Genomic DNA, 71105 nt, shown 5'->3' with positions numbered 1-71105 from the left:
AAAAGATCAGATTTTATGGTGAAGGAAGAAAGACTGGAAATAGATCAAAAGTATGTGCTGGGGGTTCAAAACATAAGCCCAGATATTAAAATAATCCAGACTTGCCTGTAAAGTATTTTGCAATAGTAAAATAATTTCAAAACTTTTTAATGATGAGTGATGGAAACTTGTTTTGGCAGAATCAGTGCATGAGATTGCCTTGGAGAAGGCTGGGGAAGATGTTTGGGCCGTTATTAAAGCTGCATGGACAGAAATAGATATGCAGGAGTACAGCTTGTGGTCCATGTTTCATCCCAATATTACCTGACTGGGTAAGATTTTGCACTTCTTTAATCTCCTGGATAAATGTGGAATTTGGGTATATACTGGTTAAGCTGGTTAAGGATTTGTGGGGTTTGGGATAAGAAAAAATTGGAACTATTGCAACAGAATGTTTACATTAAAAGAATAAATGCAAAAGTAATTTCTGTATAACTAGGAAGAATTATCACCAAAGGGCACTTGAAAAATAATTGATGACTGCAATCAGCCACTAAAATAGTTCTTCAGCACAGTTAGATTGCAAAAATACCTCCATAACTGACTTAATTAAAATAATTACCATGGGACTTGCCTTGGCTCAAAATAATATGCCCTTTTTTATGACTTGTGGAGGCAGGTGAACTTTATCTCCTTGTCTTCTCTGAGGCTCCTGTCCAGTAACATATTTGGGACAATTAGGTCCTTAATCACCTAAAGAAGAAATATCACACTGGCAGCAGAGAGCCATTCCCAGCACAGAGGTTGTTCTGGTGTGTGACTCAAGGGCTTCATTTTATAAAATGGACCTTAATGATGCAGGTGCAGTCTTGTGAAAGGAAAACACCAGGAGATGATGATATGGCTTCACAAAAATAACTTTCCCCCCTCTGTTGGTGTTGTTGGTGTCAGTGGCAGGAGCAGATGTGATAATTGGGTAGGATCTGATGCCCATCTATCCAGGCAAAGCACAGATGGGGAGAGATGATTGGGAGATGCAGTGAGGTGTTAGGTGTGCTCACCCCTTCTCAAAGGAAAACAGCTCCACTTCTGCCTCCTTCCCAAGTTGTTCCTGACTCCATGGTCTTGCCGCTTACCTTGGATCAGCTCTGGTGCTCATCAGAGCCAGTACAGCTCATTATTCCCACAAAACACCAGAAAGTTCTCCAGTGAACTTTCCAAAGAACTCCAAAGAACTCCAGTGGCAGCAAGGACTGGCTCTGGAGTGGAGAGCCCAGGGCAGTGCAAGGAGGGGTAGGAGCCAGTGCCAGGGTGAGGATGACCCATCCCTGGCCATGAGGAGGGCTCAGCTGCCCATCCAGCACCAGTCTGAGCCACTCCAGAGTGTTTTTGTCAGTGCAGAGGTTGGATCTGGCTCATCTTCAGGCACTGGCTTCTTTTAAGTTGATAGTTTGCAGGGAAAGAGTCAATGAATGGCTTTCTCATGACCCCTGCCATAAATTTTTAATGAGTGTTTTTCAGGCTGCTGAAACTTTCCTGTCAAAGAGATTAGTGGTGAAAATCCTACCTGTTGTGTAACACTCATTTTGGGGAGGAAAATTCTCCTGATGAAAAATACAATGCTTATTGTGAGATTCTCACTGGTTTCGTTTTCATTTTCTTTGTTACTAGATGCCCAATGTTTAGATTCAAGGTTCTCTGAAGGGAGTTACCCACAGAACCTCAGCTGAACCTGTTTTCAGTTTCTGCTACGTCTTGAAGTGTTTTCCAAGCACCAGGAGAGCCTGTGCCTCTGGGAGGTCTCACCTGGGGCCAGGGAGAGAAATCACCAGCAGCTTCCCTGAACTGGTGGTTTGACCATCCCACTGGCAATATCCATTTACAGCTCCCACTTCTTTTCACTGTGTTTGAAAAAAAAATTCATTTCCCCAGACAGGTTTGTAGTGTGGTCACATGGAGGGTTTTGCTGGCCTCCTCCAGAGCTGAGGGGGTGCAGGGCAGGGTGAGAAATCCCATCCAAAGCTGTGGCCTGAGCTGCCCTTTGGTGAACAGGCTGGGAACGTGGGTCAGCCCCTCACACACTTCCTTCCACCTCAGCTTCCCACACCAAAAACAGGTGTAAAAATGTGCTGCTGTTACCCCTGCCAGCAGCCAGCTGTGCAAAGGACATCTGCAGGGAGCACAGATCCTTGTCCCACAGATCCTTGTCCCCTCACAGAGGTTCAGAGGGGACCTGGGGAAGCACCTCTGGCTTGGCTGTGAGTGCCATGAGGTAGATGTGCATTTTTAACATCAGACCATCAGACCTTTGAACTCATTGTCATCAGCTGAAACAGGAGAATGGAGAGTGAAACTGCCATCTTTATTTGAGCAGTGAGGCTGCTGTAGAGCTCATCGGTGTTTGCCAGTGCTTCTGTTCTGCTGATTGCTGATAGATATGCAGATTTTATTTAAATTCAGGAGAGAGAAGACAGTGAGGTGCTGTGCAGACAGAAAGGTTGTTAGGATTGCCCAAGAGCTGTTGGCAGTGAATACCCAAAGAGTGCTCAGCTGTGTACATAACTTTATTTTCTTTTTTTCAATGTGCCTTCTTAAGAAACATTTACCACCACTGGAAGAGGTGCTCTTTAGTTTCTATCACTTAAAACTTCTAAAGTGTCCACAAGCAAGGGATGGTTCTTTAGAGAGCTCTTTTTTAGCATCTGGTTGTGAAACAGCAACTTCAGTGCCCTTGCTCCCTACTGACAGGGAGGAAGCTAGAAATATTTTTGAAATACCCTATACATAGCCTATTTATTTTGTTCACTTCCTATTTCCTTGCTCGGAAATTGTCTCAGGGACACTCGAGGCTGTAACTGGGGATGCACAGCAGCTCTCCCCAGGCTGCCATGCCTCCTGCAGGCTCAGATTTGCCACCTGTGGCCACATTGAGAGTGAATCAAATTCTTTCAGAAATAATTACACACAGTCCTGGAAACGGTTGTGTGCAGGTATGGCAAATCAGATATGTCCTGAATATTTATAGTAGTAATCTCTTTGTTTTCTTGTGCTTGCCTGCATGGCTACACAGGCTTTTATTCTCCAGGGAGCACAATAGCTGCACGGGGACAGCAGAGATTGCTGTGATAATATGCTTGCAAATCATTAGCAGGACAAAGCACTAAAGCCCTTTGAAGATTCCCACAAAGAATCCAGCATGTCTGAGTTAAGCAGGGGAAGGGCTGGGGTCTGGGTCTGGGGGAGGGCTACAGCAACAGAAGATGGAAGCTGGCAAAAGGAGATTTTTTGGTATGCAGAAGTGTTGGATTATATATATTTTTTTTTGACTTAGAGATGGGTAATTGAGAAGTATTTAAAAAACTTTTATTCTATTTTTAGTTTTATGAGAAGGGTGAAACAATACAGATGTTATAATTCACACTATCACAATCAGAAGCTATTTCTTAATTACAATACACTATAAGTGTTTTTAATCTATCAGCTTTAGCTACACTATGTTATAAATGCTTTAAATCTAATAATCTAAAATTACCTCTTGTGGGTCCTACTACAATGTGTCTTTCATAGTTCTGTTTTTCTCTTTCATAGTCCACAAAGAAAAGCAGATGTGAACACAAGGTTTGTCCAAACTCCCTTTCCAAGCACTGCTTCCAGCCTGCTGAGGAGGCACTTTTTTGTTTTGAAAGAGCTGAGCCAAGCCCCAGTACTGCAGAACTGAAGCTCCTGAGGTGGGTTTTGATGCTGCATCTGCCTAAGCTGACAAAGGAATCCCCTTCTCTCCACAAACCAGTGCCAGCTTTCCTGCCCCACTGAGTGCTGTGTAGGAACAGGCTCTACCCAAATAGGACCAGTGCTGATGCCACCCAAATTCAAGTCTGAGTATGGACCAGCAATGCTCATCTCTGAGTGTTGCTGATATGTCCTATGTCCCTGAGGCTGATATGAGCATATCCTATGTCATGATATGACATAGGATATGCTCATATGTGCCTGAAGCTGGTCTCTAATTCCCAGCATCAAAAACAACATTGCAGGAAGAACAAGAGCAACGCCAGAGTTGCAGGAGTCAGGTTGATTATGTTGCCTTTGGGAATTTTAATGCTGAGTCTGCCACAAGGAAAAACAGCTGGGAGAAGCTGGGTGCAACCACTCACCAAGTTCCTTTAGATTTTAAGTTTCCCTGTGTTAAAATGAGTCAGTTTTCTTCAGCACTGCATCTTTTTGAAGGTTAGAGACAGTGATTCACAGAGCCATCATTGCCTTACTCAGAAAAGAAGCTGAAGCACATCAAAATAGGTTTAATAAATTCTTTCCTCCTGTTGAAGTCTCCCCTTCAATCAGAGAGAGGCAGAATTGCCAGCCAGCTGACTGCCAGAGTATGGTTCTTAAAATGCAATACAGGAAGCTCCCCAAATTTAAAAAATGTTCCAGAGGCAAGATTTGTAGGAAAAACCCAATAGCTTCTGCTTCATTTGCACTTTGCAAACCAAAGGAGGGGCCTGAAGGGTAGGCTGCATTCCTTGCTTGCAATCCTGACTTGCTGTGGGTCTGACTTAGGCTGTGTTTGATCCTTGAGGTCACAGAGTGGTTTTAACTGCAGATTTTCATGTGAACAAAGCAGTTCAGTGATGCTCTGTGTTTGGGCATGACTTGCCAGCACACAACTGGGAAATGTGTCTGCAGTGTGACCCTGCAGCTGCTGCTGCTCTCCTGCCTCCCACTAGATAGAAATTTGTGAATTATTTGCTCTACTCATGGCCCTCCTTTAGAGCCAGCCCTGCTGTAACAGCCTCCATGGGCCAGAGCTCTTCTCTTGTCACTGCTCATGATGGAGTGCATGAAGAGAGAAGAAAATTCCCTCTGACCTCATGATTTCTTGGTAAATCTGGCTGATGGCTGCACCCTCCCCAGAGTGACAGGCTGACAGGTCCCCACAGGTCTGAAGAGAAAACATCTTGTGTTCCTTACCCTTGGTTTTGGGTTTTCCTGAGCTCTGAACTTCTTACTGGAGTTGTTAGGGTTGAAAACTTACCTTTGTTTTTTTAAGGAGCAAACATGTGTGAATCTGTGCTTGATTATTCACCTGTTTCCGTGTTTCTGCAGACTGCATCAATCAGGGGGAGATGTGAACCACGGGGAGATCTGCCAGCTCAGCGGTCCTGGGAGCCAGGCTGGGCTCTTTGTCAGGTTTCTCCTCTGACTTTAGCCACGTTATTCAGCTTTTCTCCCATGCTGTGTCCCTGTCTTCAAGGAGACCATCAGGTGGAAGAAATCCCATAACCCAGTCCCCCACAGAAGGATTGTGGAGAATTCATGCCTGAAGAGCATTTTGTGGGAATTGTCTTTTAAGACTGAATTATTGAGGCATTGACAAACCTCTGCTTTCTTTTCACAGGGAAGGAATGTAAAGAGAAGCAGACTGCTTAAGAACACTGCTAATCAGATAATCCTTGAACTTGGTGCTGCTCCAGACCTGCAGTCTCCCTGTCTGTATGGACATAGAGGTCTATACTATTCCATGAATGAATGCACACTCCTACCTAAGCCTGCACACAGACATTTAAATATATGTGTACATTACAGATCTAATTCCTCCCAGTGTATGGTAATCCTGGTTTGGTGCACTTAGCAAAACTTTGATTTATTGTGCTTTGAATACTCTGGATGACATTCATCCCCACATGCTGTAAGTGAGACAAATATGTGTTTTGCCTGTAGGACACCTGCTATTACACTTTCTTAATGTTCATTTTTCAGGCAAATACTTTTCATGTAGCTCTCCAAAATTTTTGTCAGGTTACTTTCCTGTTTCTGACAGCCTGGAGCAGAGGTGTGGTGTATGTTTAATGTTTATTTACTCTGACCTGGAGAATTGGCAGTTCTTGTAAAACATCTTGTATTCACCTCTTTCTTTTTCTCAGCTTTATGTCAGTAGAAGGTGTAATATCCAATCTGACTTCCAAAGTTTCTCACCTAATTTCTGCATTTTGGTGGAGTCTCAGCTGTTACAGTTGAGTGCAAAAGACTTGTAAGGGTAAGAGAAAGTGAGCAGTGTGTAAGAGTAGGGGAATCCTAGATATTTATCTAACAAGATATTCATCTTTTGAGCAGAAATGTTCATGTGCAGGAAGCTTTAGCTGAAGTAAATAAAAAGGCTTTAGGCTGTGCTCAGATTAGGACACTATTTCTTCACCCAGCAGTATCAATGCTGACAGAGCTGTGTAGCAACAGAAGGACTTGTGCTTTATCCTGACACAGGCAGCACCAGCAGAAAGGTCAGCCAGTGGTCATATCATGGAGCTGAATGCTTTCACAGACTGAAACTTTGTGCCCCAAGGAGCACAAAGGTTTATAAAGTATGTGGTATCTACTTTTGAAATCCAGTTTTCCAAAGGCAAAAGACCCCCAACATATATATGTATATACACAAACACACACATATATATATATATATGTATATATGTATGTTTCTGAAGCATTTCTTCCTGGTCATGGCAGTTTAACCCTGCTGTGGCTCAGTTCAGTGCTGTGAGTGTGCTGAGTGGAGGGAACTCAGCTTGGGCTGTGCTGCTGGCAGCTGAGATAATCCAGTCATGACTTGCTGTGACTTTCTTGTTATGAAATCACTGGTACTGGATAAACTCATCTGCCTTCCCTCCCTTCTAACACCTCCTTTTTGACTGAATAAGTGCTTGATGTGGCACTGACCTGAACTGAAAGCTGTAAGTGTGCAGGTGATGAAGACAGACAGAGACACACACAGAGCTCTGCACTGAGATATCAGGGAGAGGAGTGATCCCTGCAGGAATCCCAGAGGCACAAATTATTCTGGAGACTCACCCAGCTAATGGGATTATTGGGGAAAAGTGCCCTTCAGGAATACAGTGAGGGGTCTATAGGAACAAGCTGTGCAATGTTAGGGTGCAGCCTTACCCTGCAGCAAAGCCCAGGAGGTGGCTCATGGATGCTGCCAGGGGTCTGCTCTGTCACTCACTGCTTGCTGCCACTGCCTCCCAGGAAGCTGCATTCACCTGGCCAGCCCTGGCCAGCCACAGAGCAAAACAAGAAATGCAAACAGCTCCACGTAAACAGAGAATAATTCTTTTGGCAGCTTGCTCCCTGACTGGAGTTCCCCCAAATGTTTTGTTTTCACAGCTGATGGGTTTTGGTTTGAAATGTGTGTGAGTGTCTTTGGGACCTTGCATTGGATGTGGGCCTGCCCTGGTTCCAATTCACAGCAAAAGCCTCATGAACTGCAGCAGGAACAGGCTCATTCGATGGCTCACAGCCTGGAAATACTCTTCTCAACACAGCGTGGCTTTCCAAAACTGGATGTGATCAACGGTATCACTGCAGGGTTTTGGTAGGGTAGATGGCCAAATAATCTGTGAAGAAGCCAAATACAGACATTCTTTCCTTTATAGTTAGTAAAAAATGCTTTAAAAAAAACCAGGTGAAGAGTTGCCAAGGGTTCCTTGAGTTTTAAGTTTAATGACTACTTGCAGTTTAGAAGTTGTTTACTCTGGCTGGATTTGTAGATGAAACAGGAGAAAACCTTCCTTGACTTAAAAGTCAAGGATAAGTACTTGTCTTTTGACGTATTTCACCTTTCAGCTCTGATGGACTTAAAAACAAAGCTCTGGTAATGTATTTGTGTATTTGTCTGAGCCCATAAAGATAATCTTAGCCCTCAAGGGCTTACAGTCAAAATCATTTCTTTGCAGCTCCTTGGGTACATTAGAACAAGCTGAGCAGCAGCGATGGAAGTGCTGAGATAGTTCACTGTATTTGCAGGGCTGATGTCTTAAAAAACCCAGTTGGGCATGGATGATTAAATCTGTTGCTGCTGTCAGGTTGGTAGAAATGCCTTTCTGTTTCAAAAGCCTTTCACCAATTGCACCTGTAATCACAGAAGAATCTCTCAGTAAAGCACCTCAGGCACGCAGGGAATGGAGAAGTGCACGCAGCAGGATGCTCTGTCTGACCCTGTTTCTCCATGGTCCCTCTGCTGACAAAGCCTTCCCACACTTGTGTGAAATGGTGATGTTGGAGGGGGATTCCCTGGTTCCTGTCCCTCCTGATATTTTCAGTGTGTTTCCCAGGCCTGTTTTTCCATCCTGCAGTGCAAAATTAATTTTGATGAAATCTTGAGTGAATTAAATTGCAACACAGCAATGTCCTTTCTCAACTCATATTTGCTGTCTGCCTTATTTATGTGGAGGAGAAGCACTTGGACATGCCAATGATCCTGTCATTTATTTGCCTTGTGCATCGTGCCTTTGGCTACTAGAATTAAACTGGAAAATACAATTAAAAGCATTAGCTGTAGCAGACATACAAAAAAATATCATTACATGCTTGACAGTGATCTCCTTCATATTGTTAATCCCTGCAGATCTACCTGTGCTATTAGATTTCATATACAGATTTTATTTTTCTCTGAAGACTACCTTAATTGGAATGAGCATTCCTGGTTGTATAAGGGAAGAAAAGGAAGATGTCACCATGCTGGAAAGCCTCACCTGACTTTTCTTGGTGAGTATGGTCTAAATTTGAACTGAGCAAATATTATTCAGGCTTCAAAATGTTTGCAGATAGCTGTACAATATTGTTAGGTAATGTATTTGGCTTGCTGCACCATGGAAAATATTTGTGTTTAAACTCAAATTGTTATGTAAACATAAACTTTCACATAAACAAGGTTGGTCTGTGGTGAAAAGCAGAGAGGCAGCTCAGATGGGATCTGGGTATATGAATCCTTCCTCCCTACACACCTCAGCAGGGAGCATGGGCTTGAGAGCCACAGTGGGGATATCTTACAAGGAGCAAACCTAAGTACTGAGAGCATGAATGTCCCTCACTCCTAATTCCCAAATTAAAATACATGACCAAAGGAAAGCAAAATTCTTACACAGAAAGTAGCTAGAGCAAGTTGGAAAGCACTGCTGCTGAGCATAGCACTGAAATTTGTGTAGTTCTGTCCCTGTGAAAATATTTTGAGGGAAAAAAGTTTCTGATAAGATAAGAAAACCCAAAATGGTACTAACAGTGCAAACCTAGGCTATTTGCTTTATCAGTGAAATTGAGAATTCACAAATGCCTAATACTTGTGCCTCTCAATTCACTTATGGTGAGAATATATTATTAGTCATATGAATAATTCACAAAACACTTTAAATACATACCTCTTTAACCTCTAGTAGAAACACACCATTGCAAGACTTTATTGCAAAAACCTCACAGAAACCCCTGTCACCCTCAGTTTGAACCTTCTCTCTACCCGTGGCTGCCATGAAAAAAGTATTTCCAAAGAAAACAAACGTCTAAGGAAACAAGGGCAGAAAAAATAACAGGGTGAGAAAGAAAGAAAGAAAGACAAATCTGGACAAGTCCAACTGAGTGGTGACATGTCTGCATGACATCTCTCCAGTGAGGTGATGGAACACAGACAGGTTGGCACCTCTGCAGAGTTAAAACAGACCAGGCTGGAGAAAGGAGACATTTTCCTTACCCAGGGTCTGCATTTCCAGCCCTGAATGCTGTGCTGCATGCAAGCATGCTAAATACCTGAGACATTCAGTTCCAGCTACAAAAAAACCCTGAAATTACAGGCATTTAGGGGAAGAATAGCTTTTTAAAGAATGGTAGTGCCAGGAGCAAGATACCTCTGGCTGTGTGCTGTTTGCAAGGTTTTATCATTTCTTGTTAGTCCTGATAAAGGCTGTAAAAGAGTGCATAAACCAGGCAACCTTGCCCAGCTGGACTTGTTTCATTTAATGATTACTGCTCAAGGTAGACCAGAGAGAAAACAGAACTGAAACTCTCTACACCCAGCGCAAACAAAACTTCAGATTCATGGGATACTTCAAAGCACGTTAAAGTAGTCTTTTCCTCAATTGTAAGGGCAACAGGGTTTTGCTAAAGGGCTGAACTGTCCTGGTTTGCACAATTCCCAACATTTCCCAAACTTTCTCAAGACTTCTGTTCAGTGCTGCTCCCTCCTGGCTCCAGGAGGGCAGGGCTCAGTCAGTAAACAGGGTTTTTTGGCCAGGCTTCTTCCTTATTAGCTGTGAGCAGCAGATTGTTTAATATCTGAAGCACTCTACTGAAACCACACTGGCTCATTTATTTTCAAACATTTCAGGGAAAGGGAAACAAGCTGAGTGGAGGGGTGGAGCAGATAAGCAGCAGTGTTTTTCCCTCCTTGGCTAAGTATTTTACTGATAATGTGGAAAGCACCAGCTCTAAAAGATTTGACCTTACCTCCTGTGTTGCAGTTTGCCTGCTCAGAAAAGTAAGGCAAATTCCCACTTATACCCCATTTGTTTGTGCCAGTCACTGCTCTCCTTGCTCTGGTGTCAGGGGTTCCTTCACCAGCACATTAGATGAAGCAGCTGCAAATAAAGTGGGCAAAAGGTTTCTAATCTGAGTTAGGTGTATCCCTATTCAAACCTCACTGACACAGCCTGAGAGATGCTCACAGACCCCTCTGGCTGGGGCAGCAGCTCCTGCTGTTGGGCTCTTGGGGTTCCCTCTCTGCCAGCTGTGGTCCCAGAGCTCCTCAGGACAGTGTCAGTCTCTCTGTTGGGTTCAGCAGACTGTTGTTAAGGTCCTAAAATGACAATATGTCAGACAATTTAATTTCTTCCTTAATGAATAGCTAAGTCTCCTCAGCTGTGAGGAGTGTAATATTTTCAGAGGACTCTCCATGCTCCCAGGCCTGCAGCAGCTTGGTGCTGTAGGAGCCTTGTCAGGGAAGAAAGGAGCAAACCTGCTCAGTTAGAGCAAGTGCAAGCCCTGGTGCCAGCCCCCTGGCTGCTGCTGTGTTTGTGTCCTAAAATCCTGGCCTGAATAAACACTGCTGACACCGAGGTGAACTGCTGCATTTTGCAATGCCTTGCACAGGAGACAGAGATCCTATGGACTGTAGGCAACCCCTGTGGTTGAGTGCTGGGTTAGTGAATCCCAGCACCAAAGGGGCTCCCCGGGCTGCCAAACCATTTCTGCTAAACTCACAATCTCTTTCTGCAAGCCTTAACTAGGAAACGCCTCCATTGTTTGGCCTGGATGGTTTCTGAAGAGCTGGCCCATGTCCAGGCATTGGGGAAGTGACAGTGACACAAGGGGTGGAATTTCCCTGCCCCACCTGCATCCAACAGCCACCCCTGCCCATGGGAGTTCCTGCTCCCAGGCCTGGTGGGGCACAGAAGTTTAACCCAGCTGATCTTCAGCCCTTGCTGGCTTGGTTGCTTTTTAAACTCTCCTCTCCCCAGGCTTGATGCCCTCCTTCCCACCCAGTGAAGATCCCCTGGTTCTTGAGACAGCCCTTTGGGCAAGGATGAAGTATTAACAGGAAATTTACCTTCTGCTTTAACTTGTTATTCATCTGGAAAATAAATTACTTCAGCATTTCATTATGGGTCCTGGCACAGATTAGCTTTTAACGATTCCTGTGCCCTGATTGATTTGGAAGGGGAAAGATACTTGGTTTTGCTCCCAGCTCCAGCTTTGGGAACTGAGTCTGGGTCAAGGGGAGTTGGATGTTTACAAGAACAGTGTGGTGACTGCTGTCAGCTGGGACAAAGAGGTGCTGAGTTAACCCTGCTGCCCTTAACCCACTGCAGCTTAGCAAACAAGCCTGTTGAGGAAGTTTTAGGAGGCAGAGCACCCAGCTGGGTTGCATTAACATGCAAACAGCAAACGGCTTTTGGCTCAGGAGATACTGGTGTGAGCAGGAGAGGTGACATGATAGGCTATTCAAGCTAAAGTTGCATTTCAAAGCGACTCTAAAGAGTAAGTTAGAATTGGGATTTGCATTTTGGAGTGAGGCCCAAAGAGATTGCATGAGTGGCTGATGAAGTAAATGTTTGAATCTGAAGGTGACAGCTCAGCAAACTTGTTTAGATCTTGCTTAAACTCAGATACTCCCTTGGAAACTCAAGCGAGAAAATCACCAGCCCACGAGGCCAAGATAATGACACTTAAAAAAATAAAAGGCCTGAGCCCAAATTAATGCCAATATCATCATTTTAGCCTGACTAAAATGACCATTGTAAATCTAGAGCCAGCCTATAATCCTTAATGAAGTGGTTCTAGGTTTGTACTCTGGCAATTTAAACATATATGTGTGTGTGTATATATATGCACAAGTATAATTTATAACAAGTAGTTTCTGAGAGTGTGCTGAAAAATATCCCTTGGCTCAGGCTGAAAGCTCTGTTTCACCAGCTTAACTCATGGTGAGACATGTAATTCCACAGGCCTTTCTCACATTGGTACCCCTCTCTTTGATTTTTCATTATTCTTCTGCGGAGTTGGCCAGCACCCAGTTAAATCTGTGTCCAAAGAGGCTCCTTGCATTCCAGATGTCCTGTCTGTAGGCCACCACTCTGGGGTTGAACATGAAATACAAATGTACAATATCTGATCTCTGATTAATCACCTGGTATTTCAGCAGATCATACAGGTCCTGAACTAAACTCACAATCTGGTTCTTTGTGCTCAAATCCAGGCTGAGACTGTGAAATAACAAGGGGCATCTTCCCTCCCTTGACTGCCCACACAGACCACCAGAACCAGGATTTGCCATGGTATGGTATTTGGAAAGGCTGGGAAGTTCTGTTGCACTTGTGCAGGGGAACTGGTGATGAAAAATAGGAATGCAAAAGGAAATTGGGAGTTTTGGAGGAGTTTTTTGCAGGTTTTTATTTTTCAGGGGTTTTTGGAGCCCTAGAGCTGGGTGCAGGCCCTGACCCCTCAGGCTGAGCCTCTCCAGCTGCACAGGGAGATGAGGAGGCACGTCTGACTCCTGCCTTTGCATGCTCCTCAGCATAGGGTTTTTTGGGGAGGGAAAAACCCCTCACAAATAGATAGAGCCACACTAAATGTGCACAGCTGCTTTGCTGAGCTGTTCTGGCCCTGCAGTGCTCCCTCACCCACAGCGCCTTTGTGGCACAGGAGGCCGTGGCTGCTGAGGCAGCATGGGGCACGTGCACGGGCTGGGTGTGAGAAACACCAAAGGGAACTCACCTGATAGCCCAATAATCCCAAATAACTCCAGTAACCCACACCCAGCTGCTGGCTGTGCCATGGAACCCTGCCTCCCACAGGCCCCAGAGCAAAGTGCTGCCAGAGGGGCTCTTGGAAAGGTCATCTCCTCCCAGCCTCAGCAGCAGGGCTGTAAAAATTGCCTTTTTTCTTACAGTGAGTTGCCTTTTGCACTGTTAAAAGAGCAGAGATGCCACAGCACAAGGGCAGAAATAGCCCCACTTCTTCAGGTATTACTCTGCACCATTTCCAGGCTCTCTGTAAGTTTTTGGAGATGCTGCTTATGCCTCCGTGCAGCCCTCACTGGCACAGACAGATGGCTGAGCAGGCAGTGGAGACAGCCCTGAAAATCCAGCTCTCCATGGACATGGAGCAGATCTTTCCCCTGGGTGCACTCCCTCACCTTGTGGCCCTGCAGACATGCTCGGGCATCTGCAGCGAGCCCGGGTCACTGCACACACCCCAGCGGGTCCCAGGGTCTGAAATAACGGCCAGATCACCTGAAAAACACCCTCAGAGCCTGCCAAGGGCTCAGTGAGTCATACTGAGGAACCACAGAGTGTTTGGGTTAAAGCTCATCTCATTCCAGCCCCTGCCATTCCCACCCTCCACTGCATCAGGTTTCTTACAGCCATGTCCAACCTGGCCTGGGACACTTCCAGGGGTGGGGTGTCCCTGGGATGGAATGGTTATGAGGTGCTTGTTTTATTTTATTTGTTTTTTTTTTTTTTTTAATTTTTTATTTTGTGGTTTGGTTTTTTTTGTTGGTTTTTTTTTGGGTTTTTTTGGTTCTTTTTGCAAGAACTCTGATTTCCCCCTTGGCATGACTCTCCTGCCTTGTCCCTGCATGAATTCACAAGTCACGGCTGGGCTGCCCCAAACGTTCAGGTGCAGTTCCCGCAATAACACTTCCCCTTTGTCAGTGTGGTTTCAGAAATGTCTGCACCAGACTTTGCCTTAAATGCTCCCTCTGCTGGCTGTACTGCAAATTATTGTTTTTTAACTAAAAACCTCAGAGTGGAATTGAATGTGGTGAAATTACTACGTTAACAGGAAGAATTGCCTTTATTCCTTCACCACACCCCAAATCCCAGCTCTCAATGGCACTGAATGTACTGCACTTGTCCTGACACTAACACAGTGTTTGTGGGAGAGGGATTTTTCTATAACATTGATTATTACTGCTGATTTAGGTCTCTTAATATAAAATTTATCCTCTCCTTTAACAAATTTTGCCTCTCCTATACCCCTAGACTGTCTTATGATGGGAAATGTTGGGGTTTGAGATTCTACTTCAGAAATGAATAGTTGTTGTAAGTATACACTGTTCTCTACATTTTATAAAATCAGAAAAAGTAATTTAAAATATTGTTTCTGTAAAAGCAGCTTCAAAGTAGCCATTGCAGTGTTCCTTTTCTTGGTTTTATTTTGCCTGTGTTCCTGATGAATAGGTGATAAACACTTTAGAATGATGTAGAAAATAATTTGGAAAAAGTATTAGATTAGGCACAAATTTAATCTCATATTAATGATGTGCTGCCAGCTATTCAGATGACATTTATAAAAGAAGTAAATGCCATTGGCTTAGTGCCAGAAAAACTGGAAGTAAGAGCGAGGAGAAAAGGTGTGTCTCCCCTGAGAAGTAACAAAACAAAACATGGCCCAGCTCCAAAGAGTTTTCTAAGTGTGAGGCAAGGAGCAGAACCCAGGCAGGGGGGATGCAGGAGAAGGATTTTGGGATCCAGCTGTGTCAGGCACACCTGGATCAGGCACAGCCCCATGGGGCACTCGCTGCTGCTCCAGCTGAGGGTGGGAGGTGGGAAACAGGGCAGAGGGACAAGCAGGGGATGTGGTCAAAGCCTCCCTCAGCTGAGACAGGAACTGCCTTGCCTTGCCAAGCCCTGCACAGCCAGATGTTTTATGACATCTGAGAAAACATTGCTGTAAAAAAAAAAATGTTTTATGTGGCCCAGACTGTTTTTAATGCATTCAATTTCATGCAAGCAGAAGTATGACTCTTGCTAGCTTAAAAAATAGGGTTGTAAGTCTTTTGAAGCATTTTTCCCCCACCACTTTTTTTTTTTTTCATCAGAAGAAAGGCTTTGTATTCTGTGAAAGGCACAGGAACCTGCTGGACAAAATGGAAAACTCCCCACATTAGGATATTTCAAAAGCAATGCTGCAATGGTCAATAAATGAGAGAGCAGGAGGAGAAAATGGATTGCAGGTCAGAAAAAAAAGAATGTGAATGGAAGGCAGACAGGAATAGAAATGGAACCTGGAATTTTGCTGGCTAAACCAAATTTCAAACATACACATAACCTGTAGACACATAAAAATGTGTTTATACATCAGAATCGAGAATGTGAGCTCTGCTGTTTGTCTTGAAGAAGAACAACAGCATCAGTGCAGCTTTGTCCACTCTTCAGCACCAGCAGATGTGGTCACCATTAATCATCTGGCAGAAATGAAGTACAAGGAGGTGACCCTCACAGCCCACAGACACACAGAAGTCTCCTGCCTTGAAAACAATCAAAAATCAGACTGGAAATGCTCAGAAATACAAAACCAATGGTCCTGGGAAAAATAAAATAAATCACAGGTATATTTCACTTTATTTATTTGTTCTTCATTTTGATAGCACATCTCAAATTACACTTGGTAATGAGATCTTACAAATCTTTCCCCTGCTCTGGGACAAAAAGCAAAAACTACTCATGCATAAAGTATTGAATGCATTCACATCAAGTATGTTGTATGTTGGGCTTTTGAGCATCATAAATATGAGAACATTAAACCAACTGGTATTGGAATTTTTAACAATATCATTGTTACAGACAATAGCAGCTTAAAAGGTTTAACTCAAGTTTACCTGCTTCCAATATTTTTACTTTAAAAGTTTCTACTACAATTTGGTAAGAGATTAAAAAATATAGAGGCCCAAATACTACAAAATAATCTTTTAAAGATGAAGTATTTCTATTTAATTTGTAAGTGTTAAAGCTCACAATGGCTCTTCTGCTTTGACTGGGAATGCAGTTCTGAAATTATTTAGATGAAGTTATGAAATTCAACTTATTTGTGATTTTTATGCATCATGAAACCTCTTGAAAGAGGTTTGGGCTTCCAGAAATGTTGAACACCCATCCTTTAAGAGGTCCTCAGCCAAGGAGACAGAATCTCCATCTATTCCTGCAAATATCAGCCAAAATACAGGGAACTCACTAATATAGTTCTCAGGTCTATGAAAGCGGGATAAGAATGAGTATAGATTCTGTTATGCAAGTTGATTTTGCTTTTTTTTTTTTTTTTAAAGCTGTCTTCTGAATGCTTTGATAGCCATCAGGAACAAGATATTTTTGCAATAGAGGGATAAAGTCTAATTGTAGAAGGGAAAGAAAAGCTACCTACAAAAGCCTAGATCATGATAAGAAAACAAATTTATTGAACATCTTCTCTGAAAAGACTCTACCATGCACAGGTGAAATATTGCTACAAACACTTGCTCTGATCCTACATCATGTCCTAAACTGCTCTGTGAAATAACCAAGGGATGAAGGTGCAAGATGAACCCAAGGAAACACCTGGGGATGTACGAAAACACAGGAACAAATCCAGGTGTTGTAACATGGATTAATCTTAATCCCTTGCTACCAGGCATCTGCTTTCTGTAACCCTGAGTCAGTTCCTAGGAGTTTGTAGCAACACAGCTGGAAACAACCCTAAACTTTCAGTTTGGGACATGGGGACTGCGTGCAAAGGAGACCAAAGCACAGGAGGAGGAAAGCTGGGCTGGGACCAACTCAGTTCAAGGGTTACACTGAATTTAAAAAGACAGCTCTCTGTCTTTTTAGAGCTGGAACTCAGACATCTCTTTTTTGCATGTTGTAGGATCCCTCAGGTATCTCTGCAGCTCTCAGGTATTAAACCGCATGGCTGCAAGATCAAAGTAGTCCAGATGCTTTGTCAGAAGCAGTTACCAGTGTGCATCACACCCACGTGGTGCTGAGATCCCGGCCATCGCACCAGGCTGCTGACGGCTTCGTAAACACGCTCACTCCAGTTATAAACTTACTTATTTCTTGTGCCAAGACTTCAGTGTGCTTCAGTGCATGAAGGAAATTTACAACCCACTCCAGGAATATATATATATGCATGTATATATATTCCAGCTCTCCCTTTCAATTCAGTGAAAAAAAACAAACCAGCAGCAATTATATTTTAGATTCGTAAAAGATATGTATAACTTAGCTATAAACAAATGCTAAGCTAAAGCTTTGCAGAAAGCTCTCAGGAAAACGAAATATTATAAGATTTTTAGGAATATTAACCATTTTATTCCAGTACCACAGTTATACTATGATATATAATCATAGTATATCTACATATTATACTAATGACAGTGAGTAGATATAAATTTTATCTTTTCTGACATGGGTTTACTCTTGAAGCAGGGAATTCAGGAAGAAGCCTGTTATAACTCATTACAGTGATTTTTATTTTTTTTTAATTTTTTTTTTGTTTTTTTACTATTTTAAAAGTCATAGTTTAAAGTCAGGTAAATGTTGCTGTCTCCATGCAAAGGGAAAGGACTCTGGGGCAGACTAGTAACTTGTCTTTTGAACGGATATAACTTTAGTTGCTGTCTATTCAAAGAATACAATGTATGAATTTGTATTTATGGGGAAAAGGAGGAAAGGGTTTAAATCCAGATAAAAAGTTTTAATTCCTCTGCAGTGTTAATTGGGTTTCTTGATCAAAATTTATTCTGATTCAGATTGTCACTTGGCTGCTCTAATTCCACCAAGTCTTTGTAAATGCTAAATGGAAGAAGAATCTGGGCCACTGCTGAAAAAGCTTTGCTCTGTGATCTCCATGTGAACTATGCTGGGAATGAGTTTTGGCCTGCCTGACTGAGCTGACATCCAGGCCTTGCCTCGTTAATGGTTTTTCTTAATACACACAACCACGTTAAACCTGGTGTTTCCAGGAAGCAGTGATTCAGCAAAGCCATTCTCCTATTTAATTTAAATCCCAGTGAAAGGGGACTGCTCTGTATATATTTTAAATGTCAGAGGGCAGTTTGATCTACCAGAACCTGATGGGGTTTTTTGAAGAACTTTTCAGAATCCTGCTGGAAGGAATGCTTTAATGAAATAGCCTTTGTCATGATCTCCAAGGGCTAAGAGGCCTCACCTTAGGGTTCCTGAACCAGGACAGAGGGGAGCAAACTGCTCAGCAGGACCCAAGCCCAGCAGCATCCCTGATGTGGGACAGGCTGCTGTGGGCCAGCTCTTGGAGAAGGATGGAAAGCCAAAAGCCACAGGAGCTGCTGAGTGCCTGCAGTCACATTCCCATCCGTGTGCTACACCCACGCCTGAGAATTCAGCTTCACAGCTCTGTTGTGAGGTAGGAAATTACTGCCTCCCTTGCAGAAGTGGGGTGTAAGGAGAAGACCTTGTTCTCCTGGGGACCCACAGGAAGTCTGTGGGTAAAGATGAGGATTAATTTAATCTCCCACTGTCTCCTCTGTTCCTATGGGCTTTTGACACCACCTTCATTTCCGCAAGCTGTAAGCAGCCTGGACAATAGACAGTCACAAAGTGATTTCTCTCCCTGTCCTGCCTGTTTGAACTTTACAGACTGGCTCAAACTGCACAGATTTGCTGCCCAGTAGTGAGATCATCTTACCTAGAGCAGTCTACAAGACAGACAAAGCTCAGCTGCAAAGCTCAGAATTAAATCTTCTGTATAGACTGGAGCCCACTTGTATTTGCTTGCCTTCCTCCTTTCACGAAGCAGGAAATACAATAAAAACTATAAACACAAAAGAAAAGTCAATGAACAAAAACTTCTACTATTAATTACAAACATTAGTGCAAACCACACAGCAGACTATTTGTAGTAAGGTCAGTATTTTCTGTAAGTAGATCATACAACTGAGGCATTAAACACAGGTGAAGTCACATTCTTTAGCCAAATAAGTAGTCAGCTTTGAAGGTCACTCACACAGGAAACCTGGATTCTACTGCTACATGTAATATTTTATCTTATCTATTTGTGTGTATGCTATCATACTTTTTATTGAAAATATATTTAGTCCTGTACCTTTTAAAAATATGTTTATTAAAAGGTAGTAAAAACCAAATTCCAAAGCTGAATTACAGGTTTGGCTAAGAGACTCATCTAGCATCGTTTTAACTGCCTAGAAGAGCTTTTTCAAAACATATTTTTAAAAATTTAAATGAGCTGTTTGTCAATGGCAAAAAGCCAACACCTAAATCCGTGCTTGTCATTGAAATTCATGGCCCTGCTGCCCAGGGCTCTCGCTGTGACATCAGATGCTTAACACTGCTGTAAACTAGCTCACGTTTTTTACATATTCAGAAGTAGATGTAGATCTTAGGATTTATCTCACAGCACTTCAAAGCCAGGGCCTTTGTACCTAATTATGAGTCAAAGCTTGAAAGTTGCAGCCAGGCAAGAATCCTGCAGGAATCCTGATCTCCCTGCTCAACATGTGTTTATGTTTGGCGGTAGTCATCTGGGAGAAAGTGGAAAGAAGATTGGTTTGGAAAAAAAATACTTCTCAAAATTCTTTACTGGGCAAGGCCAATGGAGCTAGAAAATGCTGCAGTTAGTGGTCTGCAGCCGAACAGTGAAGTCAGAATTCAGAAAAAGTGCACTTTTTGATTGTTTGCTCTTCCTCCAGAACAGACATGGCAGCCACCGCAGCCCACCCTTCACAGGTTCTCATCCAGCCACTTGATGTAGCTGTTCCTGGTCTGCACGCCAGCCGAGAAATCCGTGGGCCACACGGTGAAGATCATGCAGCCGTGGAAGCAGTCGTGGAAGTGGTCGAGGGTGACGGGCACTCCGGCGCGCTCCAGGCGCGCGGCGTACATGGCGCCGTCGTCGCGCAGCACGTCGTTCTCGCAGGTCAGCACGTAGGTGCGCGGCTGCCGCGCCAACGTGGCGTCGTCCGCCAGCAGCGGCACCGCCCGCACGTCCAGCAGCGCCGGCAGCCGCTCCACGATGGCCTCGCTGCCCGTGCTCTGCACCACGGGCTTGTAGTTCTTCTTGAAAGAGGGAGGCAGCAGGGAGGTCCAGTTGAGGCGCGCGCGGAAGGACAGGGCCCGGCCCACGTTGAGCGCGGTGTGGTTGTTGACGAGCAGCTCGTGAGCCAGGTCGTAGTTGCCGTTGATGTAATCGATCCAGTAGTTGATCATGACGTAGCGAGGGAGCACGGGCATGTTCATGTTCTGCTGGTAGGAGGGGGTGTTGAAGTCAAAGGCCTGCAGGACTGGGTAAATCAAGGCCTGCAGTTTCGGTCTGACAGGCAAATCTTCATCTTTGCTAAGCTGTGCGAAAAACATAGCATGGAATTAAGGTTATAAACAAGATAAACGTATCAATGTTTAGGAAAGTAGACATTCATTTGAGTTTTAGAGTGAATTCTGCTCTTATACAGGTAAGGTGGTTGTTTTGTCTGAATTATTAGCAGCCTGATCTTTTCTCCCTTAGTAAGGTGGCCATTCAGGCAGATCCAGCATTTCATTCCCAACAGAAACCAGTGACATCAGTTTACTGAAGGGAGTAAGAAGCAAAAAAAAATAAATGTGTAAAGTGGCATTTCTCTAACACAGTGCCCAGCTGAACAGCAGGATTTCCTGAATCAAAGGAGCTACTCTTGCTTTTAAGAGCTTTTAATGGATTTTTCTTCCATGAATTGATCTAATTGTTTTTTTCAGCCAATGCAGATTGCTGGCATCCACAGTTTCTTCCAGCAAAGACTCACCTGGTGCAGAAGCACCTCCCTGTGTCTGACTTGACCTGCATTGAAGTCTACCAATTACGAATTTTGTGCCCTCTGATTGTCTCACTGTAATAGTCAGCAAACTCTTTGTTTCATCTCCTACACAAGGTACCCAGTGCCCCATCGTGTCTCATCTGGTTTAAAAAGAATTATGCATCAGGAAATCAAATTAGGAATGCTCCTTCCAAAATGTGGCACTATCATGTTTATCAGTCCTCAATATTGAAGTTTTTATTGTAATTGTCTCTTATTAATTTTTTCACCCTAATTCAATATTGCAAGGTTGTCATGATAATTAGTTGTCTGGACATGGTATCTGCTTTCTTATCACTAATGGTTATGGAAATAAGTTAATAATATTTCATTCAACCATGAAAAATATTACTTGCCTCGGGTCTCCTTTAAACTCTTTACTAGATCAAATTCAGATTACATTAAAAACTGCAGATACACAAAAGAAATGTCTTTAAAAGTGCAAAATGCTACAGGAAAACAATTTAACAGAAGAAATAAGCTCCACTTACTGTATATTTTGTCCTTCATTTGTATTTGAAAGAAATAAAAGTATATTTCCAGAGATAATTATCTAAAAATAGGCAATCATATTAAGAAATTATGCCTACTTGGAAAAACAAGGATTTCACCAGCAACATAGGTTAAAAAAAGTCATTTAGCTACTTGCTCTTAAACTCAGGTCCATAAAAACTTGTGACTGTAACAACACATCACTAACTATGTGATTCATATAGTGGCTGAGTCACTTTACAGAAGGAAAATTAACAGATTCTGGCTTTCTACCATTCTGTTTTCAGGCATGGCACATCACCTTGTGATGGAGCAGCACAGAGACCCTGCCAGCGTCCCTGGGCTGGACTGCAGTAGTGCAACACAGAACACTCAGGGGATGTTACCTGCTGGCACACAGCAGCTGCCAAATTCCCTCCTGCACTGTCCCCAGAGATTGCAATTCGACTGGGGTCCACTGAATACTCAGCCAAGACATCAGGCTGCAGGAAATGCTTTGTTGCACGAAGAGCATCGTGGTACTGCTCAGGGAAGCACACCTCGGGCACCAGCCTGTATCTGCAACAGGAAAGGGTGAGAAACAACTCTTACCTCTGCCATATTGTCCTGTGTTATTGTACCTCTCCTTTAGGATTTGCAGGTGAAATCAGATAACCCTTACTGGAAATAAGTATTTCATTAGGACAAATAGTACAGAAGAAGTAGGAAGTGTAATACGTATGTAAGACTTAATCTTATAATTAATGTTCTAATTTGGAACAATTAAAATGAACCTACTAAACATGAATAATACCAAGATAGTATGAAATTGTGCAGCACCTTCCTAGAATTTACAATGGAGGATTTCATCATGCATTACAAAAATCAATAGCTAAGACACCCTTGGCAAGGGAGCCATTCCACCCTGCCTGGTTTTGATCCAAATTCCCGCCTTAACAAGGATGAGGGTGAGTAAATCACACACACCCAACATGCTCCTAGTTTGGCTGAGCCAAATGCCTAAGCACTTCTGCTTCCCAAATTTTTACTGATGTCAGGAGAGAATAAACCTTGCTATCCCTCTGTGTCATGAAATGAACAATAGCCGAGAAATTAAGCAATGCCAATTTTCTCCAGTGCAATAGATGCAATAATTCCTTTCCTGTATCAATGAGAGGAGCAGAAATACACCCATTGGGCAGGTGGGGGATGGAGGCACAGAGAGCAAACAGCTGCCAGGAAGAGCCAGCAGCTGAATCCCACACATGATGCTTCCTCAGCTTCTAAATAACAGTGCAGGAGAAATCTGTTTGTATTTACTGAATAATCTGATATCCAAGAGCTGTTACTGGGCCTTATGGTAGGCAGCAAAGTTTTCAGCTTTTCAAACTACAGATTTTACACTTTCTCAGCAGAGCCTAGCCAACCAAAATTCAGTTCTCTGACTCAAAACATCTTTAGATTGTAAGCTAAAGAAGTTTCATATGCAGAATAAATTTTAAACTTAAGATTCCAATTTTCAAACTCCAATTGTGACCTGCTGTCAGAAAGCATTCTCTATCTTGTATATACAGGAATCTGAGGGTGTCCTTTGGGAGCTCCTTGCAAAACAGTAAACTGTGCATAGATTGTGAAAGTGAGATATGCAATTAGATCAACAAGGAATCCAATTAGACTTGGCTAATTGAATACACACCCCTTGATTGAAGGATGTAATGATTAAGGAAAAGAGGTAATAGTGACTCAGAGCAATAGACAGAATGACACCAGCATAAATCAGAAAAGGAATAATAAGGAACTTTTCAATATTGTGATTGCTGCTTGTCTGGAATAACCAACAGCTGCTTTTGTAGTTTTCCTTGTTTCTAATAATAAAAAACCAAAACAGTAAGAAAAAATAAACCCACCCCCCAATCCTTTAAAGTACACTATAATAAGCATTAAATTAGTAACATCAACTCCATATAATTAAGTTGCAATTAGATCCCAAAGCTTGGTATGTAATGAACTGCAGGTGGGAAACTTGAGTAATTTTATCAAGTGGTTGGGTTTAAAAAAGAAAATATTGAAGTTGACAACAAAGATGGGAACAGTACCAATCAAGCTGGAGTCATCTAGGTAATGTATTTAGCTAATCAAGAGGTTTGTTTGCCTTGGAATTGTTCAACATGTTAAAAAAGCAGCCCTGCTTCTCTGTTGTCTGGCAGTCTTCTGCTCTTGAAGGAAGCACAAGGCTTAAAAGAGAGGACTGGAACAGTGGGAGATTGCAAGAGCAGCAGGAAACTGCCAGACCTCACAGTGTATTCTAAAATAATTAGAAAACCAAATGCATTTCTGATACCACTCCAATTTGTTTTAATTTTAAAAGGATAAAGGTATCAGGCTAGTATAGAAAATTACTGTCCAAGTTACAGCCTTATAGAGAAGCCACTATGGAAGGAGAAGCTAAAAGAACTATGTTACAGATTTCTAATACCTTAAAACCACTTGATCAGTTTTAGATTACTCACTCAACAGAGACAACAACAGCATTCAGAGATTCAGCCATGATTCTGCAGAGATTGTTGTAAAGGCTTGTTCCTGGAAGAGAAGGACATGGTGTTAGGGACAGTGAGTCAATAGTCACAGAGCTGTCATTAAGCTTTCTCAGAAAACACACAGCTATCACACACACAGAATCCAGCAGATTTTATCACCAAAGTAAATGATAAATGAGATCAGCCCACAACTGCTCAAGTGCCAAATCCATACTCCTTCCAGCAGAAGGAAGGTAATTCATCACAATTTCAGAATCCTGCAGTCTAATGCCTTTCCTCATCTGTTTGTTGGTGACTTCAGACATGTCATTTCACCCACCTATCACAATTTTCTCAGTTGGCCAAAATCTAAGGCACACAGTGGTATGGGGGCATTTACATCCAGAGGGGGTTACTGTTGTATGAGTCACTGCCTGTGGTTCATTTTATTATAGCATTCATGGCTTTAATTCAAATGAGTTGCCCTATTAATGTCAGCTGAGCTTCTCATTTAAGGGAGGATTAATCACAGCTATCCTATTTATCAGAGGACTGATTATCTTTAATTTTGTTCCTTTCCAGTTACTTAATTGTTGGTTGCTAGTACTATAAAATATACTAGGACTATTAAATATTTTCTAAGCATCCAATCTTAGAAATTAATATTTAGGTGTAGCAATTGTGTCATTTATTTCTGCACCTTGGATTCAGGAATACATCTGACAAAGCCAAGCTATAATCATCCTGATAAAGTGCAGCACTTTAATATAAACTTTTGCACAACAAGAATCATATGTAAACTATTATAGAACAAATGATGCAGGCAGGAGGTTAACAAATATCCTTTAGGCAGGTCTAAGAAAATCCATCTCAAAGCAGAATTCCTCTGTAGGAAGAGGAGTAAAATGTTTAACTGCTACAGGACAAAGAGACTGGAATTTCCAAATGTGAAGGCCACATTTTAAAGTTATTTAGGAACTTAAATCTCACTCAAATCCTGGTCTAAATGACTTATACATCCAGAGTCCAAATGCAATCAGTACAGCCTGTGTTTTGTATAATTTTGTAAAAATCCACTCATGTTCTTTGTCTGTGGAGGAAGCTGCAGAATCAGGGCTTTATGGACTACAGGATGTCATGGGAACAATGGAGAAGGAAAAGGCAGAAGACTTTCTCAGATCTGGATCCCAGAGCAGCCACAGGAGCCACAAGCCCTTTGTCTCCCAAGGCTGTTTTCCTCCTGTACAATGTGGAAGCAATCAGTGGTTACCTTATCACTGCCTATAGCTGTACCTCACTTCCCTTGATCACGTTTGTGGTTTCCAAGCAAATGGAGTAAACAGCATTACATTTCAAGGTAATTATGCCAGTGGTGGTTGTAGTCCCTATGGAACCACCCAAAGAGGAACCAACCTCTACCTGCTTCCCTCACACTCCTCCTGCCTGTGCTCAGCAGTGTGTATTCCCAGGTAGGTGTTATTTAAGAACCAAACATTAGCAAGGCTGTTGCATGCAGTGTAGATCAGCTCAGTCTTCTGCTAATTATTCTCTGAAAATGGGACAAACCCACATAATTTCCTTATATGCAGCCACTGGAATCTGATCACCAAGAACTGATTTTTGCACATTACCTGAGAAAGTGAGGGACTGGCCTAAGCAGCCCACCCAGGCATCACAGAGATTTAATCAATAAGCTATTTTCCCCCTCTTAGATGTAATAAAATTAACCTTTTACTCCTTTAACAGCTCACATGCAGGTAAGATATGCACTTCTGCTGTGTGTTCATGGTATTTTTTTCCCTCTGTCCTTAGACTTGATCCACCAGAGTGGAGACAGTCACTACTGAATTCAGGTACATTTTAGCAAAACTGCCATTCCTGGCAGGAAAAAGAGCTTGTGGCCTTTCCTGCTAGGAGAAAAGCAGACTGAAATGCTATTTAATTACTGTCAGACACCTACTTGCACTTGCCAAGGCCCAGCCCCCTCCATGGATGTAAACAACGCTGCGCTTGAGGCTTTCATCTCCCTTGGCAGGAGGTTCAAACACTCTCACTTCCACGCCATCAAAAACTGCATCCGTGATTTTAACGTCTTCAGAGGAGACAGACTTCAGCTTGTCAAAGGTGCAAATCAAATAATTCAGAACTATCAAGTGATGGCTGAGTCTCAGGTAGTGAATCAGGTGACACTAGTGGGGGGAAAAGAAGAAAGGAAATTTCTGTTACTTCAGAGCATATCATATTCTACTCACATTGATGTGTAATACAGCTGCATTCAAAGGGCAGGTCCTACATGATTCTTACAATATTCACTGGAAAATGAAATTTTATCAAGAACCTCTAATGTTTTTAAAGCTGGATTAAAACAAAACGCTGCCCATAGAAGATTTTCTGTGGAAAAATAAAATGAAACTGGATCACAACCATGAACAAGCACTCAGATCCTCTGAAAGATACCTTGGAAGGGAACAACCCTCATGTTCCACCAGGGGACCTATGAAGCTCCTCAGACTGGTGCCAGCAGAGGGCAATACTACACAGGCGATGTTTTATGGTGGAAAAGTATCAAAAATGCAGATTATTTCTCTTGGTCCACTGCAAAGCATAAGTCTTTCTACTTCCAAATTAAGAAAAGTTCCCAAGGCCTGCAAAGAAATTTGGAAATGGGAATAGTCTTACAGGAATATAATGGTATTTTTGGCTTGTATTGTGTTTACCTGCAGAACTGGGAAGGATCTGAAACACCAGTTAAGAACAACAATACATTAATGACACTTTTTTCCAACCACAGAGACTTTTTTATGTGACTTTTTAATGTTACTTTTTTATGTGACTAAAACACTATGAAATTGAAGAATGATCTGATCTTTCTGTCTCCTTATGGTAGAAGGAGACAGATTTTATCCCCTTTAGCTATCCAGGACTTTTATTTTCATGTTTATTTTTAAAATTTTACTCTGACTCGATTAGAAACCAGTTTCTCTCAGCAAACACTACTGGGATTCAAGGCACTCCTCCACTTTGAAATGGTCGTGACCTGCTCCCCACACATGACCTGCTCACTATTTGTAGTGCATACCTGTCACCATGCCCTGGTGACAAAAGGGCAGCCAAAGGACCACAGGGACTACAGTGCCCAGAGTGACCATTTAAAAGGAAAAGTAGTGGAGGTCTTTCCCCTTTGAGCTCAGAAACTGGATAACCAGCAAGGCCTTTTGTACAACTATCTCAGACAAGGCAATGGAGTTGGGAGGTAAAATTAACACATATATTTAACGTATGCCTGTAGGAACACTACCACCAGGAAAACTGTCAGCTGGGACCTTTTATTTTATGTCCAGGTACCAAATACTTGGAACAAGAAGAGGTGTCCTGTTGTATAGAGCTTTTCTACACATGCCCACTTTGCAGTGTGAATTCTGCCAGTCCCAGCAGTGCAGTGTAACCTGCTACAAAGAATTCAAGATGCTGACACAGAGTGAGCAGGGTCACCCAGGTACTGGTCTAACCACATTCACCTGCTGAAGAACAGATAGCTGCCAGTTTAATCTGTAGAAAATCTGCTCACACCCCCCTGCAGAATAAAAGCAAGCTTTGAAGCACTCAGCATTCTCTCTTCCAAAGAAGATCTTATTGCCACAATCTCTTACATGTAATTTTTTTCTCTGTCCTAATTAGTTTGAATGTTAAAAAAAATTGAAGTATTTGCTTTCATCCAGGTTCTGTACAGAAAAGGCCCTGCACAGCTCTCACTGCAGACTGCTATAGAAAAAAAGAAAAGTTTGATATTTAAAAACCTCCCCAAAATTTACACCAAATACAATGGGCTGTTATGTGACTTGGGAGAGGAATCCATTCCCAAAACAAGAATTTTTAAAAAATTACTTTTTTTTTCTTGCTATAACTTGTGCTAACATCACCCTGCTGAGATTGTTTGGTAGGAATCCAAATTTTAAACTGTTTGCTGCTTTTTGGACAGGACATCATTTCCTCATACTGCAAGTCTTTTCTCTGGGAGAAGAAACACAAAATATCCACCTGGCAGGAAGAAATGCTGAATTCTCAAGGCTATTTGCATCTCCGAGTTTCAGCCCATGTTTTTCTCTCACCATTACTTAAAATTCCCACAGGAAACCCCAGGACTAGTTTGAAATCTGAAGAGCAATACATCTATTAATAATCTGGCACACAACTTGTTTGGCTGCCACTGATGTAACCACATGAAGGTCTGATCCTCTCTGTGCCCTATGGAAGCTCCCGGGGAGGTAACCACAGCGAAGCAGTCTTAGAAATACTGCTCAAGAAAAGAATGTTTTTGTAGATTTTATTTAGCCTGACTGTGCTGCAATAGACATCTCGTTTTTGTTCTCTCCCACTTTAGTTTGCATTCTCTGTAGACAAGATTACCACATGTTCCCTGGAGTCAGGAATGTTTTGTTTTCAAGGCTAGTTAGGGATATTTACCAAGAAGTGTTTTGCCCTGTTCTTCACACCACAGAGCACCCTGGCCATCTGCAGCCTACCATGCCCTTTCATGCCTATTGCTCCTAGAATAGACCATACTTTACAAGAATCCAGAAACCTGGAAGAGATGCTTTCCACATCAGCACACAAAGGCAACAGTCCTAATTATTTATCAGGCATAGGCAGTTTTTCTGCCAAGCATTTATCAGATAGATTCTTTGTTAGTCAATCTGCCTAACCAGCTTATTGGCTTGTGATTTACAAGGCATCAGGATTGCACTTTTGCTGGCAAAAAGCCAGTCTTGTCCAAAGTTCTCACAAATAAATTTCTTCTTATCTTCTCTCTAAATATTAAAAATAAATACCTATCATATCTTAGCAATCTGTACTAATACTCCTGGCAGAACATGTGGTTGGTTGGCCAACTCTCCTCTAGGAGTACCTTGCCCTCAAAGGACAGCCCTGCCCATCCTGATGCCCGTTCTTCCCTGGCACCTTTCTTGTGGTGCCCCTGGAAGCCTCAGAGCAGGATCTTGCTGCACCAGTTACATACAAACCCAGCGGAGCCAGAGGAACACTAAACTTCAGTCATGTCACAACCTTACTGATAGCCCAAGGCAGGAAAGAGGAGCAGGAGAAAGGATGCCAGCCCTTTTGGCAGCAGCTGGAACACCTTGAATCTGGGATGAACCTGGAACAGCTCATCTCATGTGAGCAATACTGGGTTTGATCTTTGCTGGCAGCTGGGGTTTTTACCACACTCCCAGTTATAACCTGCAGGGCTGCTGCAGGTTACCAAATGTAACACTTCAAAATATTTGGGGATTATGTGTATGTGTGGATGAGAAGAGAGAAGAGAAGAGAAGAGAAGAGAAGAGAAGAGAAGAGAAGAGAAGAGAAGAGAAGAGAAGAGAAGAGAAGAGAAGAGAAGAGAAATATTCTCTGGTTAAAAGGGAGAGCAGACAGTGCTGCAATACTAAAAGCTAGTGGAAAGGAAGAGAAAGCATAAGGAAAAGGGGGAAGTAAAGAGACTACAGGAAAGAAAGAAGAGATAGTATAAAAATAAAAAGCCTGTGGGCAACTGGCCCAGAACTGCCATGCCAGCTACAAGCACAGCACGTTGCTCGCTCTGGGTCACAGCTGCAAGTTTTTTCATTTTCCACTACAGCAATAAATCTCCTTTTATTTTGCCAGGACGTTCCCATGACTGAGATTTTAAGGTAAGGACTATGCAGGCACTCCCAAGGGACTGGACTGTTCAAGACTGACACTTTCCTTCTGGTAAACTCTGATATGGGGTGCCAGGTACTGAAAGATTTAACTGATGTAGGAGAAGTTTTTCAGCAAATGAAGAAAGGAGTCAGGGCAGAATGAACAAAGTACTGCACCAGTGAGGCACCATTACTTCACCTTTAACCACCAATATCTGTCCCTAAATTATATGGATTCTTCTACTGGCTCCTCAGCTGATTATTTAATGAAGAAACTCACATCCCCCAAGGACTCGAATTCCATTCTCATCATATGTTCTCTATTGCAAAAAAGTAACCCAAAAGTTTTTGTTGCAAATGTCCAGTACCCTCTAACTCCACTCAGCACACTGGGACTCTCTGTCCTCAGACGACTTCCTGGGCTAACCATGGCTCTGCCCTTTAGCACGGGATGATTACGACAGGTCAGGAGGCACAAAGGCACAAAGGCACCATGGCACCACCCCCCAGAGGCATCAGCTGGTGCCCCCAGTGCCCTCCCAGAGGGCAGAGCCAAGGTCCTGCACCGACCTTTCAGGCTCTGGGGGCATCAGGAACTGGGCAAACAGCTAAGGCTCTTTTCACATCCAGCACTACTTGGGAGCCAGCCAAATCTCACTCATGACTCAAGTGAGCAATGATGCGGGAACTGCAAGGCTGAACTGTCTAAAACTCAACTTCCTACCTTAAAAGACACAGACACGATAGTCAGTTCTGGCATTGCTTTGAAAAGGACACTTCTATAAACGTTACAGGCCAAAATGCCAACGACAATGTCTGTAGTCAGTAACAGATGAGTGAAAAATAAACATGATCGTTTCCACATTTAGCTGTGTGTGGAACAGATTGTTTTGGGTGCATCTTAGGCAATTTACCCTGTTTAAGGGTCATTTTACAAAAAGATTTCTCAATGCAAGTGTCTTGTTGCCCAGTAAAGAACATGTCTTTTTAATACTATTAGATAAGACAATTTTCAAAGACAAGTGCTCTTAGTTTTATGAATTTCCTTTAGAAATAAAAAGAAACCAGGAAGACTGTTTTTTCAGTTTATTAATTAGAAACAAAATCTAATTATGTTTTGATGTAAGATTTTGCTCACATACCTATTCAATCATGATGATCTGCTTTTATAGGAACATAAATTACCTGTTCCTGCAAGCAGGACTTACAGTATGGTTCAGTTTCTGCTCAGGTGCCAGTGCTGGGAGACCTACTTTCCATAACTAAAAACCTGTTTTACTGTAAATCAGTTCTAAGATTGTTCTTGCATCCAGAACCATCAACCTACTGCACTGCCTACAACTATGACTTACATCTGTCCAGAAGTTACACACTCTGAAATATGTGGGTAGAAAGAAATTAAAATGTTAGAAAGAAATACAACTGTTTTCTTTACTCCTGAATGTTGATATCCCATGGCTGATTTTATTCCAAGAGTGGAGAAGAAGCACAAAGGAAACACTTGGCTGATGAGAAGTTTTCTGCCCTGTACAGCTGCCTGCCTTCTTCCATATACATCTATCTGATGGCCCCTATGCCAACCTATTCATCCTTCCAAACCTTTGCTAACAGCTGTCCCAATTCCAAAAAAATTCCTCTTTCCTTGGCATGCACCAGAATAGCAAGTGTCTTGACAGTGGTGTTCAGAAATAACTTATTTCAAAGGACTGCAATAAACATGTGCTGCTCTCTTTCCTCTTCTAAGGGAGAGTGGTTAGAGGAAGAAGTCAAAATGCCTGTTATCAATACTGCTGTTACAGCAGAATTTCAAATTGTTGCTCTAGACACTTGTTAACAGACACCCACTGAAAAAATGACGCTAAATCTCTGGCTCAATCCTGTAATTAACTTTCTGTGGCTTCCCAAATTTCAGTGAAGCTGAGTTCTGATGTACCTGTATATACATGTATGTATACAAGTTTTTAATTTCTAATCTCAAATTGTGTTATATCAGTTTCATGTACAAATGTTACCATGCCCCATTTTGAGACAGGTGATGAGCAAATCATCCTTTCTTAGGTAAGCATTTTCACATCAATTCATTACTATCATTGAAGTCTCAGTTTCTCTGTTTCCTTTCCAGAGCAGCACAGGGCATTAGAGAGGGCACAGGAACAAGGCTCTGGAAAGTCATCTCAGTTTTCAGCTCCTTCACTGGAATTTTTGTGACCTCACATAAGCACTCCAGCTCTTTCTACCTCTGTTCCCCGCAATTTAAGATTTAAACTGACACTTTAGCAGTATCAGTTCCCTTCTGTAGTACATTTTGGAACCTGCTTAAAGAAACTGCCCTATAAACACTACACACGTTTTAAACCACCTGATTATACGTGAGTGTTGGATTCTCACACTGAGCCAGGACACTGACTCAGTCCCAAGCTTGTAAAGAAATTTATAGCAACCTGGGACAAAACTCTACATGCAAATGTAAAAACCTTATCATTAGTACACTGAAAGCCAGTGACAGTCCTATTGTGTTTTATTCACAGTGGTTATTAATGCACTGAGCAAATAAACACATTGTCCCTAATAAGAGATGGTCACACTTAATCATCAGAGTATTGACAAATCCATTTCAAAATAAGCAAAAGACAATTAATTTATTTGAAGCACTTGAAGTTTGTGGGGAAAAAATACATTTCAGAGATTTTAAAATTAGAAAGGTATTTCTGTCAGCTATCAGACCTATAAAGCAAAGTAATAAACAGCAAGCTGAAATACATTCAGAAGTGGGTGAAAGTTCAGCAGTCCCACTGAGAGAAATGTTAAACCATTTGGCCTTGAAATAGCTGATAGAGAAAGAAAGAGGAAGCTGACCTCTGGAAAAGGACATACACTTTATTTTATATATATATATATAAATACACACACACAAGCTGCCTAACAAAGTAAATACACAAGCTTAACTTTTACAATCCTACCTTTGGTTCACAAGGGTTCCTTCCTAATGACAGTCATTTATTCTCGACTGTGCTGCCTCAGTGTTAGAGAGAATTCTGAACCCTTGGAAAGCACCTTCTCTTTCTCTCCAGAAACCAGTGCCCCAAGGCTCACCTGTTGTGTGGCTGGGGCACCTCTAACAACTCCCCTCCTTCATGCTTCTGGGTTAAACTCACTTGTCCCTTTGTTTTTTGCAAGTGATGTTACAGGAACTGTTACCTGGTTAGTAGTTTTTCTCACTATTGAAGTTTTTATTTCTAAGGCCAGAGATGTAAATAACTAAGAAATGACCACTTTTCCTTAACAAAGTCTTCCCTGTCCCAGAGAGTGGGCAGGTGTGGGCACCTCAGTCCTGCCACCAGCCTGCTCCAGCTGGCACCCACCAGGCTTTGTCCTGTCAGCTCCTCCAGGGATTATGACCTCTAGAATATCTCAAAAGAGACTCCTCAGCCTCCAAGCTAGAGGCACCAGAATGCATCTATACCCAACACAGCACATAAACAAACTGAATGTGTAGCTGAGGCAGCAGCAATATACATATACATGGCCACAGTCATACCATTTTCTAAAGTTAGGTCTTCTTGAGCCAGAGGTTTTGGCCTTGACTCAGGTGTTCCTGGACAAACCATGACTCTGTGTTTTGCAGGCAGCATGCTGTGCAGGCACCATGGCCCTTCTGTTCCTACCTAGCAATGAATTTGGGCAAGCTGAGCGCCTGCAGTTCAGTCATTTGAGCTAAAACATGGAGCAAGTGAATGTCAAGCCATAGATTTTCCTGCAGAATTTAAACTATTGCATAATTTTCCTCTCATACAGGAGGACATACAAGTGAACAGGTTTTATCTGTACAGCAAACAGGTTTTATCAATTCAACCAGGAGGCATACTTTGATTCAGTTATACAATTGGACCATAAGATGTCCCAGGGAATCAGATGAGTGATCCATTTAGTCCCAGCCTATGTCTCCAAAGGTGACAACCAGAGAAGCTATTCAGGCAGAATACACAAGTTTGGACACTGCATGAGGGTCACTGTCTTAATGCTTCCCACTACTCACCATTACTGCATTAAGAATGTAGCAGGTACATTTCCACCTAGTCCATTTATGAGCCCTCTGTCCACTAACTCATTTAATCCCTTTTTGAAGGGATCATCATCTGCTCAAAATACAAGCTTCTGCACATTTCAAAACAATCCAGTAAACTGAAATTTAAATCAAAACAACTTTCAATTTTCACATACACTCTGCCTTACATCAGTCCTGTCCATGACTGATCAGTCCTTGTGAAAGACTGGGTAATATTAGAAGAAAACAAACTTCAGAGATGAAGTCATTATCAGAAAATTTGCCATCTCTTTTCTGTTTCATGTCAGCATAAAAACGCTGGCAGAAAAGAAGGGAGAAATCAAGTGACAACTGCTCTGTGACAAAAAGCAAGTATCCAGAGAGTTTTCTTTAGTAACAAGACTCCAAGACAGTTTAACATTTGAAAGAGCTTCGTATGTCCTCTTTCCCTAAGGCACAGGGATCAGATTAAAGCCACTAATTCTTTTTCCCTGACCAAGCGCCGGCAATTCGCACACCAGGGCGAGCCGCAGGCGGTGAGGCTGTGCCGGGAGCCCCGGGCAGCGCTGGCAGCCGGCGGCTCCGAGCGGCGCTCGCCGGACGGACGGACAGGGGCGACACCGGGGCTGTCCTGCGCGGCGCTGCCGCTGTCGCAGTCACAGGGGGACACGAGCCCGTTCTCCTCCTGCGTGGGGGACCGGCCCAGCTCCGGCCCGCCACACGCGATGTCACCGACCCGGGCACTCCCCGACCACAAGGCAGCCCCGGGGCCGGGCCGGGAGGGCTGTGCGGGGGCCGCTCCCGCTGCGCGGATGCCCCGGACCCGCGCCGCTACCGCGCTTCCGACCGCCTCCGGTACCGGAGCGGGGGCTGCCGCCCGCCTCCCCAGCGCCGCGGTGCCGGGGCCGCCTTACCGTCTGCTGCACCGCCCGGAAGGTGGCATCCAGCAGCATCAGCTTCCAGGGGTCGGACACGGCGCCGGGCAGCGGCAGGTACACATAGTAGGCGGACAGGGCGGCCAGCGCCGGCAGCAGCAGCCAGGCGGCCCGCATCGCCTCCTCCGCGCCGTGTGCGGCCGCCTCGCCGCGCTCCCCGCGGGGCGCGCACCGCCCCCGGGCCGGCCTCCCCCGGAGGAAGTCCCGGCGCTTCCTCCCGGGCCGCCGGCCGTGTGCCCGGCCCGAGCCGAGCCCAGGGCCCGCCCGGCGCCGCCCCGCCCGTGCCCGCCCGCCCCGCGGAGCCGCCGCGCCCCGTGGCCGGGCGTGCTCAGGGACCGCCGGCCCGGAGCATCGCACCGGCCCGGAGCATCGCACCCGCCCGGAGCATCGCACCCGCCCGGGGCTGCCCGCGGGGCCGCGAGGGAAGGGGCTGGGCGGACACACGAGGCGTGGGAGGACGGAGCTCCTCCATCGCGCTGTCGGCCAACAAAGGCATCCACATCTTGGAAAGCACCTTCAGACTTTCCAGGTGCCAGGTGCTGCCTCCTGGCACCCCATACCCACTGCTGACACCCCGTACCTGCTGCTGACACCCCGTACCCACTGCTGGCACCCCACACCCACTGCTGACACGCTGTACCTACTGCTGACACCCCTACCCACTGCTGGCACCCCGTGCCTACACCTGACCCCTGTACCCACACCCAAAAGCTTTGCCCACTCAGGCTGAGTGGTTCTGTGGGGCTGACCTGGCAGCAGCCAGCCCGACCCACAAGCAAACCCCACCAGTTTCATGGAATCACTGAATGGTTTGGGTTGCAAGGACTTAAAGACCATGTCACTCCAAAATCCCTGCCATGGACAGGGACACCTTCCCCTAGACCAAGCTGCTCCAAGCCCTGTCAGAGCTGGCCTTGATTTTCATATTTTCATTATTTAGGGTTGCAGCAGCAGCGGATGTGTGCGGTGTCAGCTCTTTGCCAGCAGAGAACAAGAATATCAATGTTCAGGTAGGGTTGGCCCTTCTCCGCTGAGCCCAGAGGCTAAGGAGGTGAGATGTAGGCTGCAACATGGAACACTTCAAATCAGTTTGACAGGATCTCAGATTCAAGCTGTTTCCAGAAACTCAGGGACACCCTTATTTTACCTGGAGAAACCTGTTTCCCGTTTAACACATAACAAAATGATTCCAGAAAGATTATTTATTTAAGGTATGTTTGTTTTGTAATTTTGTTCTGGACTGGGAGTTTGTTGGAGTTTTCATTTTTTTACCATGGGTCAGTAACAGATTGTGGTTCAACACAGCAATATTTCTTGTACCTAAGACAGGAAAAAAAGTTAAATATATTTTTTAATCAGACTCTAAAGAGTTCAGCCTTTACACAAGTCATTACTTAGTCACCGTCCTATCGTCAGCAAATTAAAATATTTATTTAAATAGCCAGATTCACGTATATTATGAATCCAGTGCAGGAAAAAAAAAAGAATGAGCACCAAACTTAACACTGACTATAATTAAAAATGAATTCATAATACTAAAAAGTCACATAGAAATATAAATAGAGTCCTGGAAAGCACAGCTTTCCTTTAAAAGTTGACATGAAAACGTAATATAAGAAAAATATGTTTCTACAAACTAAAAGGTCAGCTTTTAGTGGAGCTTTCCTGGAACTGAAGTACCACCTTGCTGATTCTAAAGGTTGCAGAAGAATGTTTCTGGAATGAGAGAGAAAGTGAGCCCCTCAAGCATCTTTAACCTTTTGTAATAACAGCAGCAGATGGATTTTCTGTGGTTTTCACAGTCCATTTGGGTAGACTACAGAAGGGGAGAAACGAGCCTTGCCAAGAAAGCAGCACAGGGTAAGTCCCCAAGGTCTCCAGGTTCTTATACAAAGTTGTGCCTTTCTGTATTGTTTTGTGCTCACACCTTCTCCTTCACCTCGTGCCCTGCTCCCCTGCCTCCCTTGCTCTGCATACCCTGCTTCCTTTGCTTTCCCTGCCCCTGCCCCTAAATCCCACACCCAGCATCCTGAGTGTAATACTTGGTACCCATCTCTTCAACAAAACTCACTGTTCACAAACCTCTGGCAAAACTGAGCCCCTCTTCTTATCTTCTCAAAGCTTCTTATCTCCTCAAAGTAGGGATAAAAAGGTTGGATGGGATTTTTCTGAAGTTTCTCATGCTCCCATGTCCCCCCCTTCCCCCCCATACACCTGGTGCTTGATCTCTCCCCTTCCTCATGTTTTGAAAACTGCTGCTCTGGCTAAACTGAATCAATGGCTCAGTCGATTGAAAAAAAATTCAGTTGATTAAAAAAAAAACAAAAACCAACAAACCAACAACAAACCACTGTGGTTTGAGAAAGATCCCTTTGTTTAAAAAATGTAAAAGAGAGAAATTAAACCCCAGGATGCTTGCAGGACATCTCAGGGCCAGCAATTTACTTATGTAAACTCACACCCTGAAGCCAAGGAAGAGGTTCTGGACCCCAAATTCCTGGGAAAACACAGGGCACCAAGGAGCCACCAAGATCTCCTTGTGCCTCCTGGGGTCCCATCAGCTTTTCCAGTGTGGCCTCCTTGTTCTTTGCCACAGTTGTGAGATCACTGCTCTCACCCAGGCAGCTTGTCAGGATTTATTTAATGATTTAATCTCCTGAAACTTTCTCCCCGTGGGTCTCACTGCCTGAAGAAGGTATTTAACTATAAAATAAATGTTATGCTCCTGGGTTACTGATGCCTACTTAACTGGAAGGAAGGGCAGGTTTCAGCTGCATGTTACATTTTACAGAACACAAAATAATGGGTGTTTCCATTTCAGAGCTTTTTATAAGAAAAGCACTTCGATGTTTAAATGTCAGACACCTGAGGAATAGTAATTATTTTGTCATCAGTCCTGTATTAATCTTTAGAGACGATAAGAGCACTTTAAAAAAATCCCACAACTTAGCTATGTTTTTTAAAGTGATTAATACCTAAAATTTGTCTGCGTTCTGTTCCTGGGAATCCAGGTTCACCAGAATAACCAAACTGCTTTATCAGTTTGTAATTCTGGATTTTCAAGTATATTGTAAAAATGGCTAATACAAGTCACTCCCAAATGCACAGGGAACCCTCTATTTATGTACTGAACATTTGGGTATTGATTATATTATTTTTTAAACCTTTATCTGAGAAGTCATGCATCTTATTACCTCTTAATCCCTTGTCCAAGTAAATATGGTTCTCCTGTCTTTGCAAGCACAACATTTTATACACACTTTATTTATGTTTTTTAAGATGATGATGTTAAATGAAAATTAATGTGCAAACACCAATATCTTTTCCAGAAACAAGTACTATTGACTCCTGTACTGCAGAACTTGTTGCAAACCTAGGAGAACCCTGGTTCCAGGTGGGGGAAACCTGGCTGAAAAGGACTTTTATTTAAAAGTGCGCAGTGGAAAATCCAATGAAAGTTGGCCTGGAACTGCAAAATGATGGCCCAAGTGGGTACTCGAAGGTGACAAAAGGACCTCAGGTAAGGGTGGATTTTGACTGTAAGTTATCATTGAAATTAGCCAATGTGAAATAAAGTAATTGTAGGGCTTGTGTAATTGTGTAACAATTGGACACAAGTGTCAACATTGAAGTGACCTCCTTGTTTTCCAGGCTGTTATTCTGAAATCTTTTCCTCAGGAAAATAGTCCTAATTTCTGTGTACCTCATCAGCAAATCTATATCCATATAAACAACACTCATTATCATTTTCCTATGCTTTTCCTATTTTGTTTTTCTTTCAAACCATAAAAAGTCAATGGGCTTTTGCAGCTGCTGGATCAATAATGAAAAAGCCTGAACTGAAAAAAATTGGATGATCTAAGAACTCAGTTTGGCAGATAACAGAACATTCTAGAAATACAAAATGTATCTTTCATTGTATTTACATTGGGAGTTTGTTGACATTTGCAGTGAAACATTGTGCTAAATCAGGTTCCAGGATACTGAGCCCCTAAGAATCCCTTTCCATACCAGTAAGCTTTAGTATCAGGGAAAATTAAAAATAAAAGCACAGTTTAAACATTTGGCATAATTTATTTCGGGGCTGCTGCTGTGGAGTCAGCTGGTTGATTTTCACCTTGACCAGTCGTATTTTCCCGACAGCTCCTGTTTCCTACGAACTGATTATTCTGAAACTCACTACAAGAGATGCACACCGTTTTTTTTTTTTTTTTTTAATAAGCAGCATTAATATTTTTGCGGTGACCACAGCGGCTTTCTCCAGGTCCCCTGGGTTGGTATGGAGGGCTGGACCCGGGGCCGTGAGGGGGCCGTGAGGGGGCCGTGAGGGGGCCGTGAGGGGGCCGTGAGGGCAGCGCTCCGCCTGCCCCGCCTGCTCCATCCGGGTCTCTAGGCGCCGCCGTTGCTAGCGTTCAAACCCCGCGGCAGCCAATCAGCGCAGAGTTCGTCCCCCCCGCCCACTCAGCAGCCTGCGCCCGACCGCAACAAGCGCTGTGCGTCTGCCCAGGAAATATCTCACAGCCAATGGCAGCGCGTTCCGCCTGAGTGGCAGATGCAGCGACCAATCCGAAAGGGACAAGGGCGCAGTGCTGCCGAAAAGGAAGGGCAAGTGGGCGGGGCATCTCGCGGCCGTGGCGAATGAGGGGGCGGCTTACAGCGGGGCGGTGGGGCCGGCAGCCAATGGGCGGCGGTGTGAGTGCGGCGGCTCGCTTTTTGAATTGGCGGCGGCCGCTGATGGCGGATGGCGGCGGGCGGCGCCGGCGGTGAGGGGGCACCGGGGCTGGGGGTGCGGGCGGCTCTCCCGGAGCGGGGCCGGTGCGTCGGGCTCCTGTGGGAGCTCCGGCGCTGTCCTGGGGCTCCTCAGGCTGCCGGCTGTGCTCCTTGGGCAGGGCGGAGCCCCGGGCCCGGCGGCACCTGCTGGCTCGGGAGGCGGCGGCCCCTCGGCCTGGCCTGGGCCACCTCCCTGCAGAGCTCGGGAACCCTCCTGGGTGCTTCCTTGGGAGGGACATGGGAGCGTGGGAGGTGTTTACTGTCCTTTCCGTGCTTTACTAAACTTATTTTGGTTTGTGGCTGGTTTGTGTCCTTCAGGCTTTCCACAAATCATTGGGAGGTCATTTCTGAGTGTGATGCTGTGGGGTATTGGCTCTGCCAGAAGCCTGTAGTGATGGCGTTCTGACTTTTGCTCTTTATGTGAGGGAAAATTGTTGTGTTCGTGTCTGTGTGTGCTGCTTGTTCTCCTCTGCATCCTGGCACTATCAGTCTGTCAGTTTAGTGACAAATATTGCTATTATTTAAACAAGGACTATTTTTAAACACACCCAGGATGGAACCTTAGAAATAAATAAATTAGAAAAATTCATAAAGAAAATCAATGCCTAGACCAAAGTCTGGGCTTCTTCAAAATGAAGTTCTTTGTGAGTACATTTTACTTTGTATAATAATAATAACTCTACTGATGTCTCAGACTTCTAGGAAATAATCTCTAGGATTTAAGTTTAGTTGTGCCTCTAACCGGAGGGCTTGTTTTCCTCTAAATTTATATTGTAATTGTTCTTGTGGTAATTATTATTAGCGATCTGGTTTGAATCTGCCAAGATTATACTTCCCTCCACCACTGCCAAAGGAATTGGTAACTGTGTTACAGCTCCTGGTGGTGACATTGTAACTTTCTGGTCCGGGGGTTCCCCAAAGACTTTTCAGGATTGAGGTCACTCTCTCCTCTTGCTCTGAGAAAAATGAGGTGCGTGACTGAGGCATGCGTTTAAGAAACTCAGCTCCATGGACCTGCACAGCTGTGTGTGACCTGAAAACTGAAACTCAGGTGGCAAATCTGGGAGTTGAATATGCCTAGAATAATGATAGATTTGTGGTGTTGATTATTGCTCATCACTGCATTAGGAACTTGTGTATTGTGGGGATTTGAATCCCTTCCACGAGTCCCAGTCCTTTCTGTATTGCTGCTATGCCCAAGTGCCCATTGCTTTTTGCCTTCTGACTTTGCTGTGTAATGGGATGGTCATTACCCAATTTGGGAAATAGCATGTGCTGTTCTCTAGGGGTTTTACTGCCTCAAGAGTCCTCTTTCAGACAGTGCTCCAGTGCAGTATTTGTGTAGCTGCTGTTTCCACAGGGCACATGCAGTCACAGAACAATTCCAGTTCAAGTGCCACAAAGGGTTATTATTCAACAGCAGCTCAGCTGTAGCTGCTGCTCTGGGTAACTCCTGATCTCACTGTGCAAACACTGGAACCTGGGTGTGTGATGAGTCACAGGAACTCACCCTGCCTGCCTCCTGTGTGGCACAGAAGGGGCTGTGTGTTGGGTATGTGCCTGAGAACAATCCTTGTGCTGCAGGATTTGGGGAGGTGGCTCCCAGGAAATGGGAGGGTTGAGGTTCTGCCTTTGCAGTAGGTGACAAGGCTGATGGGCAGGGAGAGCACAGATCAGGGTGTTTGAGAGGAGAGGAGGCCTCTGTATCTGAGGATGAAAGGCTGCTTCTACTCTGTCATAGTTAATTCAGGACCATACAGCTGGACATGTATGTGCACATCAGCTTTGCAGGGACTCTCAAGCTTTTTAAATTTTTCTAATGTTGGAATCTATTAACTTAGAGGGTTTTTAGGAAATGGTTAAAAAAGTATAGGCTTCAGACTGAGGTTTTTTCTAATTTTTCTAATGTTGGAATCTATAAAGTTAGAGGGTTTTTAGGAAATGGTTAAAAAAGTATAGGCTTCAGGCTGAAGTTTTTGCTTTACTGAAAAGGAATTCTCAGAATTTCCATGCATTCGACACGTTTGAATTGAATTCGGAACTACAATTTCTCGAGTGGAAGAGACTCTTTCAGCTCTTACTTCAGGCATAGTAGAATTTAATTCAGTTTTCAGTGTCCCTGCACAAACAATTTTAGGAAGTACAGTCTCTTTATCACAAAGACTTTTTTCATTTCTCTTTTCTACACATTTTGTGAGAGAGAGAGCACAGATCAGGGTGTTTGAGAGGAGAGGAGGCCTCTGTATCTGAGGATGAAAGGCTGCTTCTACTCTATCATAGTTAATTCAGGACCATACAGCTGGACATGTATGTGCATATCAGCTTTGCAGAGACTCTCAAGATTTTTTAATTTTTCTAAGAGTAAATAATCCTGGCTCTACTCTCTGGGTGCTCATTTCTAACCACAGCCTCTCTAGCCAGTTCACCTGAGAAATCAGGTTTTAGGAAGATGTTATGCTTACCCTAATTCTTCTGCTGATGTTTCAAATCAACAATGCTAACTTTAGTCTCAGCTGTAGCTTATAAATAGTTTGTCACTGAAAGAAACAAATGCTTTTAGTTTCCTGCTTTGTGGTTCAGCTTTTTTAAATGAGCATTTGGGTTCTTGCTTGCCTGTGCTCAGAGCTGCAGTTCCCTCTGTGCAGATGAATTACAGAACCATTTCTGTAACAGCTTTGTTGTCAGTCTTTTCTATCAGTTGTGTTACTCTTGATGCTCTATCAGTGTGAGTGGGAGTTCAGTAAGAGCCCAAATGTTTTGTTTTCTGAAGTCACTTCTGACAGCCTTGGTCATAGGACTCATGAATGAGCTTTTTGCACCTGTAACTGAATTTCCCCCCTGCACCTTGCAGCTGGTGAAGAAAGAAACAAAGCATAATCATGGCTGACAGCAGTACTCTGGTGTCTGAAACTGGGAGGAGCCTCTTGGCTGATTCTTCTGTTCTTGAGTCAAAAATGATAGAAACCTCCAAAGAGAATGTATTCCGTGCAACTGTTCTGGATGTTGAAGGTAAGGGGGGGAGTTTGTTTTAAGACTGCTTGGTTTGTGCAATGACTGATTACTTTGTTGGTATTTAGTAGTTTTGAAAAACCAAAAGCACTTTGAGCTCCAGAATGTACATAGAGTAGGGAAAAGGGTGTTGATCTGGAATCCTTTCATTAAGAACATTTGGAGTTACAGCCCAAATTGAATGAATTTTGTGGCTGTTGTACAGAAAGCTGTCAGTTCCATTTGATCTCTCTTCTGTGGAATAAATCACTGCAGGTGACATTTTGACATCAGTGTTTGGAAACTGCAGCTGCTCTGTTATGTACAGGTGGACAGATTAATAAGGTAGAGAGGTGGAGAGATTAATAGTCTTAAGCCCAAGATTAATTCAATAACAAATCTTGAAATTAAAAAACAACCACCAATGTTTTCCTCCAAGGTAATAGCCAAAATCTGCTGGGGGTCTGTTATGTAAATGACATGGAGGCAACACTTGTTCTTCCTCCTAATATTTTGAAGGCTTATTAATGCAAGGAAAAAAACAAGGCATCTAGTTTCAGTTCTGATATTCCTGGTAACTGCACAGTTACCAAGAAAGTAATGAACCTTGTCAGCCAGGAACACAGAAACTAGAAAAGATACCAGCTGTCTATTTTCCAGCAGATCTTGGTATCTAATTCTGCTACAAGCATTAAGCCTGTAATTTTTGGGGGTTTTCATTTGCTTGGTGTTCTTTCCTCCTCCCTACCCCTTGATTTATGTTTCTGTTTTGACTGGTAATGAATTGCAGATTCTTGTTTCACTTCATACTTGAAAGTTTGGGCTCAAAGTCAATTTGGTATGCCTTAATTAAAGGCCACTCTTCTTAAAGTTACATTTATTTTCAGGATTGTTCCTGATAAGGAATCTTGAAAGGTTACTCTGCCTGTATTCTTGTGTACATTATTGCTTGATTTAGACATAACATAGATCTTTCTGCTAAAATACAAATATCCTTGCTTCTCTCTGAGCAGAAGAAATGCCTCAAATAGAAACAAGAGTGGTTTTGGTTCAGGAAGCAGGGAAACGTGAGGAGCTTCAGAAAGCCTTGGAGGTATGTGGGCCTGAGATAAAACATCACTGAAGGTTATGCCTTCAGACTTGTGGTAACCAATTTGCTTCTATACTAAAGTTCTCCTCTTCCACAGACCATTAAGATAATGGAAGTACCTGTTATAAAGATAAAGGAAAGTAGCCCTGATAAATCAGAAGAAAAACTAATAAAAAGTATTATTCATATGGTATGTCATGCAATTCAGCACATGTAATTGCATGCAGCATGTTACACTTCACTGGGACTGAAATGTGCACACACTTTAATTTGGATTAATTGGGCATAATGGTCATAATATATGCTAATGGTTCTGATGGTGTCACAGCTCATCAAATTAGCACTTCTTTTAAAATATGGAGTAACACTTGTAGCTCTTTTCTAGTGGTGTTTTCTAACAGGGGCATCACAATATCCATGGGGATAATCCAACTGCATGCTTGTGTTCAGTCACACATAAGTTTGTGCTATGAACTGGCTTTGTAATTGTCAATGGACTTCTCTTTCAATTGAAAGCTGCATTCAACCTGAAGTGCAAGAAATGCTTTTCCATTTCTTGATGTGAAAGGCATAAGAGATAAAGTTTGGAACTAGTGTTTGAAAATGGAATGGACAAATTTTTTTAACCACTTAAAAATATCAAGCAATGAACAAAACCTATTTCTGTTCTGTAGCATGGAGCTTGCTGTTGCAAACTGGATGCTACTTTTTAGTACCATCCCACAGTACCCTAAGCTGTTCTGACAGTCTGAAATTTCATTTAGCTTTTGAGCTTAGGGTACTTTTTCTATCTAGCTCCTTCCAGTGCTACATTATCAGAGTGAACTGATATATAAACTGCTTAAGCAACCAGAATTCTGATTCTTCAAAAGCAGCAATTACTTTGACACTCAGTCTTAAAGCATGCAGCAGTTCATAGCTATTCTTATGCTAAGAACAGTGCACTGCATTCAGCTTTCACAAATCCTAACTCTGTCTCTGAAATATGAATCACACATTTTCCTAATGCTCCAAAATAAACATCAGTTGAATTTTACACTTGTGCAAGTATGTTACCTGAGTAATGCTTTCCCTTTCACCCCTGTGCATCAAGGAAATTAAAATGCCCTACATAAAGACAGACACAATAGAAGAGCTTGGAGATTCTGATTCCCCTGAATTTGAGACAATCTTCGTTGTGTCAGACTTCCAAGCTCCCATCTTCAGCAACCTCTGCAAGGCAGACTGCAGAGTCATCGGGCCACCAGTCGTGCTGCACTGTGCACAGAAAGGAGAGGTGGGTGCTTCCTGCTGAAATCACATGAGTTAGCTCCCCACTGCACTGAGTTCTAAGAGTTCACAGTAAAATCTTTCTTGCTCTTCCAATCAGTTATAAACATTCCTAGCAAGAGAATTTTGAGACAAGCAAGTTTCTGGTGCTGTGTTAGAATATTGCATGTAATGAGAGTGCAGGCAGACAGGGGTAAGGGGACAAGTGTTGCTGGGCTTGCAAGGGTTCTTCAGGGGTGAAGATAGAGATGAGAATCTTGACTACATGATCAGAAGCCTGGATTTATTATTTTATTATATAAGTTACATTAAGACTATACTAAAAGGAATAGAGAGAGAAAAGAAAATGTCAAATCTAACATGTGGGAAAAGGTGAAGACATTATGTGTGATGATCATGAGAGTACTGGTGGCTTGGATAGTCTTAGGCTACACAGCAAGGCTCTTTTAAATGTTGAAATAAAAATAAATCTTAATAGCTCTTTTGATGTATAAGCTGAATCTATCCTAAGAATACAATAGGAATGAATAAACAAAGGAGCTCTCTCTGATTCTGTCCCAGAGAGCTTGGTCTTTGATTGGCCCTTAATTGTAAACATGCAACATGGGCCAATCACAGGTGCACCTGTTGCATTCCACAGCAGCAGGTAACCATTGTTTACATTCTTTCTCTGGGGCCTCAGCTTCCCAGAAGAAGGAAAAATCCTAAAGAAAGGATTTTTCACAAAAGATGTCTGTGACATCCAAGATCACCAGTTAGGATTGTGCCATTGGGAAAGGCAGCATACAAATGATTCTCCAGTAATCACTTTATATGTCCAAAGTTGTAATGTGGAGCAGATGGACCAGGGAGGAAATAAAAGGATGGAGTGCTACCTGTAGAACTTCAAGATGCTCTAGTTACTTTATCAGCAGGCCTGGAGCTAAGATATAACTGAATACACAGACCTGGACTAGTGTCTGATGCATTTTTAATACTAGAAATAACAGCAGTGTATTAAAGGTGATGTGAAAACTTTAATGGCTGCAGCATGCTGTTGACTCATGAGCTTTCCTCTTGTTTTCAGCCTTTACCTTTCTCCTGCCGTCCACTGTACTGTGCAAGTATGTTGAACTTGGTACTGTGCTTTACAGGATTCAGAAAGAAAGATGAGTTAGTAAGTAACACATTCTTCTTTGGATTGGTAAAACCATGTAAAGTATATTTTCAAGATACTCTTCTGTTCCATCACCCATAGGGTTTAACCACTCAGGCTTGTATGGGGAGAATGAATTGTTTGTTCTTTTGGGTTTTGCAAGTCCAGAGGCAGTGATATTTGAGGATGGGAACAAAACTTTGTTCAAGTCCTTTTGTCTGTCATTTTTGGTCACTTTTTGGTTGAGTGACATTAAGCTGCTCTAATACAATAGGGCTTAAGGGTCTGTAGTTTGAGGCTTCAGATAAGATGTTTACCCAGTAGTGTAAACATTTTTTTTGGTACATGTAGTAAAATAAACAAGTAAATCTCTGTAGCTCTGTTCAGAGCATTTGCAGGCATGTGATCTTGTCATGATATTGTGCTATCAGGACTTTACTCTTTGTTTGATACTCTAGCACGTGGCTTTTCCATTTCAGTAGGCAGTTGCCATCTAATTTCCCTACTGGACACCTGGGAATCAACAATATGGCTCCACATCTTCATCTGAAAAAAACCAAACCCAAACCAAAAGCCTTTGCTTGGTGTTGGGGTTAGTTAGGTTTGATCTAAATTGACTAAATCAGCAAGGAAAATGTCAAATCTAACATGTGGGAAAAGGTGAAGGCATTATGTGTGATGATCATGAGAGTACTGGTGGCTTGGATAGTCTTAGGCTACACAGCAAGGCTGTAATAAATGTTGAAATAAAAGTAAATCTTAATAGCTCTTTTGATGTATAAGCTGAATCTTCTGTCGATGTGAACAAGTTGTTTTAAGAACAGATCAGAGTATTTCTATTTCTAGGCCTTTAATGTAACCTTCTGTAACTTGCTTTGTAAACCACTTTTGTACTGAACTCGCTCTTCAAAAGATACTGAAAACTTTTCATCTTCATTTTTCAGGTTAAGCTTGTGACCTTGGTTCATCACATGGGTGGAATTATTAGAAGGGACTTTAGCTCAAAAGTTACTCATCTGGTGGCAAACTCAACACATGGAGACAAATTCAGAGTATGTAAGCTTGAGTTGGTGTTTCATAGCAATCTTTGGAATTTGGCTTTTGTAGACTGTTTGTTCTTTATACTTCAGCTCAGAAGCTGCTGCTTCTTCCTGTACTAACAGCAATAACTTGTAATAGTGAATTCATCTCAGTCTGGTGTTCAGCTTTGGCATGTTTGTGTCTCTGTGGGAGATCTAAATAACATAAATTTGAACCAGACAAGTATAGTAAATAACAAGATCCAAAATGATTAAATATTGATGGTACCAGTAGTAAAGACAATGATGAAAAAATGCCTGCTTCTGTCTATCCAAACAATAAACTCTGAGGTAACTTGTAGAAAACTTCATTCCTTAGTTGATGCATGACTTCTAAAAATTATTTAAAACTTGTTATGGGTGAGGATTCAAATATACCTTTATGCATAAATAGACATGAGTGTGCTTTTTCTTTTCTGATTCTAAAAGAGAATCACTTGGGACACTTATCTTAAGTTTAGAAGTAAATAACAGATTATAGATTTTTGTACTATTTAATATGATGTAGCAATGTCTATGCCTCTTGACTCTCCCTGGTTTGAATTCTTGGTAGGATGTTGCTTTTTTCTTTCTTTGTTTGTCTTTATAATCTTGTAGTTGGAAGAGAAGTCCTGCTTTCTGTTCAAACACTCCTTTCTGCCAACTCAAAGAAGAAAATGTAGGAAAACTGTACAATCTCTCAAGCAGTCATGGCAGTTACCTTTCAAATAGTCACTTTTTCTTTGATAAAAGCAGGATGGGGTATTTTTCTTCATACAAAGTATCAAAAGCAGAAAAAAGATCCCATATTCCGCTGGAACAGAGATTTGATTTTGTGGTTTTTTGAGTGATGAAGGATATCAGACTAACAAAATGGTGCACTTTTGAGGAAATGTCAAAATAGCTATTGATCTGATTTCCTAGTCCCTGAATTCATATGTTCTAACTCTGGGGAGCTGCAGTTGAATATGGCTTTTGAAGGAATAGATGCACTTTTTGCAGTATCTGTCTTGAAAAGTAAAAGGAAGGTTACAAATATTTCTTGATGTGGGAAAGATTTAAATGGAAATATTTGGTACAACTTATGCTTTTCCTGTTTTGTAGATTGCTGTAAGTCTTGGTATTCCTATCGTGAAAGCTGAGTGGATTTATAAGGCATGGGAGAAAAGGAATGAAATGTAGGTGTTTATTTTCCTTCAGCCTTCACTTTGCATCCTGTTCACCTGAAATGTTGTGGTCTTCTCCTTAAATATTGACATAAGCCACTTAAGTGACTTTTTTGTGCATTTTCTTTCTTTCAGTGATTTCTGTGCAGCTGATGATGATTTTAGAAACCAGTTCAAGGTTCCTCCCTTTCAGGACTGCATGCTAAGTTTCCTGGGATTCTCTGATGATGAGAAAGCTAACATGGAAGAAATGACAGAAATGCAAGGTGATTGTTTATGAAAACCTCTGGGAAGAGTGGGATGGAGTTTATGATGATAGATGCCACAGAACTGTTAAGTGAGATACTAATTTCTAACAAGAATCTTCTTTCCTGCTTATTTGCCTTTTTTTTTTTTTAATCTAGGAGGACATTATTTACCAGTTGGTGATGAAAGGTGTACACACTTGGTGGTTGAAGAAAGTACAGTAAAAGATCTTCCATTTGAACCTTTAAAAAAACTTTATGTTGTGAAGCAAGAGGTTAGTGCTGAAAATTCTTTAGAGAATGCTGCTATGTAGAACTGTGTGTTCTTCTTCTGAAAAAAATATCTTCCTTGCCTGTAGCCATGATATTTTCTGAAAAATCATTTCCTTAAGATTTTTTTCTCCTGAGAAGCTGAGAAGCTTCAAGAACAAAATGTAATCATGGTTTATCTGCTGCTGTAGAATGCAACAAGTAGATCTGTGATTGGTCTCATGTAGTTGTTTCTAATTAATGGCCAATCACAGTCCAGCTGCCCAGACTGTCTCAGTCACAAACCTTTGTTATCATTCCTTTTCTATTCTTAGCTAACCTTCTAATAAAATCCTTTCTTCTATTCTTTTAATATAATATATATCATAAAATATATATCAAGCTTTAATATAATATATATAATAAAATAATAAATCAAGCCTTCTGAAACATAAAATCAACATTCTTGTCTCTTCCCTCATCCTAAAACCCCTGAAAACACCACCACACTTGCCAACTGTGTAACTATTATTGGTTATTTTGAATATTTTTAACTTTGGGTAAATCTCTGTCATGTGTTTATAATGTGTGGGTTTTTTTTTTTTTTTTTTCTTTTCCTAGTGGTTTTGGGGAAGCATTCAAATGGATGCCAGAGCTGGAGAGTCCATGTATTTATTTGAGAAGGTATGTCGAACACTCACACAATTCACAGCATATTTTGGTGGTAAAATAGTGTGTGTGGGGCCAGAGATCAGATGTTTTAAAGCAGCATTTAAGTTCCAGGTAATCCATTATAAATTTTATACATAGAGTACTAATTTGGAATAGAAACTTTTTTTTTGCTTCCCAAAGTTTTACTTTTAGTCAAACAAAACTTGGTGGTTTTTATTTTAGAAAGGGAAACAAAAAGCTTCACCTGTTCTGCCTTGGCTTCCCTAAGAAGTTTCCTGCTGTGTTGTGTGTTGTCTCTGTGAGTCTCTGCACTGAGTTGAAGTGGACACAGAGGATAAAGCCCTGAATGAAGTTTTCTTTCCCTGCAGTCAGAGAGTCCCGATTTCAAGAAGTCGGTGTCGCTGCTGTCCCTGAGCACGCCCAACAGCAACCGCAAACGGCGCCGCTTGAAAGAGACTCTGGCCCAGCTGACCCGGGAAACAGACCTGTCCCCCTTCCCTCCTCGGAAACGCCCCTCAGCCGAACATTCCCTCTCCATTGGCTCCTTGCTGGATATTTCCAACACTCCAGAGTCAAGCACTGCCAATGGAGGTAGAGCTAAAACCTTCCATTCAGCCACACTCAGTGCTTAGCAGCTCTTGCATGCAAGTGGAAATGGTGGTGGTAGGGAAATCTTACAGGTTCTGCTACAGATTTGCAATGTAATTCCAGGCTTTTCCCTTTTCAAAGTGGGGAGGAAAAAGTTGGAGTGAAGAGTTCAGACACAAGAGGCCAAGCTGCCTCTTGTCATCACAGTAAGCGTGTTCATATCTGAAGGAATAGATGTGGAGGTGATAAATAGGGATACAGTTGAGTGTTAATCCACAGTGCTTGAAATACTCTGCTGGAAGTCTGTAGCAAATTAGCAGCATAGTCAACAGTAAATCATCTAAAATACTCTCCATAGGATACTTGGAAGAAAGAGGACGAAGATTCTTTTCTAGACGAGTTAAAGGGAAAATTCCTGCAGGGCCCACTCCAAGGTCTTTGAAATGTTCTGTTGAGGCTACACTATTTGTGCCAACAAACTGTCATGTCTAAAACTTCACAAGAATATAAATCAGCAATTGGTTTTGAGTGAATGGACAGAGTTTTAAATATCTACACGTGGTGCTTGTGAAGAGAGGAACTGCAAAATTTTGGGTTAGTTAAAAGCTGATACCACAAGTGATTTTTAACAGGTCATAGAGGAGTTATCTGGAGCTGCTACTGCTTCAAAAAGGCAAACTCAAATCACATAGGAGCTCCCAAAGAGGCACAACCTGTAAGTGATAATTCAGAAGGAATTCAGGGAAGATCAGCCTTCTTAGGTAATGCTAGTGCTCTTGTTACCCATGGTGGGGAATTTTCTTCTAATCCAACAGCAGCAGTCAGTCTCAAAACTTGCTGCTTGGAAACAACAGGTAAGGTATTTATTTCATTGTTAGCTATGGCAGTAGTGAGCTTTGATATAAAAAAAAGACATAGGTCTCTGAGATCCAAGACATGAGCAAACATTTAAAACTCATGAATTGTTCCAGGTCCACCTTTGCTTTAGCTTTAAGAGAAATTTACTTTTTTGAGCCTTTCTCCTTCCCTCTGTGGGAAGAAATGTAAGTGGTATGTGCAAGGGCTGATTTTAGTAAATGGTTTTGAGCTACACACTTAATGCAGGGATGGCAGGCAGCTGAGAGATAATTGTTTGCATGGCAAAGTGGAAGTAGAAAAGCACTTTTGTACTAGTATATAAATAAATAATGTTCAGCACCTAATCATGGCTTCCTGCTAAATAAGGAACTAATAATAGGGTCAAGTCATTGACCTGCCCATAAATGGCTTATTAGTTTCCATCTAATTTTGAGGAATAATGTATTACTGTTGTTCCATAAGTAGGCTGTAATAAAGAGCCATTTTCTTGGAAGAGCCCTGATAACTCTAGAATATAGCCTTTAAAAAAAAAATCCCATACTTATCTTCACTTAAAAATTCTGAAGTTTTTTCTTTTGTCTTTGAGGGTGATCTTTTTTTAGGGACTCTATTGTAATAAAGCTCTCTTTTCTTTTGGGGATATCTCTTCATCAGAAACACCAAAATCCTGTGCAAGACCTTCCAAAAACTCCACTCCTCTTCCTCTCAAGCAGTCTGCAAGATGGCAGGTTGCAAAAGAATTGTATCAGACAGAAAGTAACTATGTTGATATTCTGACAACAATTATTCAGGTAAGATGGCTTTAAAGCCAGTCCAGGTCAAATGTAATAAGATAGCCAATGTTTATATTGATTAATATTTTCAATCTGTGATCTGCAGGCTTTTGAGGGCTTGGGTGCATCAAAGCTTCATAGGAAAATGACAATATAAACAGTCTCATGTAATTTTACTGACATATAAAAATACTCAGGTTCAGGTTAGAAAATACAATTTCTAATCTGGGATCTGCAGGGGTATTGCAATATATATGGAAATTGGAAGTGTCAGGAAAATAAGATCTTATTGAGTAATATTTTAGATATTAGTGAATCAAGAGAGATGGCAGAGGGAAAAAAAAATCTTTTTTTTTAAGTTATCCCAAGAGGAGCAGAATAGCAAACGACTTACAGGAAGAGCTTAATTTCTTGAAAGTTTATTTCTATTGCAGCTGATTATCTCCTTAAAGAATGAGCCAAGATGTGTGTGAGTAGAAAGAGATGAGAGGGAGTTATGCTGTAGAGATGTATCAAACTAAGTGTTTGTATCTCCAAAACCCACTCTTGCTGAATGGAGACATCTCAAGATTGTGACTGCAGGAAATGATGATCCAAAAGGAAAATACTGTTGCTTTCATAGCTATTTCTAACACAATGTTGGGAGGACATTAACATTTTTTTATTAATTCATCAGTTGTTTCAAGTTCCTTTGGAGAAGGAAGGACAGCTTGGGGGACCAATCCTTGCACAGGAAGAGATCAAGACCATATTTGGCAGCATTCCAGATATTCTTGATGTGCACACTAAAATCAAGGCAAGCTGCACCTTCTCCCCTGCAGGGGAAGCTTTCATAGACACTTTGAATCTTTTCTGTGTGTTTTCAGTGTCTGTTGTGTAGGTATAAACTCTTCCTGGTGCTGATACACTCTTTCAAATAGTGGCATCTGCCTATTCCTGCAGCATTTCTCTGTTGGCTTTTAAAGCAGAGAGACTTGCAGGCTACCTGAAACGTGGTTGATTTGTTTGTACAGGTTTTGTTGTTTTTTTTTTCCAACCAGTGGGGTCCAGTCTGGTTAATCACACCAGCTATTGATGTGTGCCCACTGAGACAGAGATGAAAGCAGAGCTGTGTGTCCATGTGGCAAATTGAAGTCACTTGCAGCAGAGAGTTGCTTTGATGTAGTTGTGTTTTCCTTCATCTTTGGTGTTATAAAGATATGAGCAGTGGCAGCAACAAACCAATATTAGTGATAAATCCTTTCACTGAAGGTGAATCCTGAACCTTCAGCTGTGCCCTCCTGTCCCTCTTATTATCTGATGGTGATTGAGCTTGATCCTTATCAAGCTCATATAGGCTTAACAGGCTTGGTCTCACTTTCCTTGACACCCTGGTGTAGCAAGTAAGTGGAATCTATCCTAGTTCTATTTCAATCCTGTCTTATAGACTTAAGTCCTAGATAAGTTGTGCAGTCTTAATTAGAATTGGTTCAACTGTCTTCTGTGTATCCTTTCTCAGTATTCCTTTGGGATGTGTTGTGTATTGTGCTGGATGCAGCAGGGTCATCTTGCTGCAGAGCTGGCTAGTCCTGACATGCTGCCAAGCTGTACTTGCACTGATTTACAGCTATATATACATGTTCAGTAAGCCAGACATCTCTTGTTTTCAGCCCTCAGTAGGCTGAATGTGAAATTGTACAGCTTTTAGGATTGCCTGTTTTGTCAGCACAAAACCACACCTAATGATGTGTGTTTGGCAAAATAGTCATCCCATTTAATGGCTTTATGCACTTTATGCTCAGCTTGTTTTCTCCCCCCCATCCCTGCATGTATTCTAGGAAGATCTGGAAGATCTTATGATAAACTGGACTGAAAGCAAAAGTATTGGTGACATCATTCTCAAATATGTAAGTTCCTGTTTCTTTCTTTATGCTTACAACAATTATCTTGCCTTATGAACAATCCCCTTCTAAGATCTAACAAACACAAGCAAAGCACTGCTGAGAAAGAGCTCCAACTTGTATCATTGTCTTTTTTATTTAAACTTTTTAGTTGAGTTAAGTGATACAATCCTTGTCAAGTTTTAGTGTGTGTGTCTATTCACAGGTATGAAGGATTAAAACTATAAATAGCTACAGTTTGAGAACTGTAATTTGCAATGCTACAGACACACTTTTTACTCAGACATTAAAAGCCACTTCCCATGCCCTTAGCCATCTGCTGCCTCTGATCAATAGTAAAGAGCTAAGAAAATAACTTTTCACAAACTTATGCTCTTTCTTCAGGACTTGAAACATGTAAGTGAATAAGTAGTCCTGTGTAGAGCAGGAAGGCTAAGTCTGGGACTGCAAAGAATTTTAACATAAATAGGTGCTAGGTATCTTGTGATTATTTTGCTGATCTGATGATTTTGAGACAAATAGTGCTTGTCATTCAAAAGTTTTCAGTCTAAGGTGTTGCTTCTGGTGGTTTAAAAGGTGATTGCAGTCACTGGTGACAGTACCTGTCTGAAATTTCCAAAATTGTCACCAAAAGCCTCTTGCTAGGTGTCAACCTGCCTCCCACTTGAGCTGCTCAGCAGCTTTTAAGATTGTCATGTTTGCTTGATGCTGGTGAGAGCAGCCTGAGTTTAATCAGCAGCATCAATCTGGGGCATCTGGCATGCAAAAATGTCTTAACTTGCTCTGAGAACACGTATGGGTTTACAACACATTTTTTATTATTCTTTATTGCAATGTGCCTTTGAGCAGCTTTGTATGGCTCAGGGCATATGAACATATGTACAAGGATACATAATATGTAAAGCAGAGCCCTAACAGTTGTTTCTTTCAGTCAAAAGACTTGTTGAAAACATACCCTCCATTTGTGAATTTCTTTGAAATGAGCAAGGAGACGATTACAAGATGTGAAAAGCAGAAACCAAGGTTTCATGCCTTCCTAAAGGTAAGTGTCTGCAGAACTAACTCTATGGTAGAACATGGGGAGTGTTACCATGTTCTACTGAATGCAGTAGATGGAAGAATGTGAAATTTTGAAAGCTTGAAGAAATGCAAACACCTCTTGGTGAGACAGAAATAGGAAAGATTTGAACTTCAATCCCTCAAGCTCCTCAGAAGACCCTTTCAGAAAAAGTCTGAGTTCCTTCTCTGTTAAACAGCTTTCAAGTGGTTTGATTATATGCATTTGTTGCTGGAAAAAAGTTCCTCCCAAATACATCTCTTCTCTTTTCTGTGAAGATAACTGGAGCTGCTGCTTTGGCTGGTCCCCTCCCTGTGGACTTGTATTTCTGAAACAGCTTTTAACTTTCCTTGGGCAGCTGTGAAGCTCCAGGGAGGTAGAATTTCTCAGCATTCTTGTGACTAATGAATAGGAGCCCAACAGTGGAGATCTAACAGGAAAATGATCTTCAAAGAAAGTTATCTGAAGATGAGCCTTAAGACTCTTGATCTCTTCAGATATGTGTGTACTGTTAATAGTGCAGTGTTGCTTTAACTCCCATATCAAAACAGTCAAGTGTCAAACACTGACAGTTTCTTGTGTTTTCTGAGGAACTAGGAATTGCATCCAAGTATTGATATTTAAAAGATGGGGAACAAATAAGAGAACAGGTCATCCTCAGTCCCACTCCACATTAGCAGCTGGAACAAGAGCTGAAGGGTTGATATGGACCCTTTAAAAGTGGACATTCTGAGAATATAAATCACTGTGCTCTTTTGAATAGTGTGGTTTTTAACATGCTCTGTTAATGACTGTGGTAAACAATTCTCACACTTATATAGCAATGCTAATTTCAAGGAAGGGAATTTTTCTCTGATCTTATGTATGTGTGTAAAAAAAAAAAAGTAAACATTTTCTTTTCCCCAGATAAATCAAGCCAAACCTGAATGTGGCCGCCAAAGCCTCGCTGAGCTCCTTATCCGTCCTGTGCAAAGGCTGCCCAGTGTTGCCCTACTACTGAATGGTAACCTAGAGATAAACTAATAAAAATTATATCTGTGAAAGTGTTAAAACCACAAGATGTCTACCTTTTGTCATCATTAGAAACAGCTTTTCTCATCTAAACCAAGCCTGATTATGTGAGCTAACCATGACTCCTGGCAGTCAGTGAGACCCACTACTGAAGAAAGCATAAATTCTGTCTAAATTCCACTTGTTCATACATTTGTATGCAGGATACAGATAGAGGAACAGTTTGCACTGACAATTCTGTCTCTTCAAACAAGAACATAATTGAGATTCAAATGAAACTAACATAAACTAGAGAGCAATTCATATTGACAAGGCTCACAGTTTCATGTGTTCCACCTGGTATCAACCACTTGCTGTAATAATACTTTTGTTAATAAAGATAATAAAAAATCCACATCACCCTTTGCTTCAGGTGGAAAAAGACTTCTGTGCTTGTCTCTGCACCTCAATTTTTTTAATAGTTTAAGGGTTTGGTTTCTGTATTGTATGTGGTTTTTATTTCTTAATGAGATGTCTGGACAGCTTTGGTTCAGCCTAGTTCCCCATTTAATCAGTGCTACTTGGACTCTAGAGTAGATCTGATGTCTTCAATCAGCTTATCTTAACTCAGTTTAAGTTTGAGTTTTTCATGTTTCTTTTCAGGCACTTGTAATATGCATGGAGTTTGTATTTCTTTATTTTTTTTAATTGTAGATATTAAGAAGCATACAGCAGAAGAGAACCCAGATAAAATAACTCTAGAGAGAGCTATTGAATCATTAAAGGAGGTGATGACGTAAGTCATGTTGATTCTGTGGAACATACTGTTAAACATACTGCAGATACATCCCTCTGTTCCTCCTAAATTGTCAGTGTTATGTTGCCACAAGGAACAGTAAGTAAACATAACTGTAGGTGTTCTTCAGCCTCCTTTTGGCTGCTGTTGTCACTTTGGTATTCTGTGCCAGAGCTCTGAAGGAGTCTGTGACATTCCCCAGCACTTGTACCTGAACTTCTGCTGACCCCTTGCCTCAGCAGGAACTGTCCCCAGTCCCCTCTTCTGTTCCAACTCTTATTTTTATCTTTTCCCTCTGGAATGGAAGAACTGGGCTTTTTGTCTTTGAATCCTACTTCTATGCATATCTACTGAAAGGACAGACTTTTGGTGGGAGACTAGTTTTTCTTCTGGTGCTGTATTAGCTCTTCTTGGCACTGTTCCATGAGTTAATTAGCTGAAAGCTGAAGTTGTTTAGATTGTAAGTCTCACCTCTTTTGAAGTGTAGCGTATGTCTCCAGCAACAAGATCTCCTGCATTAATTGGGTAAATGTTTGTCCAGTTTTAACAACAACTTTTAAATTGTAATTATTCTTGGATCTGTGCCTTGGTGAGCTGCAGTCCTGATTTGGGGGAGACAAAATGCAGGCTGTAAAGAACTGAGTTGTGTCAGTCTCTGGTTCAAAATGTTGCATGGCAGAGGACGGGAATTCTATTTTTAATTGATTGGTGTGTCAAGTGCTGGTAACATGACAAGAATAGTGTTCTAGAGCTGAAGTTTCCTATGTGATTTCCTGTGGTATTTGTTCACTTCTTCAGGCCAATGTGGCAAGTGCTGCTGTGTAAATTCTATCCCTGAATGCTTAGCTTTATTATTTTTGTATGTCTAAAATGCATTGCATCCATTTACTGTTGCTTGCTATTGAAGGTTAATATAATATGCTTTCCTTAGACACATTAATGAAGACAAAAGAAAAACAGAGGCACAAAGGCAGTTCTTTGATGTTGTCTATGAAGTGGATGGATGTCCAGTAAGTAATTTCTCCAAAGCTGCAGATCTCTTACATGCCTGCAGTACTTTGTTCCCTTTGCAAAAATGTGTGAGGTTACAATGCAACAGTGCTGGTTTAAACAGATTGCCAGTGTTAAGCTGTAAGCAAGCAGTAATCCAGTCCTTGAACTAAATGCTTAATGAGCTTTTTGCTTTTGTCATTTAGGCCAATCTCCTGTCCTCCCACCGCAGCTTGGTGCAGCGTCTGGAAACTGTGGCACTTGGGGATGACATCTGTGACAGGGGAGAGCAGGTCACACTCTTTCTGTTCAATGATTGCCTAGAGGTAAGGTGATACCAGCACATCTCATGAACTGAACTGTAAAAGGCTTGACATTACACATGAATATAAATAAGTAGAATTTAAGACCTTTTGAGGCAGAATTCTAAGTCACAGATTGCTGATAGGTCAACACATGCTGATATTTCTTTTCCATTAACTACTGTATAAGCCTCTCATGGCTGAGAGGTGTTAATGTAGCCTTTTATGCCTTGCAGCCAGAGTAAAAACATAAAAGCAGATTAATATGTTCAAAAAATGTTTATCTGAATAGCACTTTGATTAGCACCAATGGATAAAGAAGTGCTGGAGTCTTTGGCTCATCAGGTTATTTTTCCTCTTTAAGTTTAGTTGTATATAATGGGAGTGAATAGTGGGCCTTGGTAGATCTGTCTGTTCTTAGGCTACCAAAAAACCAAAGTTGTAATATATCCCTTAAACTGAAAATATGTTAGGAAGAACTAGAGGGGAAGAATAATCTGACTGGGTTGTGGAGACTAATGTGGAAGAACTGAATTTATAAAGGACACTTTCATGTAAAGACTTCACTGTCTTCAGCAGTGAAGAACACTGTCTTCACAGAAGACCAACTCTAAAATAATTCAAAATTAGTGCTGTCCTAGGCAGCACTTAGAAAAGCCTGTTCTTGTGACTAGAGATGAACTCTCCCTGTTGAGTTGACTCAGTTTCATCATTTCTCAAAGGATGGAAAGGAAAATAAAACCACTTTTAATAAAGCTTCTTGGCTTGTCTCTTGGACAAGAGACAAATAAGATGCATTACTTTAGCACACAAGTACCTCACATGTTTTTATGCAGAGCCTGCTCAGTGGCTGCATGCATAAGCAACAGCAAGTGATATTTCTAGGACATAACACACCACACCTTATGTTGGTTCATGCATATAGATGTTGTCTTTTCTGTTTAAATCTAGACTACCTTGTGGTGGATTTCAAAGGGCCCTTTTTTGTTATGCAGGGTAGAATTGAGGTCTATAATGCAAAATTACTTCCTCTCTAAGTAGTTTTAAAAAATTCATTGTATTTTTCAGCTGAGTGTTTTGAGGCCAAGTAACAAACATTGTTGGGCCACTTGGGCTGTAGGCAGTGAATAGAGAGATAAGTGAATTCCTTTAAGATAATTCCTTTAAGATTTATGTGGTAGAGTAGCAAGATTTTCTGTGCCTGGTGTAAAAGGCAAAAAAGTTAAAAAATGTAGAAAGGAAAGGAAACAATGTCAAGAGCTCTTCCAACTGACCCTTTCTATTTTATTTAACCACAGATTGCGAGGAAACGACATAAAGTTATTGGAGCTTTCAAGAGTCCCCATGGCCACACAAGGCCTCCTGCATCTCTCAAGCATGTTGTTCTCATGCCTCTCTCCCAGATCAAGAAAGTCTTGGACATCAGGGAGACAGAAGGTGTGTGTGTTTTGAATACTCTGATAGCTAATTAAACTGTGTTTCAGGGTGTGAAGGAGGAAGCTCTGCTGTTGTGGGATGGAATGCTAAGGTGTATTTATTGTATGGTATGTTAGATATGTGATTTTAGTAAAAGCTTCTGTTTGAATCTCTGTAGGAGCTTGAGAATTCCTTGTACTGATGCCCTTTTGGCTTTTTGAGAATTGCTGCAGGATGCTGAATTTGGCAGAACTGATGGCATTAGCATAAGCCAACCAATTGGCAGTGTGAAATAAACAGAGTTAAACACTTGACAGCTCTGGATTTACAAAATAAAAACCAAACCTCAAACTTCAGCCCAGAGCATTAGGCTGGCCAGAGAAAAGTGCTGTTGGTGTGAAACCAAATTTTTTTCTAACTGGTGATGGTGATAATGCTCAGGAGAAGCTGTGCTTGGCATCTTAAAAGATGACTTAATTTCTGTCTTCTTTGCCGTACTGCTCCAGCATTGATAGTGACTTACAAAGACTCTAGTCACACCAGTTTCCAGATTTCTATCCTGGCAAGATCTGGTGTTTCACTGTGAGGATATGCACATCATGTGTTCTACTTTATGTACTCTGAAGCACCTGAACATAGAAACCAAATTAAGAAGAGAAATGGCAAAGAGGGTGGGTGAGGCTGATTGCTCTGCAGATTATTTGGTTGTTCAGCTATTGCCTGAACAGCTGATTGCAGCCTCTTGATGATGGCTGTGGACACAACTCTGCTCTTGCGAGTGACACAAGAGCTAGTGTGTAAATAAAGACAAAATCATCACACCAACTCATGTTGTCTCTAGTTCCCTCTGAATTAAATGAAAAAATATTATTCATTTTATTAACTCCATGCTTTTTCTTTTTTTAAACAAAATGTAGATTGCCAGAAAGCTTTTGCCTTAGTGGTGAGGCCACCTACAGAACTCAACAACAAGCTGCTCAGTTTCCAGATGACAACTGAAGACCCTTGCAAGGAGGACTGGCTGAAGATGCTGTGTCGGCACGTGGCCAACACGATTTGCAAAGCAGATGCAGTAAGTACTCTGGAACCAGGCTGCTGACTGAGACTTCTCCCTCTTTTTGGCTTTAAGCATTTAAAGTGAAAGAAGTTAATAGTGGACATGCCTGAGGTAAAGTAGAGCAGAAAACATTTGTGCTGACATGCCTGCAAGTGAGTGTTAAAAGGTAGAAAAGGAAACAGGCTGGAAGTTAGTTTGTGCAGAAGCTAAGCAGTGCTTAAAAATCAAAAATTATTTGTAATTAATTTGTGAGGGTGAAAAAGGTATGATTCAACTCTGCACTGCAGTTCTAACAAGAATTGTATTTAGCTTGCTTCTTTCACAGCTATCTTTGAATTTACAATCCCAGTGTTGTTGATCATTTGTGTTGGATTAACTCTGTTAGAGTTCTTTGCTCTACACCTTATCTCCACTATAATGCAAGAGACATGAAGCATCTTCCTCCCAGAGACAGAAATCTACAACCTTAAAACAAGGAAATAAAAAAACAGTGAAATAAAGGAGGCACTGGCCTTGTCTCACTTCTAGAAATTCAGTGTGTGGGCTTTCTATAGGCAGAAAACCACTAATCTGAGGAGTAGATCCTCTCCAATTACAGCAAGAGGCTTTCAGCTGATCTTTTAATTATGTAAAAGTCTATGCATATCACTCATCTCAATTTGCTGAAAATACGTGCAATACATACAGCTGAAGCTCCCAGAAATGCTTCATGTTCTGCATGTTTGGTTGTGATTTTTAAAGGCATGCTTGTTACAGGAGAGGTAATTAAGTCATGAAAACAGCATCTTAGTTTTATTTTTGTGTGTCTTGGGGTCTAGGGACTTAGGAATAAGAGAGTTGGGCTTTGTGGTTTCCCTTCCAGGTATTGAGTATGAAAAGTGCTGATGTGCAAGTGTTAATTTTCTTTAGTCTGTGTGTTGCCTATCTTCAATATTTTGTGTAACATATAACTTGGATTTTTAACAGGAATTACACCTTTGTGTAATAAATGTGTAGTTCCCTCTTGCCCCAAGACACTCAATCACATACTGACAAATTGTAACCTACTTTGCTGAATCCCATTAGTTATAATTTCTGTACCAACTATATAATACTTCTTTCTTGCTTATTTAAATGTCAAATTGAGCTTCAGTTTAAGCACTTTTGCCTGGTTTTATACTTCTAGAGCATCGTGTGAATGGAGATAACATTGACTTTGCCACCTGGTGGCAGCAAAGGCTTTGGCTACTCTTCCTTAGGCCCTAGGAATGGCAATAAAGCTGCTGACTGGGGTCCTTCTATTTTTTTTTTTTTAAGTGTAAAATGTGTTTTCTCAAAATGCAGACAACAAACAGCAAGAATCATCCCAGCAACTTCCCACTTCCATGTGTGCCCCCTCTGCCCCCCAGGCTTTGTAAGTAGGTAGGCAGAGATTGCTTTGCAATGCTGGAGTTTAAGAATGAGGCATGAAAAAACCCCAAAAACTCGTGGCTATTCTGCAATATGTATTGCACTGAAGCTGAAAGGATTTAGTCTTAATGTTTGACAGCTGCAGCTCTCAAGATTTCACTTCAGAAATGTGCTAGATGTGTCAGTGGAATAAAGCAATGTTTATCTTGGAAACTCCCTGGGGATGCCTCAGAACTACTGCCTTTAATTTGGTCAGCCCTGGACTTGAAACTGAATCAGACAAACTGAATGTGAAACTACTGATGAAGTGGTTTCACAAACTGATTGCACCAGCTGTTGATCTAACAGAATGGCTTGAAAACAAATAGCTGCTGGACTGTATAAAGAGTTAAATATGGAATATGCCTATTAAACCCTCTAAATCTGACCTAATGCACTAGAAAACTATATTTTTGCAAATGCTCATATTTGACCATTATTAAGACTATTTTTGTCTACAGGAAAATCTCATTTATGTTGCTGATCCTGATTCAGTTGAAGTAAATACTAAAGATATGGACAGTACTTTAAGCAGAGCATCCAGAGCAATAAAGAAAACATCAAAAAAGGTAAGATGGTGCTTTTTATCCAGAGAATTGTGCTGGGATTTCTCTTTCAGGTGGTTTGTAGTATTTACAGTAGTGACAGGAAAAACTTAATCTGAACTAAAACTCTTAAATATAATCTCCTTAAAGAAAGAAGGTGAGGGGTGTTTAAGGTTTTGAAATATCTGTATATATAGTCTTAAGTATTACAGTCATAAGTATTATGTAGTCATTTTTCAGTCTGCTATGGAACTTAGGCTGTTTAATACTTTGAGTCTTTTAAATATAATGCAAATTTGAGAAGCAACTTAAAAAAGGAGGGGAGGCCTGACTCTGCAGGGCTGAGGGATGTAAGGAAGCCTTGGTGACCAAACCTTGCTTTGACTCCTCCCTGAATCTCTGCCCTCCTCTCTCCCTCCTGTGTTGTCCTCATATTTGGACAGAATGAGAAGAGCAAGATGATGGGAAGCCCTTAGAAGTCAGATCACTTTAGATGTGGGTGTTTGGCTGGTTGTGATCCAACCACCAACACTTGATACACATCCCAGAGACTTTCAGAATGGCAGCCTGTATAATAGCAGTGATTACAGCCTGGTTTTAGTCAGTGTTTAACCACTTGCCAACCTCCTCAGGTCACAAGAGCCTTTTCGTTCTCCAAAACGCCCAAGCGAGCGCTGCGCAGGGCTCTGATGTCCCACAGCGCCACGGAAGGGCGGAGCCCCAGCTCCAGCGAGAGTTACATCGGCAGCCGCCTGACCAGCACCTCCTCCCTGGCGGTGAGTGAGCTGTGCCCCCGGGGAAGGCACCACCTCAGCATCACACTCCTTTGGTGGCTGCTGCCGCTCTCACTTTAGCGATTCCAACACCCACAGTGGGGAACAAATATTTTCAACTGCTTTCATAGGGATATTCTTTTCAAGAGCTGTTTAATGAGAAGCCTTGCTTCCTGAAAATGCAGAAAAATCTTGATGCACTAGAAACTGGGGGTTGCCTTACACATTTAAGTTGAAAAACCTCACCAGTCTTTTTTGCCCAGAATGGAATATGTTTCCTCTTTTGAGAGAGTGAGAAAGTTTCAACACAAGTCTTGTATTGGTTCATGCTTTTGGTTTTGAACACTAAGTAGGAATGTGGTGCACAACCCTGAATAGTGTGGTGACTGTTTCAGTCAAAGTAGTGAGATGACAGACATCCTGTGAAACAAACTGGGAAGGAAGGGTAGAGAAACATAGATGCTGCAGCCTGCAAGTTTGTAAACAGCAAGGGAATTATCTCCTCGTAAATGTTTAAGAAAACTTGGTAAAATAAAATATTGTTCTACATATTGCAACTCCTCTGCTATGCCCTGGCTGCCTGTTACAGCTTTCTCCTGCTGCATTAGGCCAAACTCAATTTCTTAATACAGTCTAGTAAAGCAGACTAGATTTGGAGGAATCTGTTTATCATCTTTGCTTTTTATTATAGTGCTTGAGTAAATTGGATGAGTAAACACCTACTGTCTAGTCTGTAGTATGTGGGACAGAAGGCCAAAAAAAGGGAATCCTTTTCATCTTTCTATTACTGCCTGATGTGTCAGTACTTCAATATTGAGGTAATTCAGTATGTTTGAGTGGCCATTAAATTGTACAACATAAAGATAGAGCCCTGATCTCCCACATGAGAAAATATGAAGCAGTAAGGGAGGAAGTATCACAGCACACTCTCTTGCTTTAGAGGAAATAAAAAAAAATCATCTACCAATGGGGCTATAGCCTAGTTTCCTGTAGAGAGACTTTCTTCCTTCTCTTATGATTATGGCAACAATTGTGTTTGCTTTCTAATTGTCTTCATTTTGATACAGCACTGTATCTCATTTCTCATGAACTTACAAGTTATGTACTTTTCATTTTGTGCATATCTACCCCAGACAAAAATACTTGTTTTCCACAAAATCTTAGAAACTTGCAAAATCATGTTCCTATTTCAGATTCTTCCCAGACCTCTTGCACCTGTGGTAATAAGCTGCAGCTTGGCAGCAGATGATGTGTTGTGATTTTTTAACCAACGCCACACACCACTGAACTTGCATAAAGCCTTTTTGGTTCAATTATATGGTTGAGGGGAAAAGAGGTTTGGATTCCAGCCCCTCAAGTTGGAATACCAGTGCAATTGTTGATAGGAAACTAAAACTGCAGGAAACCTGTCTGAGTCCATTAAGAGTCAAAGCTGTTATTCAGACATATGGTTTTATTTAAATTAAATCTTAGCCTACACTTATGTAGGAATTTTCTAGTGCAGAAAAAAACCATAGAGTAAAAATATCAATAAATCTTGGATACTTGAGGGTTTTTTTCTTGTTTGAACTAACTCTTAAATCCCTCCTAATTGTAGATTGCTCGTTCCTCTTCCACGTGCAGCCTAAGTGGATCTGCCAAGTGTGCTGTTAATGTCCATCGCTCCAGTTCTGTTGATTGGAGCTCTCAAAGCTCCAAGCCTCGACCTGTGCTGTGTCCTGGCTCTCCAAATACTCATCTTCCAAATGCTCTAGAAGCAAAAGCTTCTTCCAACTTGGAAAGCTTAAATGGTCATGCCTTGGACAGACCATGTGCTTTCCCTGTTGTTTCTACCACCTGTGCTGATGCTGGAGGTGATAACCAGCGTGGTGCTGGGAAATTCTGTGCATCACATCCTGACTGAAGTGAGCAAGGAATCCTGAGTGCTGTAAGCTAAGAGAGCATGGCACAGCTCTAATGCACAGAGGGCTTCAAGTGGTGTTGGGTTCTTCTTAACATCCTCTAATGCACAGGGTTGTTCTTTAACATCCTCTAATGCACAGCACTCACATGTGGTTCTGGTTCTGGGTGCAAACTTATTTTTTCACAAACTTTTAAATGTGTTTTTCTTTTAGTTGATTTACAGTTGAATTCCTCACTGTTTCAGGCCGTGTAAATCACTGGCCAGAGTTCTGAGAGCTTTAATAACTTGGTTGCAAGGAAGTCTTGAGCAGCTCATTTTACCTGTGGTTTTAGTTTTTTATTCTCTATCTGTAAATAAAAAAAACCCTGGTATAAAATACTCAAGCCTAATAAGAGCTGCTCTATAGAGAGGAATTTAGGGTTAAATTTTCAGATATTGCCAATGACTTCAAATGGAGGACATGCCATAAACAAGCATAGGGCTTGTTCACAGTAAAGTGTGTATTCCCTTTCTTGCCCAAAATATGTTTAAAAGATTCTTGGAGCATGCAGGTGCACATGCTGCCCAACTACCGTGACCTGTTGATGTGCTGAGAAGCTTGGCTGGCTGTTTAAGAGCAACAGAGGATTGCTTGTGCAAGTATCTTGAGGTCTAATGTGAAAAGAATATAAAATCTCAGCTAATCCAAAGAGGTTTACTTTTAGTGCTACATATTGATGTGTTGGTTTCACAGTAATTAAGTCTCAGAAGCAGCTTATTCTCCAAGCATCAGAAAAGTCAGCTTCTTGCCTAGTGTGTGCCCATCCAGGCACAGCTGAAGCAAGCTCTGACAAATCACTGGGATGTCTGTTGCCTCCTGCAGCCAAGGAGACATGTGTTCAGCATCTCATTTGGGGCTCAGAGCTGATGATTATACAGAAAGTTGCAGGATTGGAGGGGGAGCTCTGTTTCTCTAAGAGATTATCATAGTGTATCTTGCCTTCATTTTGGAGGGAGATTACTGCAAAAAGTGATGCAAGATGTATACTAATACTTGTTAACAGCCACTCTTCAAAAACACGTTCTTGCATTCCAAATCTCTCAAGACTGGTAATAAGGAAAAAAAAATTATTTTCTGCAGTTTTTAAAATGTGTTAAGTTCAAACTCTAGAAATGCTGAATCAGTAATTTCAAAAGCTGCCAATCTTTGACATCTGCACTCACACATTCCTTGTATGAGATGTGAAGGTTGAGAAATGACTGCTGCACTATTGAGATTCATATATGATCAATAACATTTTTTTTTTTTGTCCAACAGGGTGTTCATTCTCCTTCCTTGGTCAGCCTTCCCTCGATCTTTGAAAAGAGGAGTCACACATTAAGCCGATCCACAACCCACCTGGTGTGAGGCAGGTGGGGCAGGCTCTGCTCTGTGGCAGTGACTGACAGGCAGTGACTGTGACTGACATTTCTGGTACCTTAGTCATTAGCACTTAGCCATGATTAGCAAAATGTTAGATGACGCTAAGTTAATCACAAGGGGGGTTTAGTTGTGTTGGAGCAGACCAGCCAATCAGTGGAGTAAGTGACTTGGCCTTCATTTGAACACAGTATTCCCTTGTACAGATTTATTTCCTTACCAGCATAACTGAAACATTTTCTTCTATGGAAATTGTCCCCTCCAGGCAATAAACTGGTTTGTCAGATCTTGAAATGAAGATGATGATCACATAATTTACTGCTAGTTTGGATGACTCTTATGCTTGCCTAACTTCATCTACTGGCAGAGCACTCTAATGTTTGGATTGTGGATTTCTTAAATGGAGAAACATTATGAAGTACCTGACCTTTCAAGTATGACAGTTAACCTGTTGTACAGCTGCTTATTCCAGATATTTTATAAATGTAGTTGTTTATAATTAAATAGAATTGAGTTTTGTGATTTTGATCTCCTGCAGCCTCACTGTAAACACAGTGGTATGAGGAGCTTTGACCATCAGAAATGATCAATTGAATTCTTTGTCTTGCTTTGAAGTGGAAGTCTGAGGAAAAGAATTGCACTCCTCTTTAGTAGGGTTGTTAAAAAACCAAACCCCCACACATTCCCCATACTTGGTTAACAAATCATTATTTAATGCATAGGATTCTTGGTGTGACATCGGAACTTCAGGGTCCAATTTTGGCATGTCAAATTTCAGTGTACAACTCCTAAGGCTTTTAGGCTTCCTCATGTATTTATGTCTTCCTTTAAAACTATGTTCACTTCTGTCATCTCTGAACAGTTTGTACCCTGCAATGCACTCTCACAAACTATCTGAATATGTAAATTTCTGCATTTCATTAACAGTTCAACTGTTGGTATTAGCAGGAGTTCACAGCTTCTGGTTTCTTTTTAACCACCTGTGTTTTGTCTTGTATCTATATGTAACTAGTGATGCTTTTGAATGTGTCAGACTGCACTGTTTTTTATATCTCTTTATCAATCTGAGCAATGTAAATAAACTGTTTAAAATAACACTGCTTCTGGCTTTGCTAAACAAGCTTTTATGAAAGTTTACTTTTTTATGTGGGGAAAAAAAGGCATTTTTGGGCTCCAGCCTACAACTGTACTCTGATTGTCCATGTAGTTATTCCTAATAAAGTATGCCACTTGATAGGCCTGAATATTTTTTTGTTTTATCTTAATATATTCATGAATCTCCCCTGGATCTATGTGTCCAGTCCATGATTTGGGTGGGTTGTTTTTGGTTTTTTTTCTTGGTCCTTGTCCATTCAGAATAAGCACCTGAGCTGACTGTGCACAGACACTTCTATCATAAAGTGGCTCTAGAAAATAAACTATTCAATAAACACTATGCCAAAAATCCAACAACAGTTCTTGGTTTCTGTTTCTTTTGTTATTTTTGGAAGACCATCTTCAGCCTGGTAACTTCTGTACAAACTCACAGCACTATCAGCCTCTCAGTGTTTAGTCCTGCTCTTCAGTTGCGACACTTTGTAATGGAGGGACCAGTTTTGCCCAGACTTGCTAACTCCTGGAGAAGCAGGAGGGCTATACCAGCTTTTGGTGTGACTTTATCCACTCCTACATTGTGGATGCATTAACTTAACCTGTTATGTCAAGTTTCAGCAAGAGCTGCTTCTACTTTTGTGAAAAAATAAGTGCACTGTTAACAAATGTTGGGGTCTACTCAGTATTTCTCTTGATGGAGAGTGTTTTGCAGCTGAAACAGCAACAAAATCTTGAGTAAGATGACAGAATAGGCTGGGAGGTGGAAATAACCTTGCTGAGTTAAAAAGGTGATCCAGAGTAACAGAAACAAGCCAAAATAAGGAATTTTTACAAATGAGAAGTTTGCCCCACCTTTTCCATTTTCAATGTTAGAGGTACTTGTAGCATTGGAATAAGTATATAATTTTGGAGGGTATTTTGGCTGGTGTACTTTGAAATCTGAAGTGAGACTGCTTCCCCAAACCGGAATTTTAAACAATATTTTTTTACCATCTCAGTCCATGGGATGTGACTTATTGGGTAGCAGTAAGCATCTGGATCTGTAAAACACCTAGCTTCAGTCATGATACAGACACTTCACATCTCCTGAATAATTTTTTAAACTTCATATTCAGGCAGTTTTGTAGAATTCAGTACAATTTCCAAAGTCCTTTTGTTGAGATTTCTGAATTGTAAGACTATAAGATCTGTTCTGCAACTCTTTTAAGGAAAAAAAAATGGGATAAAAAGGACATTTCTTTCTAATATCTCTGTGCTATAGTGTCAGCCAACGCATGTTCAACATACAGAATTTTGTCATTCAGAAAAACTGGAATTCTGAAGCGAAGGTCAAAAGATGGCTTTTGTTTAAAGCACATTTTTTGTGGGCTGTACAAAAACAGTTTAACGAGCTGCTCTCAATGCTACAAGAATCCTCTTAACCATTGCTCTAAATTGGTAATTGAAGGACAGCTGCCAAAGGAAAAGGTCATTTTTGGGTGGGTGTTTGGTGGCGTGGTGTTTAAGGAAGCAAGAGCTTGTTTGCTTGCTTAAAAACATTAGAAGAGCCCCAAGAAGAGACTGGAGGAAGTTGGGGCGTAGAATTCATAAATGTACACTCACAAACTATTAAAGCATTAATGGTTAATCTTTTTACAGACTGTTGCTCAGAGGGAAAAGGTGGAGATCTCACAGCTGCTCGAGAGCATCTGTTTGCAGATTTGTTGTAGATTCAACAGGACAGCTTGACCTGTGCTTTGCAGAGACAGTAGCTGCTGTTTCAAACTCCTCTGCGAGATGGATGTTTACAGCTCTGAAAGCCAGCCCTCAGAGACAAAGAGGGGCAGCTAGAATGTACTTTAAAACACAAAAGCTTTTGAAAGCTGGAATCGCTGGCTGGGGGTGAAGGCAAGCTGGTGCCACGTTCTTTGCCTTGGGACCGGTTTTAAGCGCAGAGCCAGAAACCCGCCCGCTCCCAGCAGCGAGGAGAGCCGAAATGGAAACGGGAACGCCATGAAAACAAACTAATTAAACATGTAGCGAAATAGATGTCACTCTGTCAGATGTAAGGCAAACAACAGCAATGTTTTGTTAAAAACATTACCGCTACTGAGGGCAGAATTTTCAGCTGGCACGGAGTATCCTGTCAGCCTCTATACAAGTGCAACCAGGCCTTTGTCTACTTAATTTAGGCAGTTAGAAGTGCAATTACCACCCTACCTGCAAACTGTAATTAGTTTAAGCTGTGTTGGTGTTGATGCCTTTATCAGCTGATCCATACACTGACACTGGCTTCAAGACAGAGCCTGACTGTTGTGGGAGCTACCCTCTGTTTAGTAAGTTATTATATATAAAAATATATGTATGTGTTTGTGTATTTAGATGAACAAAATGTTCTTACACAGATTTATGAAGTAGCCTTTTATTTTTACCCCCTGTAGGGAGGCCTAGTGTATGTACTTTATATGAGTGAAATGAAGGAATTAATGTTCTGATATTTATACTAACATGGGTAAAAAGAGGAGAACCTCTACACCTCATTCCCCCTCTTCCCCCAGCTCCTCAATGTCTTTAAGGGCTGAAGAAGAAGAGGCTCTTGGCCTAATGCTGGAGTGCCCAGTTTTGCTGCCCAGTCTCAGGAGTGCTGTAGAGCCCATCCTGGCTTAGGGGAAGTAAAATCTTGCACCTACCAAAGCCCAGGAACAGGTTGTGTTCTGCTGCTCCTGCTCAGGTTTCTCTGGCAGCTCTGAAGATCAAGTAAAATAGGATTTTTACACTTCTCTCACCTCCTTCTCCATCCAAAATGCAACAGCCTGGTAAGTACACTATCAATTTTTTAATGGATTCTTTAAAATGGAGTTGAGTGGAATATAGACAGTGATGCCTGAGCTCTTGGAGATTTTGAGTTGTGCACAGTTAACAAAGGTAATGCTTATTAATGTTTATTTGTCAGTGTCTGGATATGCCAACTGCCTCTTGTAAATACTCAACTTGTGTCTTCACCCAAACCATCAGTGATGCAGTGGTTGTGTTGGATTGTGAACTCCTACACACTTTTCAGTGGTTTCTCCAATGTTTCAGCCTGGAGGGAATGTAAATATAAGCATAAATGCTTTTGAAAGTGTGCCTTTTTTCTGTGTTTCAATGGCTCATGCATTAGAGTTGGTATGGCTGACAAATCAGCACTGATTGCTAATTAAAAAGTGGAATATATTAAAGGAATTTCACACTTCCACTTCTGCCTCCAATTGAAACCCTGGCTGTATTAGTGTGTGCTGGGGAAGCTCTAATGGATACAGTCTAATTACTTGCCATTTTTGCTTTGACTTAACAGTTCATGAATTACAGTAACTCTGACTAACAGATCACTGCTGATTACTAATTAAATGGCAGAATTTGGTTTTATGCACCTCCAGCTATTTCCCCCACAAAAAGTGACATTCCACATCCTAACAGAAAAAGCTTTTCCTCTGCTTGTTTGTTGATGTGTAAAAGCTGATGTTACTGTCCCTTTGGAAAAGCAAAGTTCTTTGGGCACATTTAACAATAGCAGTTGATAAATACATTTCAAAAGTAAAGTTGCTGCTACGCTGCTATGAACGAGGCTTTGGGGGAAAAGTGTTCAAGGCAGCTGTGCTGTTTTTGGCGGGGGCAGGGTTAATTCTTTTTACTGTATCTGATGCGTGGCTGTGCTTTGGATTTGGGCTGGGAGCACTGTGGATAACTCAGGGAGGTTTTGGATATGGCTGAGCAGGGCTTACACAGAGCCCACAGAGCTGAGACCTTTTCTGCTCCTCACCTCAACCCCACCAGCCAGGGGGATGCACAAGGATTTGGGAGGAGACAGAGCCAGGTTAGCTGACCCCAGTGACCCAAGGGATATTCCAGACTGTGTGATGCTGTGCTCAGCATAAAACTGGGGAAGAAGAAGGAAGTGGGAATGTTCAGAGCAATGGCTTTTGTCTTCCCAAGTCCCTGCTGTGTGTGATGGAAAGTCACTGTTATGGCTTTCCCAGGGATGGCTGAACACCTGCCCGCCCATGGGAAGTGGGGATTGAATTCCTTGTTTGGCTTTGCTTGTGTGCATGGCTTTTCCTTCCCTCATTAAAGTGTCTTCATC

The 71105-nt window shown here is 41.8% G+C and overlaps 2 protein-coding genes across 2 annotated transcripts; one reads left to right on the top strand and one right to left on the bottom strand.

Moving 5' to 3' along the window:
• Window positions 1-18540: 18540 nt before the first annotated feature.
• Window positions 18541-34662, bottom strand: NCEH1 (neutral cholesterol ester hydrolase 1). Its single transcript, XM_054282885.1, has 5 exons — window positions 34497-34662; window positions 25823-26051; window positions 23857-23926; window positions 21754-21925; window positions 18541-20387 (listed from the first exon to the last, which is right to left on the bottom strand). The coding sequence occupies exons 1-5, from the start codon at window positions 34632-34634 to the stop codon at window positions 19770-19772; spliced, it is 1227 nt and encodes a 408-aa protein (XP_054138860.1). The 5' UTR covers window positions 34635-34662; the 3' UTR covers window positions 18541-19769.
• Window positions 34663-37963: 3301 nt separating this feature from the next.
• Window positions 37964-65933, top strand: ECT2 (epithelial cell transforming 2). Its single transcript, XM_054282455.1, has 25 exons — window positions 37964-38037; window positions 42139-42296; window positions 43289-43368; window positions 43463-43555; window positions 44459-44641; window positions 45701-45790; window positions 46714-46821; window positions 47932-48005; window positions 48129-48259; window positions 48398-48513; window positions 49109-49171; window positions 49528-49750; window positions 51260-51396; window positions 52055-52174; window positions 53196-53264; window positions 54190-54300; window positions 55222-55318; window positions 56020-56101; window positions 57033-57111; window positions 57298-57417; window positions 58692-58830; window positions 59727-59881; window positions 61756-61863; window positions 62472-62615; window positions 65813-65933. Exons 2-25 carry the CDS (start codon window positions 42167-42169, stop codon window positions 65900-65902), a joined length of 2742 nt encoding a protein of 913 aa, XP_054138430.1. The 5' UTR covers window positions 37964-38037; window positions 42139-42166; the 3' UTR covers window positions 65903-65933.
• Window positions 65934-71105: the final 5172 nt, after the last annotated feature.

Source organism: Melozone crissalis, unplaced genomic scaffold (assembly GCF_028551555.1).
Source record: "Melozone crissalis strain CALT ecotype California unplaced genomic scaffold, PUWL_Pcris_2 ptg000034l_1, whole genome shotgun sequence".
NCBI lineage: Eukaryota > Metazoa > Chordata > Aves > Passeriformes > Passerellidae > Melozone > Melozone crissalis.
Note: the sequence above shows the minus strand (reverse complement) of the source record. Positions and strands in the feature narration are given on the sequence as shown.

What these genes read in the sequence shown, in the direction of transcription:
- NCEH1 (XM_054282885.1), bottom strand. Translation starts at nt 34,634, where the DNA reads ATGCGGGCCGCCTGGCTGCTGCTGCCGGCGCTGGCCGCCCTGTCCGCC. An exon ending in GCTGTTGTTGTCTCTGTTGA is followed by an intron (nt 21,926 to 23,856) that starts GTGAGTAATCTA and finishes TTCCTGTTGCAG; the next exon opens with ATACAGGCTGGTGCCCGAGG. An exon ending in CAGCTGCTGTGTGCCAGCAG is followed by an intron (nt 20,388 to 21,753) that starts GTAACATCCCCT and finishes TTTTTCGCACAG; the next exon opens with CTTAGCAAAGATGAAGATTT.
- ECT2 (XM_054282455.1), top strand. Translation starts at nt 42,167, where the DNA reads ATGGCTGACAGCAGTACTCTGGTGTCTGAAACTGGGAGGAGCCTCTTG. An exon ending in TGGGAGAAAAGGAATGAAAT is followed by an intron (nt 48,006 to 48,128) that starts GTAGGTGTTTAT and finishes TCTTTCTTTCAG; the next exon opens with TGATTTCTGTGCAGCTGATG. An exon ending in TAAAGAAAACATCAAAAAAG is followed by an intron (nt 61,864 to 62,471) that starts GTAAGATGGTGC and finishes CAACCTCCTCAG; the next exon opens with GTCACAAGAGCCTTTTCGTT.